This window comes from Tenrec ecaudatus, chromosome 16 (assembly GCF_050624435.1).
Source record: "Tenrec ecaudatus isolate mTenEca1 chromosome 16, mTenEca1.hap1, whole genome shotgun sequence".
Classification (NCBI taxonomy): Eukaryota; Metazoa; Chordata; class Mammalia; order Afrosoricida; family Tenrecidae; genus Tenrec; species Tenrec ecaudatus.
The window spans coordinates 74,553,247-74,625,335 of NC_134545.1; the positions used below are offsets into that span (position 1 = coordinate 74,553,247).

A 72,089-nucleotide genomic window follows, 5' to 3' on the forward strand; every position below is an offset into this window, starting at 1 on the left:
CTACCCCCACTATTATGATCCCAATTCTACCTTATACATCTGGCTAGACCAGAGGATGTATACTGGTACAGATAGGAACCAGAAACACAGGGAATCCAGGACAGATGATCCCTTCAGGACCAGTGGTGAGAGTGGCGATACCGGGAGGGTGGAGGAAGGTGGGGTATAAAGGGGGAACCAATTACAAGGATCTACACATAACCCCCTTGCTGTGGGGGTGGACAACAGAAAAGTGGTTGAAGGGAGATGTCAGACAGTATAACATGACAAAATAATAATTTATAAATTATCAAGGGTTCATGAGGGGGGAGGGGGAATGAGGGGGAAAATGAGGAGCTGATACCAAGGGCTCCAGTAGAAAGCAAATGTTTTGAGAATGATGGTAAACAGATGTACATATGTGCTTGACACAATGGATGGATGTATGGATTGTGATAAGAGTTGTCTGAGCCCCAATAAAATGATTTTTTTTAAATTCCCAATCTCGAATCCACCTTCTATACTTGCTGAAAGATTGAGGTATTACCCAAAGGATTTTTGTGCTCAAGAAAGAACCTTTTCTCAAATAGCTTCACCAACCCATGTTGGAAGACGATCAACGCAGGCGCAGAGACAAGGGTACAGGCCCCCAAATGGGGTAGCATCTTAGTTTTATAGGACTTCACAGTGGAGGCACTGGAGTGCAGTGTCTGAGTCACCAGCTATGGCGTGTGGCATCTCAGTTTCCATATCTACAAAATGGTTTGCTGTATAGATTTTGAGGATTTAATGAGACATAAAATACTTGGACACTGGAAGTTATAAATGGGCTTGATTTTTATAAATTGCTTGGTTACTTACCCTATTGAATAACTCTATCTTGGTATGATCTAGACAGATCCACACACCATCAAGTCCAAACCCATTGCCTTATAGTCTAGCAACATGATTATAAATTCTTTATTGTGCTTTTGAAATAAGAAAATATTAACATAAATATTTGATCTCTTAGTGAAATTACAATATGAAAAAAAGGTGGGAGGATACGGTGTATCTACACAGGTTAGTGTCTTCTGGCTGTCTAGTCAGTCAATTTCAAAGTCTAGCTTGTCGGGTAAATAAATATTTGAGATGTAGAAACCGCTCAACACACTTTTTTGATCCCACAAAATATACCATTCCCCTGAATCCTTCAATTTTTAAAAATGAGCAGTACAGGCACATGGAACCTTAACAGTAAAATTTTGTTAAGGTGACAAAATGGTATGACTCAAAGATCTGCATTTTTCTTACTGGTTTTCTAAACAGTTTGCTGCAAAGGGTTGTGAAAATAAACACTTACATTTGTATAAAATCAAATATTACAACGGTTTTTACACAAATCCTTGAACGCTCTTGTCTCTATGCATATTTTCATGAATGCTGGTAATACTTTAAAGAAATTATTATTACAGTGCCACATAAAAATTCTGTGATTACTGTTATGAAAAAGACAGGATAAGAACATCTATATATTTAAGAATATATTTCAAAAAGTCTTTAGACTTGAATACTCAAGAAAAGACATGTAGTACACAGCACTATTCCAGACAAATTAACCTTGACTTTTTAGAGATTATTTTCAAAATATTTGAAAACTATTCTTTTTAATCACAAACATTATAATATTTCAAAATTATTCTTTTTAACGACACAAGAAAAAGTCAATGGATTTAAAGGAAATTATCAGCCTAAGTAAAAAGGTAACACTGAAATTTTTCTTTGGAAAACAACTCAGAAAGAAATATTAGTTTCTCCCATCAAACAAAAGTAAATGCTCTGTTTTGAAGGTAATGGATTAACATGTTTTGTCGGTTTTATCAAACGTTAGCCTGCACAAGGCAGTTGTAGGGCAGGAGTCTTGCTGGGCGTCCCAGTCAGTGCAGGATCTTCCCCGTTGCTGCCTGCCCTGGACAGTGCCCTGGTGAGCACTGAAGAGTAAAACCTTCAGAGTAAACATATTTCCTCAAGCTCCAGATGTTATTTTTCCCACCTTTCTGCCTTTCTCTCTTTCCATGCCCTGCTCTTCAATCTGAAGGCTCCACAATGATCACATATCAGAAGGAACAGAGATACTTGGGAACGAGTAAACTTTCCTAATCCAGTGAGCTAAATATGTGGAAGGGTTCTTTAACCTCTTAAACACCACACATGTCGCCTTCTTTGATTCGCCCTCCCCCCCGCCCCCCACCTGACCTGGCAGAAGCTACGATAAATGTGGGGAGGGGGTGCTGACATTTCCCCCTGAAACTGTCTCATTGTGCTGAAAAGTTCCACCAAGTTTCCAATGGTTGTCTATAGGAGCGGCGAGCGTGGGTCTTGGAACAGGAATGAAGCGAGGCAGGGAAGCTCAGCTCTAGACTCTAGGAGAACATTCTTCACGTCAGAGTTCCAAGCCCTGTGTTGGGTAATGACCAACTTCACTGTCTGATCGGAACAGAACAACTTTAGGAGAGACCTACTGGTTCAAGAATTTCATTCCTGCCCAGTTGGAATATGGCGTTTCCTGTTCTTACTAAGAATGTGCCTGCTGTTTAAATAAGAACTTCCTTTTTCCCCGGAAGAAAAAAATATTGGGACATTTTAGGAGTGTTACCATTCCAGATAAGACGGAAAGTTTCCATGGACTTTTTGGGGTGTGCTACGCTAAATTGTCTGTGATCATGGTTGAGATGAGATCAGTCTTAGAAAAAGCATTAATATCCAGTGAAGAATTTCAAATAGAAAATCATACTAGCCACCCTTTAAGATTTATCCAATGTGGTAGCCAGTGAGTCTCAAAGTGATGAGCAGAGTAAGAAGAAAAAGGGAAAAGAAAAAAGTGTGTGTGTGTGTGTGTGTGTGTGTGTGTGTGTGTGTGTGGTGTCACTTTCATGGCATATCAAAAATATTCTTCAACAAACTTATTTAAGAGTCTAACGCGAAACTCCATCATGGAAATGTTTTATATCTTCAACCTCCATGACCACACCCAAGCTGACCCTCATCCTCCACAGAGCAAACCTGTCTGTCAATGTTGCCATTTACCTGCTCCCCGAGGAGGGAGACTTTAAGACACGGCTGCTGCCCAAAGCACACTTGATTTGGTCATGCATTGACATTATCCGTACTTAGAGCCAGACATATCAGCTCTGCCTTTGTATTCCCCATGGAGCTATGTGATGGGATTAATAAGGAGTCCATATCCCCAAATGAGGAACCTCGGGGCCAGTCCAGTTTTGTTTGTTATGTACTGTTCTCCCCTAAAAGCACGTTAATCCAAAATCAAAATGTTAATCCCCAAATACCAATCTCTTTGGAAGGCTGTGTTCCTGCCAAAAGAAAATGCTTCAGAAACACGTATAGTGCAATCCAGTGACGCCACCTCTCTCAGCTCTGAGGATTTCCCAGGCCAAGGGCCTGGTCATGTGGGGTTATAACCAGGCACGGCTGTGGCCGCAGATTCTCCATCCTTCTGATCTAGTTCTCTTGTTACAGAATAAGCCACGGATCCGTTGGTCCATAGCTGTACCTTGGGGTCTGATTCTTGGGCAAGGAACCGCAGCTCCGTTTTTTTCATCTTCTTTACAAGTCTTGCAAGCCCAAGCAACACAGAACTAAATATCATGGAGAATCCACAGACAAGGAACGCTGCAGTGTAGCTGCCAGTTGTATCCACCAGCCATCCTGGGAAAACCGAAAAATAACAAAATGATATTGTTGAGTTGACAATTCAACCATTTACCCCTTTCCAGATCTAGTCATTTCTAAGGATGGAAACAATTGATTGTTAACACCGCCATCATAATTTTGATCCCAAAAGCAGGTCACTAATATGTAATGGCAGGGAAAAGAAAACAACCAACCCAAACATTCTATTTTGTAGGGAATCATGTGAAGCAAATTGATTGTAAAGTGGATGGAAGTAGGTCACACGCTTGCTACTTGCACAGTAAATATTAGTTGTAATTATTTTCAATCACCTGAAATCCAGGAGAAAAGATAAAAATAACCTCATTCAAATGATTGAACATGGAATGGTTTATATTGTGTTAAAAGAAACTAATTTTTTAAATTACTGTAGTATTCCCAACACCCATACTCTGTCCCGTTGGAGTAACATGAAATGCTTCCAAGTCAAATCCAAATTTCTGATGGAAGCCAATCATTGTACACCAGGCAGGGTGAAAACCGGGACTTTCAAGACATCGTGGAAGCTCCGGTGCAAACTTTAGGAGGCATATCTCTAGAACCGTCGATTTCTTTTTCTTTATCTCTGCAACAATTTCATCTCAATAGCTACTCTAGCTCTCAGTGTTAAACAATCAGGTCATCCACTATACAAACTATGGGCCTTCGTCATTAGAAAACCCGTGGGATAAACGAAGACGTTGGTAGGTAATTATTTTGTGACTATCAAAATACTGTTTTAAAGTTCCTCCAAACTTTACTTCTGTGCCATGGATGTCCCACCCTCCCTTCTAACATCATGTAGCAATTGTTAGAAGCCCCCGGAAAGTTTCTTGCATTTCAAATGATTCTAGAATATTTTCGTTACCATCGGACTGACTTTGCCAAATGAAGGTCATAGATTGAAAGTACGAGCTGAGAAAGGCAAGGCCACTTCAGGCTTCTGACTTGTACACCGCTCATCAAGGCTACTGAACACTAAGCTTGGCCTCGGAAGGAGAAGAGAGTGCAGAGCATCTTGGGAGGAAGTTTTAATCCTAAATGCTAATCCTATCGTCCTAAATCGAGAGTTTAAACTGACCAGGAATTTCCAGCGGCATCAACGAAGCAGCCAGCTTCCTCCAGTCTGCTCCCTTAGCACCTGCTGAGGTTGAGAAATAGCCAGCAAGGAAGGCCTCTTCCTCTCTTCACTCCAGCAGATAGTACCAGAGACCCTGCCTTCTTAAACAAAGGCTCCCTCCTTCCTGGCAAACGTGTGATCCGCCCTCTCTACCCTCCACTCTATCTGTACCCATTTGGGGGTTTTGCTCTGTCATGGCAAAGCACAAATGAAATGTACCATTTTAACTATTTCCATATGTACATTTCAATGGCATTAATTACGTTCACAATGTTGTGTACCCATCACCACTATCTCCAAAGATTCTTCATCCTCTCGAACAAACGATATGCTCATGAAGCATACCTCCCAGCTCTCCCTTCCCTCCGGCAACTAGTAATCTCTCATCTGCGTTCTGTCTCTATTTGCTTACTCTAGATATTTCATATGAGTGAGATCATTAAATAGTTGTCCTTTTGTATTGAGTTTATTTCACCTAGCACCATGTTTTCAAGGTTCACCAATCTTACAGCATGGGTCAGAATTTCACGCTTTCTTATGGCCAGTAATCTTCTGTCATAAGTATATACCACATGTTGTTCATCCATTCTTCTATTGGTGGGCGTTGACCCATTCATCTCTTGGACTGTTTCCACCATTTGCCTGTTGTGACCAGTACTGCCATGAACAATGGTTTCATATCTGTTTGAATCCCTGTTTACAATTCTAGGGACTAATGCTCTTGAGAATCTTTATGTCTTTATTGGTCAGTTGTATATCTTCTTTGTAGACATACAATCTTACCCAAGTATTGTGCCCATTTAAAAATATTTCTCATTTTTTATTGTTAAATTGAGTTATTTATCTATTCTGTATGCCAAACACATACAATTTGCAAATATTTTCTCCCATAAATCCCTTCAGTCAGTTGTCTTTTACTTTCCTGAAATGTCTTTTAATGAAATAAGCTCTTAATTTTGATACCCGACTTCCTCTGGTTGCTCATGTTTTGTGTGGCTGTGGTAGGTACATAACCTGGTGTCAATTTGGGACTTGAGGAGATTACAAGTGAGGGGATGGAGTCTGACCTGACAATCAAGATATAACCAATGAGGCCTCTGTGTGGGCATGGCCTTTTCCTGAGAATTCTGGGAACTCCTGTATTTCTTCTTTGGAGGTGGGAGATACTTCTCCCTTTGAACAAGACATCCCTGAAGAGAAGCCACATGGAGACCCCTGATGCAGCCCTGAAAGCTGGAGAAGCCACATGGAGACCCCTGCCAGTGCTGAGATGCTTACAACGCCACTGGATCCAAAGATTTCCCACCCACTGGCCTGTGATCTTCCTGCATTCAGCATCATTGCCTGAGTCTGAAGAGGACTATATAGATTGATATCAGACATATAGGCTAATATCAGACTTATGGGCTTCGGCTGGACTGGGTTGGGATGTTTTTGCAATATTCAACAGCTCTTTCCTATACTTGATGAGAGTGTCCATGACTTTGTTTCTCTAATCTACCCAGACTAGCACAATGGCCCATTCCTTATCCCTATATTACACCCTATACTTACACCTATAACCTACTCTATATTATCTACATCCCTTTATTATAACCTATACTTATAACAATCACACACTGTTTTGATGTTGGTAGTTTTGAAATTAAGAAGTGTGACTCCTTCCTTCAACTTGGTTCTTCTTTTTCAAAACTGACTTGATTAGTCAGGGGCTCTTGAAATGCCATGTAAATTTGAGGATTGGATTTTCCACTTCTACAAAAAATAGCTGTTAGATATAAATAAGAATTGTACTACATCTGTAGATCGCTTTAGAAGTATTGGCAACTTAACGATGGTTAAGTCTTGCAATCCATAAACATGGGATGTCTGGCTCATGATTCGTTTGCCTGTGTTCTTTCACTTTTGTAGTTATGTTTTAGGCAGATAATTACCTGAACCCATTATCCTCAATCCTTAGTGTGCATGATAAGCCCTAGTGGTGCAGTGGTTAAGTGCTCAGCTGTTAACCCAAAGGTTCGAATCCACCAGCTGTTCCGCAGGAGAAAGCTCTGGCAGTCTTCTTCAGTTAGTCTTCTTCCATAAAGAAAAAGTCTTAAGGTACAGTTTTGCTTTGTTCTTCGGGGTTGATATGAATCAGAAGCAACTTGATGGCAATTGGTTTTGTGGACATGACCTTCCTAAGAAAGATGATTGAGAAGGTAGATTCCTGGGACTCGATTCCAAAGATTCAAGTCATACGTGGGAGGGTCAAGTAATCTGCATTTTCACAAGTGTTCCATAGGATTCTGAGGCTCTCCCGCTGATAGACAGTAATGTATAGACCACGTACACAAAGGAAGCAGGAATAGGTTCTGATATGTTACTGAATCCTACTGCCAAGCACAATGAATGGTCTATACTGACAATAAATATTTTTAATTACTTATTCTATGCATTCAATATTTACTAGATTAATATCTATTTCATGAAATATTATTTGTGTATTGCTTGTCTAATCAGGCCCTAACTTCTTATAGCATTTTACTCTTCATAAAGCACTCTTGGGGCTTTATTTGAGGCCTCCCACCCACATCTGTATCGCCAAGTCTGGCTTTCCTCTAAAGCTCAGATTCCACTTTGAAACTGCCCTGTGGAATATTGGCATATGTGTATTTCAGATACCTGAACAGAGTCTAGAACCTTCTTTTTCTTGTAAAGCCAACTCTCCAACTTGTAAAAATTCCTCTAACCATGCCATTCTTCTCTAGGACATCTCTGCCTCCATTTCCTTCCTCACCCCCTATGCTAAATCCAGCTGATTTTCCTTTCCTGAAACTTCCTCCTTGTCTCCAGAGCACATTTACAATTCTGTGGCCATAGCCGAAGTTCAAGCCTTTATCAGTCCCCTTCTGAGCCCCCTGAATGGAATCCTAACCAGCCCTCCCCTAAGTGGCAGCATTCCCTGCTAGACCACATTGTCTGAAATACACTCTACATCTGATCACCCCTTTGCACAAAAATGTTGACACTATCAGAGTCTCTTAAAAACAAAGAGCCCAGATGCTTTGCCTGGCATTGAAGGCACGCCAGCACATTCACATTCATCTTGTCAGCCTCACCAGTCACCATCTCCTGGTGGAATCCTGTACTCCTGCCAGACTTCCCTCTGAAGACGCCTTCCTTACTTTTAAGTCTGAACAGCTGTTCTTCATTGTCTCCATCATGTGCATGGAACAAAATCTGGACCCTCCTTTGGCACTTACTCTTTCTAGGTAGGCTGAAGTTGGAAGAAACTTTACTTATATGACTTATATTATGAAATGAGGGTGTAGGTGAAAACATGATGGTTTGGGGGTGGCTCTTGCACCCCATTTTGCTTTCACACTTTTCCTCAACTCCTTTCACTGTCCATGTGTAATTGCATGGGATTCGTTTTTTTTTTTTTTTTTCACATAAGAGGAGAAAGGGAAGACGTGGTGGGGCTTCTCTCTGGAAACTGACCTGCAATGGGTGGGCTCAGCAAATACGGCACAGCATGAAGGAAGTAAACCACGCCAAGTGCTGATGACAAAGAGGCGGTCCCCACTATTTCTGCAGTCACTACTGGGATCAAGGTCACGTAGGCACCGTCAAAGTAACCAAAGGTACAAGAGAAAGGGACAAGCAATGGGAGACTCTGGAGCATTGGGAGGCAGAGATAGCAGAACCCATCCATGCCCACGGCAAAGAGATAGCAGACACACTGGTAGCTCTTCAGACACCTGTAAACCAAGAAAACAAGCATGTTATGGCAAGCCCCGATTCTGTGCCATGGCCGAGCACAGTAAGCACCGTAGTTACACAGAGAGATAGCTGTTCCACTGTGTTATCTAAGTTGTCTTTCATCTTGCCATTGGCATATGTAAATGCAAGTTCATTTCCCCTTTCCCCCAAATGTATGGTACAGTAGAAAGAAAATCTGCTCTAAGATCAGAAAGGTGCAAGTTTGAATCCATGTCTAACACCTGACTGCCTAATGCTATCCTCAGTTTCAGTTGTACAACAGAAGATTATTCATCTAGGGTTCTCTAAGGATAATTGTGAGTGTTCGAAGACTAGTATTTCCTGGCATCTACACATTAGGTACTTTCAGGTACATGGCCCACTGATATGTGATACATCATAAAACAACAACAGAAAATCAAACACTGCCATCTCATTGATGCCGATGCGCAGTGCACAGCCCACCCTGTAACTGTCTATGGGAGTAGAAATTCCTATCTTTCTCCCAAGGAGCTGCTGCTGGTTTCGAATGGCTGACCATATGGATTGCAGCCCAACGCCTAACCATTATGCTCCCATGGCTCCTCAGTGATGTTCAATAAGCCAAATGGTTTTTAAACAATATGCTGGTCTGAAGACATTAAAGTAAGTCTCCAAATATAATTAAGATTTGTTCTGGGACTAAGTCTTACTTTGAAGATCTCCCCAATTGAGGTTCTACTTCCATTCCATCTTTCTGTAACTCCTAACTCAGCTGTGATACTAGTTTTCAATGACTAGATAATGTCACCACCAACAGTTTACTTTTGGAGAGCACTTTATGCCTGATGAATCTTTTTCACACAAACATTCATCTAAGCCTCCCAAAATGCTATGAGATCAACAGGCAAATAATGCATTCCCCGTTTCACATATGACACTCTTGAGGCTCAGAGGAAGTAGGATACTTTTTCTAGGCCATAAAGCCAACAGAGGGCAAAGCCAGCATAAGAATTAAGCCTTGAAAGTCTCCAACTTTCCTATTTTTGCCAGACTGCTTCCTACTAAGTTATTTGATTGTCAAATAGCTACTTATTGGGCTCCCCTTCCTTCCTTGTGCATGAAGAAGGTGGCACTAACCTTCCAGGTTCCGTTCCTAACCCTGGGGAATGGCAGGTGACTCCTGACTAGTCAGCGAAGACGTCAAATGGGAAAGGCCACATGAAGACAGCTTTCCAAGGTTATATAACTCAATGGTGAAGAGTCTGCCACTTGGGAAATGAGGAATAATTTGCCCTCTTTTCTCCAAATAGATGAACATCTGCTGAAGAAGCTAAGGAGATTTCTTACACCTTTGGCTTCCAAGCCAACATTTGTCATGAAAATATTTTCCATTTGCAGCGTCAAACATAAATAAGAAGGTACAGAGCGTGCGTATTTCCTGCACCTGCCTAAACAGATTCTGTTCCTCTCCCCATGACCAGCTGACAGGTCTGGTCACAAGAATCTCACGCACAATATCCATCCTGAATTTGTCTTATCTGGCATTGATTTGACTTGGGATGGAGTTAACCTGTCATTAGAATTTGTAGTTATCCTCAAGTCTCCATTTGAAAAACATACCTCCCCCCACCTTGTCTGATTTAGGCAAACCACAAGTTAAACCAGCTAGAATGGGGTCAGCAAACTCTAGCCCACCAGATTTTTTAAATGACATGTGAGATAAGAATAGTTCCTGTATTTTTAAGTGTTTGAAAAAAGTCAAAAGAGGACTATTTTGTGACACATGAAACTTAAATTGCACTGTTACAAAGTGAAGTCCTGGGACAAACACTCTTGTTTAAATATTACTTAAGGTCCCTGTTTTACTACAATGGCAGAACTGGAGAGTAATGGCAGGAAGCATATGGCTCACAAAGCCAAAAATATTTATTACCTGTCCCTTTACAGAAAAATAGAAAAATCAGCCCCTGATCTAGAAAAGCGAGCAAAGGAAATGCCTTTCTTTTTTTAATATTTAAGGCTCATAAACAGTCAGACCTTGGATTCTACTGGGTATAGTAATTAGGTATTCTAAAAATCCCCTCCAGGCTACTATCTCCTAGTAGAGAAACCAGTTGTAGATTCACGGGATTACCTTCTGTCCGTTAGCCATCCAAAGGTGATGTTGCCGATAATGTCAATCACCCCCAGGATGGACATCAGAAAAGCAGCTTGCTGGTGGCTGACTCCAACACTCAAAGCATAAGGCACCAAGTAGACAAACAGAGGGCTGCAGCCGTAAGCCATGAACAGCACAGAGACGGCCAACACGACAAAGTCTGACATCAGTAAAAAACTGTATTCCTGCTGCAGAGAGCAACAAAGGCAGGTGTGCAGCCAGTCTTTGGTCCAAGGGGGGCAGGGAGATGCACATTGGAAGCCTTGTTTCTGAGTTCTGCAGACATGGCCGGGCTCTGGAGTGGCAGGGTCCTCTTTCAGAGTAATGGGTCGCATCAAGGCGCCACAAACACAGAGATTCAAAACAAAGCCCCCCAGAATGAGCAATGCTCCCCGCCAGGAAAACTGTTCAATAAGAAGCTGCACCACCGGGGCCAGGATGAAGGTACCAATGCCGCTTCCTGACATGGCGATCCCGTAAGCAAGGGCTTTCCGTCTGCGGAAATATTTGCCAACCATGGCAATTGCTGGGGAGTAACAAAGCGCAAATCCAAGACCTGGAAATAAAGAGAACCCCGTAAGTACATCACGGACAACTAAGTACATCATGGACAACAACTTATGGACAACTAAGTCCATAAGTACATCATGGACTCCATAAGTACATCATGGACAACTATATACACACACATATATACATATATACACATATATACAATTTTATTGTATTGGATTAAAGGGAATCTGACCTTCTGTTAACCCTTTTCAAGCTGTTTTCTACATCAAGTGAACAGAAGTAACCCCTTACCTCTCATCCACATTTTGAAAAATACATCCTATGCGATTTTCTTCTTAAAAAGAAATACTTAGCTAGGAGGCAAAGAGAATTTATAGAGGTCTAAATAAAGGCATGCACATGTGTGAATATATATATATATATATATATATATAGATGGGGAAATAGATTTATGTGCATGTATTTACAGGTTTAGTATTAAGGTAGCAGATGGACATTGGGCCTCCACTCAAGTACTCCCTCAGTGCAAGGATACTTTGTTCTATTAAACTGGCATTCCACGATGCTCACCTTCCCGACATGATCGCTGAAGACAAAGCATGTGCATAAGCAAATGTGGTGAAGAAAGCTGATGGAACCTGGCTATCAAAAGATATAGCATTTGGGGTCTTAAAAGCTTGAAGGTAAACAAGTGGCCATCTAGCTCAGAAGGAACAAAGCCCACATGGAAGAAGCACACCAGCCTGTGTGACCATGAGGTGTTGAAGGGATCAGGTATCAGGCATCAAAGAATAAAAAATCATATCATTGTGAATGAGGAAGAGTGTGGAGTGGGGACCCGAAGCCCATCTGTAGGCAATTGGACATCCCTTGCCAGTCAGGGTGCAGTGTAGCAACGATGAAACATTCAACTTTCCTCTAGCTCCTAAATGCTTCCTCCCACCACCACACTCATGATCCCAATTCTACCTCACAAATCTGGCTGGACCAGAGGATGTACACTGGTACAGATAGGAACTGGAAACACAGGGAATCCAGGAAAGATGATCCCTTCAGGACCAGTGGTGACAGTGGTGATACCGGGAGGGTGGAGGAGGGTGAGATAGAAAGGCAGAACCGATTACAAGGATTTACATATAACCTCCCCCTGGGGGATGGACAACAGAAAAGTGGGTGAAGGGAGACGTCAGACAGTGTAAGACATGACAAAATAATAATTTATAAATTATCAAGGGGTGAGTGGAAAGGGAGGGGAGAAAAATGAGCTGATGCCAGGGGCTTACGTGGAGAGCAAATGTTTTGAGAATGATGAGGGTAACGAAGGTAAAACTGTGCTTTATACAAATGATATATCTATGGACTGTGATAAGAATTTTATGAGCCCCCAATAAAATGATTTTTAAAAATAGAATTGTACGAGCCCCCTATAAAATGATTTTAAAATACATGAATAAATAAATAGTTTTTTAAAGAGATACCCAAGGAACTATAAAGTCTTCAAAACGAAGTTGGAGGGGAAGGTTAATTATTATATAAACTAATTTTACATTAACTTGAAAATCTGGATAGTGCTAACTAAAGAAAATGTTCCTGATTGTTTTCCTTATCTTAAATTGATAAATTTCCTTATATTAGAAATTGTCTCTGGGTTTTACTGCCTGTGAAGACATATCCCTGTTCATCTAGAATATTCTGAAATCTCGTGGCAACAGCAACTATGATTCCATGGGGGTCCCAGAGTGATCTCACTTAATTGGGAAACATCATGCCCTTTTTATACATGGAAAAAGCCACCTGACTGTATCCCCCATTTTAGTTTTCATTTAGGGGTCCATTTAAGGAGCCCTGAGTGGCGGCCGTGGCTTTCACTGGGCTGGTAACCTAGTTTGAATCCACCAGCCACTCCTTGGAAGAAGGACAAGGCTGTTTACTCCTGTGAGAATCTACCACCTCACAAACCCTAGAGAATGGCTCTACTTGGTCCTATAGCATTACTATAGATTGGAATTGACTTGCTGGCAATGGGCTGTTCTTGAAGTCATGAAAGGCATGATTTTGATGTAATCCAGATGCTGGAAAACGAAAAAGAGACTTCAGCTTCTGTTCCCATCTGCAGGGTACCGTGGCCAACCATCCCACATGCATGGACTAAGAGCTTTCCTGGACACAGACTTACTGCTAAAAAGAGGTCAGTCCCAGGAAGATTAATTCACCTGGCAGCTGGGTCCTTTGGATTTCTAGGAGTAGATGGGTATATAAATAGTTTGCAGAACTAGAGTTTCAGATTCATTTGGAGACTCATTCTTCAGTAGCTGGATTCATGTAGCCCCTATGGTACAGGGCCTGGACAGGTGTTCACGTTACTCTCAACGTTCTGAGAGATGGGGCTATCCTCTACTCCAGGTCCAGCCACCAACTCCACCTTGAACTTATGCAGTCCCCTGACGTGTGGTTTATGAAATGCACATCTATTGCTTCTCTTTATGATTCACTAATGTGATACTTCCAGATCATCGAGAGAACATATAATATGAAAGTATTCGCGATAAGGGGCTCTCTTTTTTAAAGTTGAAAGGCTTCATTTATCAGACAATAGTAGTCACTATAAAACAGGCAACACAGACTGATTGCAGGTAGTATTTTAATGTCTTGGCAAAGATATTAGGAGAATGACCGTAGCTAAGAATCTGCCATCCTGGCTATCTTATGTTTTCTGAGTATAGAATCTCAGCCACACACTGCTGCCAAAGGGAGAGCCAACTATTCTTGGGATCATATAACTGGATGGAAGGAGGGGTGCATGGTCATTAGGTTGGTGCAATCAATATCATTTCTAGCTCTTTTGTTGCTGTGTTAAGTAGGTAAGCATAAGTTGGGTTAGCCAAACTACGCATCTAGCAAAGTGAATACTTCATGAATTAGTTCTGTTGATGTGCTTGGCAACCTCTGAATAAGATGGGGTGAGACAAGTGGCACAAGGGCCTCTTACCTGTAAGAACTCCCAGAGTGAGGTAGAGGTGCTGCAGGTTGGTGGCAAATGAGCCCAGGATGAGGCCAGTCGATGCAAGCAAGCCACCCAGCATGATTCCCACTTGACAGGATAAATGGTTACTGACAACACTCCCGAGTGGAGCTTCAAAAAACAATAAGAAAGCGGTTCAACAGAAAGGTCTTGCAGGCATTGGGAAAAGGCTGTGGTGTGGCACTGGCAGAGATGAGAACAAGCAGCCTTTGAAGGCCTGCGTTCACTCCATTCACTCCACAGGTTTGGAAACAGAGGCTCAGAGAATGAAGAGGAGGTGGCTTGTTCATGGTTACACAGAGAAGCAGCAGCTGAGCTGGAATTAGGACTCAAGTCCCCTGACTTGCATCCCAGTGCTTATTTCACTTTTCCTACTATAATCATAACTCTGAACTATGGGAAGTTTTCCACCAGTGGACCAATTCTTAATTTACATGTCACTTGCATAGGGATGTACCGTGTCTGCTTTGTCCAGTATTCCTTGTACACAATTAGCAATAATGGTGGCAATTCATTGGCAGAGAACGGAGATGGGCAGCACTGTGAGACCAGCGATGTCATGTAAGGAAATAATAGGAAAGAGATCATAGGTGAATTCCACAATCTAGCATTTCTTTCCGATTTCAGGGCACCCTGTGGGTGGGAAATCTAAGCCTAAAAAAATTCTAGGAAAATGCTTCCAATTTTGGTCAGTTTCACCCTCCTAGTAGTTTAGTAACACATCAGAATTGTGTTTCACAGCAAAGCTTATAAAATATCAATCAAATGCAAGGAGGACTTGAGACTCAGAGGATATGACATGCCCAAGGACATGAAGATATCCAACAGAGTGCATGCGCATTTCCCTCCTGACTCTTGCTCATTGAGTCCCCCAGGCTGATGACAGAGGTGATGGATGGGGAAGGCATACGAATTCCTTTCTGAGGAGTAACTCTGGCATAGTAGGAATTATTCCTCAGAAAGAAGTAAGGCAGATCTGTCCTTCATATATGTCCCAGTTGTGATTCTGTAGCCTCTAGTTTATACTGTGAACTCATCTAATATTATGAAGCAAGCTGGTGGGTATGTGATAATGGGGTACAGCAGGCTTCCAGTCCTTGCATTTGAATATGCTGCTTCTGATGGGATATCTTTCAATGGCCCTCACGGCCATTGTAACTATACTCCTCACTTCGGGTGTTTCTCCTCTTTGGGGAATTAGAAATATTCTCCGAAAGATAATGATGAGGGAAATGAGTCACTTGTGTCCTCTGAGAAAGATAAACATGCTCTTGCACTGTGCTGATATGAAGACTGTGACAAACAATGTGACACTGAAATCCAAGTGATGTTTTTCCTGGTTGACAAAACAGGACAAGAAATGCAAACATGTGATCTGTTGATCCCGTAAAACCTTAAACCATTGTCAGTTGAAAGTGTCAATCTAGTCTTCTCAGGGAACCTGTTTTGAGGTCCAGCATTTTTCAAATTCCTCCAAACAATGGAAAGGCATTTCAGTACAACTCAACTAATTGCAAAATACATGCATCTATTTCTAAAAGTAAATAGGAGTCAGGACACACAATGGAATCAGATACTGTTATTTCTGAGCTCTCCGTTAGTATAGGTATCCCCCTTTACCACCAAGACGTGGCCCTGGGAGCTCAGAGTTTCCTCAAATGCTTGGGATTCATTTCCGTGAGGAGGAAACGACGCATGCAGGCTAAAACGTAATCATTTAAATTAGATCCATTCTCAGAAACTCTAGAACTATTTTAATAACCTCGGTTTGAAATTGAAGGTCTATCGCCCTCCACTATGCACACGGAATGAAAGATGCCATGCATTTTGAGACTATCTCCTAAAATGTTGAACCCTCTAGAAAAGAAACAATGAAAACAAAATCTTGAGAAATGATTTACATGGTGGGGTAAAATAGAGGCCGGTGGGACCCTCAAGAGTATGGACCTTACCCTTCCGATCTGAAACTGAACTTACTCCTGTCACAGAAAAGACAATCATTGAAGAGAAAGGGCTCATGGTTGCATGTTTGGATACTGAAGCAGAACTTAAAACTGTTTGGTAAACCTAAAAAATCGGAACGAGTCCTATAATGCACAGCAAGTATTTCTCCAAATGGCAGCCCCAAGCACGATGTGTCCACGGCAGCATACTAACTACGCGGCCTTCCTGATATCAGCCAAGACTATGACATTCTTCCATGAGCCAGTCAGCTTGCGTGAGGCTGAAGGCAGGCTGGATCTTTACCTTTTACATAATCTTAGCCAATTGTCAACTGAGTTTTCTACTTAGAAAAACTGATAATCCAGGATAGAGGTAAGTCATTGTCATGTACAGTTCAAGGCTAGCCAGTAATTTGGAAAGTGATACTCACCACAGAGCATGGTCACACAGTCTATAATGGAATGAATCCATGCCGTTTGTGCATAATCCTGAGCAAAGTATGTCTGGAACTCAACGAAAAAAATGGAAATGCATCTGAAAAACACAATGCAAGCATTTTATACATAATGCAGATGGATGTGGATTTTAGCCAGAACTTAAAACTTTGGTTTAATCAGCTGTTCCAGTTTCCATGAGTTTTATCAGTTTCCAATAGCATGTGATTGGACCATCCACCAAACCCACTGCCATTTGAGCAAGGCTGTAAATATTTAGGTAGCAGATAGTCTATCTTTCTCCTGTGAAGTGGCTGGTGGGTTTGAACTGCTGGCCTTGAGGTTAGCAGTCCTCTGCTTAACCAACAGCTCCATAATAAGTGGGAGATCAGTTACTGAGTTATTCTAGAACAGTGTTTCTCAATCTTCCTAATGCTGAGACCCTTTCATACAGTGCCTCAAATTGTGGTAACCCCCAACCATAAAATCATTTTTGTTACTACTTCATAATTGTAATTTTGCTACTATTATCAATCGTAATGTAAATATCTGATATGCAAGATATATTTTCATTGTTATAAATTGAACATAATTAAAGCATAGTGATTAATCACAAAACAATATGTCATTATATATTGTGAAATATTTATTTCTAATTACAAATCAATGAAATTTTGTCTTGAAGCATGGTGTAGCATGGGTGACAGTCTTCACATCGGGTACTTGTATGTCGGTGTATCTGCATGTGGACGGACCTGCCTGGAGACGGATAGAGGAGGAGTGTCTTGGTTCCTAAGACCTTAGGAAATGTGTGTTTGCCGATGGTCTTAGGTAAGCCGTGTGAAAAGGTCGTTCGACCCCCAGAGGGGTCGTGACCCACAGGTTGAGAACCGCTGTTCTAGAGGCTAAGAGGAATAAGTGTTCCACCATCAGTGGGGCTGCTGAAGCCAAGTAGATGTGAAGATTATTGCTATAGGGGATGACTTAAGGAAAAGGTTAAAGGTCAAAAGCATGGAATCATGTTTACCAGTAACACCTGTAACTTCTCATAGATTGTTATAGAAGTTAAAATTGGTCCATGAACACTGGGTCTGTAGAACCAGGACGCTGGGTCTCAGGGAACAACTTCTGTTAGCATAATGTAGTTCACAAAGACAATGTTTTACATTCTTCTGCATTAACAGAAGGAGCCCTGGGGGCATGGTGGCTGAGTTGGGAGGCTAACCATGAGCCCAACAGTTTGAAACCACTAGCCAACTCCAAGGGAGAAAGACAAAGTTCTCTACTCCTTTAAGAAGTTACAACCTCATAAACTCACAGGGCCAGCTCTACCCTGTCCTAGGGGGTTGCGGTGGATCAGAATTGACTTGACGGCAGTGAGTTTCGAGTGAATAGTGACTGGGGTCTAAAAATAGTCTTGAGCAGTCATCTAAGGTGAACCATTGGTCTTTCTCTGTGCACAGGAAGAAGAGTGATGATTAGACCAAGTGGACTAATGGATCCTATAACCATCAACCCCATGACCCTTCACTGAAGACAAGGTAGTGCATTGCCACTAACAGCAACTGCTCGGAAAGGGATCACATAGAAGGTTCTCGATAGAGTGGGAGAAGAGGCCGAACTCAAAATCAGGAAAGAGATGAGGCTTTCAAGTAAAATGGAGACAGGTGGGACCCCCAAGACTATGGCCATTACCCTTCAGGCCTGGAACTAAACTCACCCCTGTAGCAGAAGAATAAACCCCATTAAGAAGCAAAAGGGCAGCATTTACCCCAGGACAACATTCAAGGGCTTAGGAAAGAAGGAAGGAAAGAAGGAAACAGGAAGCATAAGGAGGAAGTGAAAAAAGTGATGGCACAGAGGAGATTCCAATCAATGAGTTGGCATAAACTATGTATAAATTATTGAATGCAAACGGATGATCTACTCTGTAACCCTTTACCTAGTACACAATAGTTTTTTAACTTGACAATGAAGAGTTATCCATGAGCCACCCAACTCCGGGGTCTGTGCAGAGTGATAAATAGATGATGACATGGGCTTTACATACAAGAATAACGCCTAAACAACTGGGCTACTAACCACAAGGTCAAAAGTGTGAGCTTGCTGCCCCTGTGAAGTTTCACAGCTCTGGGAACCCACTAGGGAAGTTCTAGCTCATCCTATCCCATCACCATGAGTCAGAATTGACTTGATGGCAGTGAGTTTAGGATTTTGTGTTTGTTTGTTTGTTTGTTTGTTTAGGGACCATGGGTGGTCCATATGGAGTTTAGTGTGCAGCTAGATGATCAGGATTATCCCTTGTGGAAGGTTGAGAAACCAATCAGGATGGAGCAGAGGCCAAGGTCGAACAATGATGAAAACCCAACAAAACTGCAGTCAATCTGAAATGAAATGACTGGGGCTTTAGGCTTCTTGCTCAATCAGTCATTGACATGCCCCCAGCAAGGTAGTTCTCTTTGGAGAGGGAACCTTCTACCATTGAGCAGGAGCCTGAAGGACACAGATAGCAGCAGGCTCTCCTGGACCCTGCAGCTGAGCGCACACATCAGTGGCACGTCTCTGAGTTCCCTACAGTGCTTTTCTTCTCCACACTGAGCACTGTTGAGCAGGCCGAAGGAGATGAAACGCGATCCTTCTCCAATCACCAATTTAAGAAGTACGCACACTGCAGTAAATCTGATGCCGAGTCCATAACGATACCAGGATATAGTTGTTAGATAGTCATAGCTAACAACACAGAGAACAGTAACACAACGGCCTTACCACTGTACTAGATACTTGGATTCAATGTAAGACAAGACTTGATTGGGTAAATTAAAACGTAATTAATGTGTTGCAAAGCTTTCTGAAAGCATGATTTAACAGAGACAGCCTTAAACTAGCTTTGATTCAGTAAAAAAAAAAAAAGGATTTTTTTTTTTGGTGGCGGGGGGGAGGCATGGCTCCCTTATTAAAACAGTTAAAACTGCCCTTAGTTTTGAGACAGAAAAGTCTTTATTTTTAAGGGCTACCCTCTACATTAGCAGCATCTTTTCCCTGTAGCTAAAAGGTCTCCTAGAGATCAATATCAGCCAGATTAGGCATCACTAATCTGATCAATTGTGTGTTGTTAGATGGCATCGAGTTGCTTCCAACCCTTAGCAACTCGACGCAGAACAGAAGGAAGCGCCACACTGTCCTCACAGCTGCTCCTCTGCCTGGACCCATTGTTGTAGCCACTGCGTCCCTCCATCCCATTGGAGGCCCTCCTCTTTCTAACGGAAAGTCTGATGAGGCCTTCTCCAGGGACTGGTCTCTCCTGACAGTATCTCCAAAGTACGTGAGTCCAAGCATGCCATCCTTGCCTCTGAGAAACACTGGCCATACTTCTTCCAAGACAGACCAGTGTGTCCTTTTAGCAGTTTATGGTACTTTCAACATTCTTCTCCAGCACCACATTCAAATGCATCAATTGCCTAGTTCTACCTATTGTACAGCATGAAGTGTTCTGGAATTCCCATTTTTCTCAATGCCATCATCATTTTCTATGATCCCCACAACGATCATAGAAACACAAGGAAACATTTTTTGGGGGTATTCTCAGCTTTCAGGCAAGATCCATCTGACATCAGTAAGGATCTCCCATGTTCCACATCCTTTTCTTAACTGAGTTTGAAGTTCTTCCAGCTCCCATTTGAATAAGGAATAAAGAAGAACTTAAATAAGAATTCCTATTGTATAAGGAAAACAAGAAGAATCGATGCATTTGAATGACGGTGCTGGCGAAAGACACTGAGAGTACCACGGACTTCCAGAAGACCAAACACATCTGTCTTGGAAGGATTTTAAGCAGAATACAGCTCAGAAGTGGGGTGGCAATCGTCTCATGCGTGTTGAGCACGCTATCAGGAGAGCCAGTCAATGGGAAAGGGCGTCATGCTTGGTAAAGTAATTCCACCAGATGGATTGGCACAGTGGTTACAAAAATGGGTTCAAACATAACAATTGTGAGGATGGGCACAGGACCGGCAGTGCTCTGTGCTGGTGTACATGGTGTCACTATGAGCAACTTGCTAACACTTAACAACGGTCATCGACTACTCTACCATTTACGTAGTTCTCAAACTCTTCTGTTTACCACTACCCTAATTCGTACCATAGGCCAATCTCTTCTTTTTTCCTCACTAAATCTTTTTTTGGGGGAACTTAACATTCATTTGTGTGATTGTTTGTCTCTTGTTATTCCGTGACAAACCACCCTCCCTGAAATGTGCTTCATTGTTTTGTTTGTTAGCTTCAATCCGCATGGTCGGCAGTTCGAAACGACCAACTACTCTGAGGGAGAAAGACTGGGTTTTCTACTCCTGTACACAGTTATAGTCTCAGAAACCCACAAGGGGTTGCTATGAGTCAGCAGTGGACTCGATGGGAGTCAGTTTTTCTAAGGAAGACCAAAATGGTGCGCGATCCTGCAACATCTTCATGATCTTTGAGCCCATTGTAGTTATCTGAGTGCTACTTAATGTCGTTCATGAGTATCCGTCATCTCATTGAAGATTTATCTCATTTTTTCTGGCTCTCTACTTTAGATACGTGAAAATAAAATAAAATAGCTGATTCTGGGATGGAGCCCCCCCCCAAAAGAAAACATGAAAACCAAAAACAAACTACTGCTTTGAGATAATCCTTAAACCTTAAGACCAAACATATCCCCTTTATGTCTTCTTAAAACCTAACAATAGTTTAACGTAACTGGGGAAAAGTGTCTGCTTTGAGTACTGTGCTCTTTTAAGAACTATCTATATCGTGTCAATGTGACATCAGCAACTCAAAAGACAAGACAGCAACTTGGGCGGGACATGCGTTTCTGTGAATGAAGAAGAAGTCATTCACAAAAGGACGGTGAGAGCGGATGGATAACTTGTAAAATGCAGCCAATGTCACATCCGTGTACACACAGGCATGGTTGGATTGATACATGTTCTACTGTGTATATTCTACTCAACAAATAAGACAACTTTTAAAAACAACCATAATACCGGGGGTTCTTAGGTGACCAGACTTGATAGAGATAGAGGCCATATCTGTGTTTCTAAATGTTTGTGACTTTGATGGAATACACAAACTCCCAACATGCTGCCACAGAGTCGATTCCAGCCCAGAGCAACCGTCTGGGACAAAGTGGGACTGACTGTGGGTTCCCAAGACTGTAACTTCTCACAGGAGTAGGAAGCCTCCCCTTCCTCCGGCAAAGCGACCGGTGGAGTCCAACTGCCGATCTTGCAGTTAGCATCCATGTGTAACCCACTGCACCGCCACTGGAGTATGGGAACACTATCTTATCATTTCTTAGTTGTTGTCAACAGTAAAAGGTGTTACCAAATTTTCCAAACTTCAAAGGTTCATCACTTACATCTTTGAAATACAGGCACGGCCTAAAGGAAGGCAAACGTTATTACAAGGACAGGCGGTTCTCACTCTGGACATTACTTCGGTTGCTCATTGGAATAGTTGCATGATTACAAGCATCAGGAGAGTTGGGTTCTGCTCTCTGATTCTCACATTCAGTAAATGAGTGCCCTTGATAAAGCTTCTTAATCCCCCAGGGTTTGTTTACTCATCTATAAAATAAGCAATTTCATAAACATGACTGCATTAGTCAGAATAAATTAGATTGATACTGCCTTCGCAAATGACTCCTACAATCCTTTTATGGGTTTTCAGGCTCTGTTTATAAGAATGTGGAAACAAAATATCTCTCAAGTGTCACCTATTATGAGGTTGCATTCTCAAAGATATTTTCTCTCAAGGAGCCAGTGTGCTTGCTATCTCCACTCTGTTGTAATATGTTGCTTCTGGGTCCTGTAGAGGAAGATGCTCACAACATCCGACATTTGGTTCACACTTCTCTCTAGGCCATCAAATTACTCTACTAAATCAACACAGAAGGTGATTCACGAGGTGCTGCAACCCAGAAGGTAAAAGGACGGCCACTATTAACGGTAGGACCTTGCGGGCATTATTCAGCTTGTCTACACTGTTACATGTTACGTCATTTTATCAGTGGGCGTGCTTGGAATAACACCAATGAGTTCAGAATAAGTGCTCGGTGAAGACGGGGAATTATTTGTAGGAATCTGGCTGTTGTTTAATGAGGTCCACAGTCCCACAGAACTTTAGATAGCTATTGCTCTAAGCTAACTTGGACCCACAAGGTAAAGAGAAAAATAGATCTCACCCTTGAGGGTTTTCTTGGGACCCTGAAACCAAGTGTTTTCTTGGGACCCTAAGACCCTGAGATCAACCCAAGGAATAGAGTATCATGCAATGATACAATGAAATATGATTTTTAATGTAGATAATGTGTTTGGCAATAAGCTGCCTAGGAAAAAGTAACCAATGCACATTGAAGGACTGAGGGAGTACATAAATAATAAGTAAAACAAATAGTAATACATAAAATTTGAGGGTTACGAAGGAGTTTGCATAACTTTAAGCTTTATGTAACTTTTCCATGGGAGGCAGCAAAGCCAGGCCTTACAAGGTAAGAACATATGATTTTAAAGTAGTCTGGGTCATAGTGGATCATACTACCCAGTCTGGGCATTGTTTGTAATAGCAAAAATCCAAAAAATAGCACATATCAAAAAATGTGTTAAATAAAATATGACATGGCAGCATTCTAAGTAATAATTGTTTAACAAGGTTGATCCATATGTGATGTTATGTTATTTCATGGCGATAAAAAAGTCCAAAGCCGTGTGCATATAATGTGAATTCATGAGTGTAAAAAAAAAGAGAGAAATTCATTACTATGTGAATAAACATTGTAACAAAGATACAGGTTTATCATGATGCACAGTCTCCCTAACCTTATGGTAATAAAAAACAGCCCTGCTTCTTTCCTGCATCACAGCTTTATTATTGGGGAAATACCAGGCCTTGGACCGGGCTGCAGTCAGATAAAAGCCATTAGTGCAAAGTGCTGTTATGTTCTGCCGAGGGTGTATTGCCAGAGAAAAGCAACAAGGAGTTCTAGCTGAATGAACAAACCAGTAGAAAGAGAGCATGCCGATTTCAAAATTTTATTTGTCCCAAAGATATGAAGACTGGGTCCCATCGTATGCTTTTAAATAGATTCCATTCCATGTTCTTGGGGAAGCGAGGGGCGGGCGGGTAAGGGACAGAGAATCTTTCTATTTACGCTGCTATTGTTCAACAACTTCCCTGCAACCTGGAATCCAGCCTCTACCAAACAACACCCCAACCCCAACCTACTGTCCCGGAGTGAATTCCAACTCATAGTGTCCCACACTTGGACTCTCTAGGGGCGCAGACCGCTTCATCTTTCTCCCGAGGCGCAGTTGGCAGGTTTGAATGGCCAACCTTGGTGGCTAGTAGCTCATCACAGCCAAAAATGCAAAATGAAACAGAAGCATTTTAAACGCTAGATTGTTACGTTTACGTGGACTCTGTTCCTGATGACCCAAGAGGTTGTCAAGGATTCTTTGGATATTTCTTCTTTTCCCCTTCTGAGGTGATAAGGCCCTAATTCTGGGCAAGGTTACCTGCACGTGGTCGGATCACAACCCACTATGAACTTATGAGCACACTCGGTTAACCTCGCACTCTTCCTCGTCCCTAAACTCAGAGTTGCATGCTCTCCTGTCATCAGTGTGTCTCACGCACTCACCCATGTCCTGCTATCAAATTAATTCAGACCCATAGGGGCCTATGGGACAGGCTAGAACGCGGCTCCTGCGGGTCCCTGAGTCAAAAATCTTTATGCAAATAGCAAGCCTCATCTTTCTCTCCCGGAGCAGCAGGTGGTTTTGAACTGCTGACTTTTAAGGCTAGCATCGCACCAGGCAACCCAGCAGGTCACAAGCATTCCTTTGTAATTTACCCGTTATGAACTACGCATTCAATTAGCTCCTCTTTCCCACTGTAAATTCTCAGTGAGAAAACACTAGACAAGAAAATGCTAGGGAAATAATTTTACAGAAATTATCTTTACTATGCTTGGGGCCATGTCAACTTATGCTAATTTACTTTCTCAGGTGAGTGTCTGGGAATTCTCAAAAACTGGGGGAAGAAAATGGTTTCCTTATGCAAATTCCATGATACATTTCCTCCTTTCATGAGAACTTCAGAATACTTTCTAGAGAGAAGACCCACGACAGAGCGACATACCGCTACATCTGCTTCAGGAGCGGCTCGTGAAAGGCGACGGTTGGCGACTTATCCTGCTCATGTGGTCTCTGACACCTTTGTCTTAGTACTTTGTGCTAGGGACATTTTTATATTATTTTAAATTATATAAAACAAAACTTTCCCATTTTATACCCAAAGACTTATGAGGTAATTATATTCCAAGCAGTCAGAGAAAACACAAATACTCAAGCATGCGCACGCGCACATGCGCACACGCGCGCGCGCGCGCGCACACACACACACACACACACACATCACGCCCCATACATATGTACACTTAGGTTTTCACAGTCATGGGTCCAGAAATAAAACGCTGCAGACCTAGAAGAAAAAAACAAGTTAGACCATATCAATAACTGAAGAAACCCCCTACCTTGTGACCGCCCGGGTGCAGATGGTAACAAGGAAACAGCCAGCCACGATCATCCAGCCCCAGCCGCCATCGGGCGGGGAGGTATACTGGGCTCTCTGTACTTTCGCCATAGTTTCGAGCGATCTTTTATCTTCTTCTCCGGCCACGTTATGGTCTTGGAAGTGTGTGCTGCCCCGAGATGTCCTGTTGGCATTCAAGTTTGGCACAGAATGCTACCTGGCGCACAGGTTACTGGCCATCTACAACCAAACATCAGGACAGATTTATTGTTTATTGTCCTAGCTACAAAGTTACTTTTAACTTGGCACAAAAGATTATTACTTTCCAAAGCAATAAGCTTACCTGTCACTATCAATATCACACTGGAACACCAATTTTACTTGCCCTTGCTACCCAATCCTCTTTTTCTTTTTAATAATATAACCTCTCAAAGCCAAGTCAACCCCTCTGCTAGGCACTATATTCATAGTTTCCCTTCAAGATAGGTGTGGCGACAGCGTTTAGAACTAAGATGGGTGAGCAGCTGTCATGCACATATGCTGCTTCCGTTTCAGCAGCTTAAAGGATGGCGAGACTTCCTCTTACAAACATTGGACATGTTGTCGGGAGAGACCAGTAGCTGAAGAGGGACATCATGTTTGGTGGAGGGGCAGCAAAAAGGGGAAGAACCTCAAGGAGATGGACTGACACCGTGGCGGCCACAGGGGCTCAGAAAGCGGACACTTGTGCGGACACTGCAGGGCGGGGCAGGGTTTCGTTCTGTTGTGCCTAGGTCCCTAGGGGTCGGCACTAGCTGATGTAATGAAGCAAGTCTAGGATGGCAAATAAATGGAAGAGTTCAGGCTCCCTAGCGACCACCCACTGCCACTGAATGAATTCCAACTCATAGCAACCCTCTCTCAAGTTTCCAAGCCTGTAAATCTCTAGGGGAGCAGATAGGCCCATCTATCTCTCAAGGAGTGGCTGATAGATTTGTACCACACACCTTGCAGTTGGCGGTCCCACACTGAACCCCAGCACCAACACATACTAATTCAGTACAACCAAAGTAAGATAGCAGCAGCTCCTAGGACCCGAGAGCAGGCTCCGGCTGACAGCCAAACCCTGGTGTGCAAAGTCCCACACTTGCAAGAAAACAAATTCAGCCCACATTCCAAATGAGTTTGGGAGCAGAGGGCTCCTTGGCTGGGCCCACAGTTGAGACACAGGCTGACTGTGAAACCTGGATTCCAGCCTGTTCGCCCTTGAGGGGAGGGCCTAGCTGAGCCGTGCTTGTGTTCCCACTCCACAGGAGCTAGGAGATAAGGCATTTCTCAAGGCATTCCTCGGCACATCAAAAAGATGCCTGGGTGACCAGGGAGGAATTTTTCAGAAGGCAAATGAGAGTTTTCACAATTATTTTGGCATCGGGTGGAGCAGATCATCCAGCTGCTGATGTAAATCTATTACGATCACCAGAATAAATCCGAAGGAATGCCCATTGAATAAAACACTTCAAATATGACAGTGTCATTTACACTGTGCATAATCTGGTGAATATGGACAGCTTCCCACCTGACAAAGATGAGCAAACTGAAATGTCCGACCAGAACCACCAGCAAAAATCATAATTTAAAACATCAGCTTTGGGGCTTTTTTGCCTTAGGGTGTGAGCAAACTGGTCACAAAGGAAGAGTTAAAATAAATCCACGAGCAGGAGAGTTCAAAAGATAACCTGACTACTCACGTGCCTAAAGAAATACAAACCAGTGACCAGTGAGTCAATCTGGACTCCGTGATTGCATATGATTTTCATGGCTGTCATCTTTTGGAAACAAGATCGTCAGGGCTTGCTCCCCAAGAACCTCTGGATGAGCTCAAGAGCACCTAATCACTTTGATGCTACCCAAGCTCAAATCCAATGCCACATCTTCCCGGGAGTAGGAAGCCTCATCTTCCCCCTGAGAGGTGGCTGCTGGTTTCAAACTGCTGACCCGGCGATTAGCAGCCCAATGGATAACCAACCACTACACCACCGGGACTTTCAGGGACTCCTTACCTTGCCAAGGGACTGAGTACCAATCACAATGCTTGTGATGAGGCTAAGTGGAAACGATATGGAACATAGGCTCCCAAACTTATTTGGCCTACCACCTCCTTCAGAAAACAAATTCCTCAGCATCCCCCTGGCAGCTAAAACCTTTTGTACTACAGCCCATAATCCAGGATTAAGTGTAGAGATATCTGCTTTCGCAGCACCCCCACCCCCACCCACTGGATCATTCCAGCACCCCAAAGGGGGCAATATTGCCGACTTTGAGAAAGACTCGTATAGACATAATACTTTAAGAGTGCTCACTATAGGTTTGAGTTATGGATTGATACATTCGAACTATCATTTGAATTATGGTGCCAGCGAAGAAGATTGCAAATATCATAGACTGCCAAGTGAGCCAACAACTCCGTCTTGGAAGAAGTACAGCCAGCATGCTCCCTAGAAGCAAGGATAATAAGACTTGTCTCAAGTACTTGGGGCACGTGACCAGGAGAAAGGTAGAGTAGAGGGGCGGTGATAAAGTAGACGACTTCGGACAAGATGGACGGACTCAGTGTCTGCAATGGTGGGCTCCAACGCAGCAACGCTGAGTAAGGTCGGCACAGGGCTGGGCGGTGTTCCGTGCTGTCGTACACAGTCGCTGTGAGTCAGAACCGACTCGACAGCACCTAATAACAGGCTACAGGTGTGGATGCCCACTGAAAGGTTGATATTGCAAACCCACTAGCTGATCCCTAGAGTTTCTGAGACGGTACAGCTTTATGGAAGCAAGCTGCCTCCCTGTCTCCCGTGGAGAGCTGGAAGGACGTGGTAGGGGTGTGCCCCAGGCCAAATTGCTAAGAAGCATCTTTACAGACAGTGCAGTCCAATCACTGAGAGTAAGTATTGTCCCTCTTAAAGAGTGTTATTTTTGTGTTCGCACACATCGCACTATAAAAGACTGGGTTAACTACCCACCGCAAATCCATAGTTGCCTACTCCCACTGTTCCATCGCCTTCTGCCTGAAGCATAGGCCCCGTATCATGTCGCAGGCAATGCAAAGCTTCTTGTGAATCACAGGTAGGGTGACTCATTTTAACTAACCTCGAGATCGGCAGTTCAGAAACATCAGCCACTCCGCAGGACAAGAGGTTTTCTGCTCTTTTAAAGGGTTACAGACTCAAAGCCCGCAGGGTCAGTTCTACCCTGTCCCACAGTGTTGGCATTGACTCGATGGCGGTGAATTGAGGTTTTGTGATAGCCTGGTGTGTTTTTTTTAAGTGATAAAATAAGATAGCTCAAGAATTAGAAAGTTATTCATATTCATTTCGGAGAAGTTATCTCGAGAAAACAATTTAAGGAACACCAAAGAATATGGGTAGAAAACAATAGCTGCCTTAGGAAAAATATCTAAACCATCAACAACCAAAATGCTTAACAACCGGAGAATCTTTAGAGAATTGTGGGAGATTACAGAAATAGAAGAATATGACACATGTGAACATAATATATAATATGGAAAGCCATTTATGATGCAACATTAAAGCAAAAATTAGACTCTAAAATAATAAGTGAATTTTGAGGATAGCTATGTAAACATCATGTAAACAATGTACACTTGAACTGCACCCTTGAAAAACTGGAAAGAATGTGTAAAAAGGAATGTATTTGGCCAATATTACTGGATTATGGTTCTTTTGAAAATTATATCCAGCATTATTATTGTTGATCCACAAATTAAAAAAAACGATTACCACATCATTCTTTGGTGGATAAGTATAAAACATTTGGGTCAAGGGGCCTTATCAAGCTTCTGTGTATAGAATTAAAATTCTAATGAAGGTTTATTGAATCTGGCTTCAGCTATATGTCTTAGCCAAGGCAGAATTAAAGAATCCATGGATTACACTTTTCTTTTTACTCACGGTTTAAGTATTATTATTTAGCTCTTTGCAGTTGGACAACTTTTGTCAATCCCTAGTGTTTTGGGTCCTCCTTACTTTGGATTGTGGGTGAGTAATGTTCCCTCGACCTAAACTTTTCAAGGATTCCAAGAGTTTGAGATTGGGCAAAAGAATCTCTTTCTATTAAAGCCTATGGCTCATCCCCTCCTTATCAGCCCTTCCATTGCCAGGTAAATTTATTCAATGATCTTATCTTGTGAAAATGTGAGCATATATGTCAGGATAAGAATAAACAGTTCACATTTTAATTTAATTTGTTCATTTACCCACTCTACTTAGGCTGTCCAGTATAGTAAGCCTGGCTGTGACATTCAAGGATGGTTCAATAAAGCGATGGTGACACTTGGAATAGTTTGTCTTATGTAATAGTTACATATGTGAGTATATTAGTATCTCTGCTTGTGAATACTTTTCCATATAGGGAGTCTTTAGTTTTTGTCAAGAAATGGTCTCAAAAACCACCTGAAGTGTTTTGGGGGGAAGTACATATGTCCAGGCACCCTCTCTGACATGGTGCCTCACATGTATTGTGGCAGGTCCCCCTATTCACTAACATTGAGAAGCTGCTGCTGTGACTGTTCATACAACTGGCAAGGAAAAAAAGAAAGAAGGAAAACGTTTTTGTTTTCATAGCATTTGCTCTAGGCAGGGCTTATCTGATCGATTAGACAGATGCTATTGCTGTTAGGGGCCTTTCAGTTAGCCAGGACTCCAAACAACGCCAGGTACAAGAGAACAAAGCACTGCAGGTGCAGCACCATTCTCTCCTCTGTGACAGTGGGGCCCAGCGTCGCAGCCACTGCGTCAGTCCATCTCCTTAAGGGTCCTCCTCTGTTTTGCTGACTCTACTTGGCCTGTTAATTTCCGGGAATTGATCTCTTGGTAGTATGCTCAAAATACGTGATTCCAAAATATGGAACATCTCTAAGGGGCATTCTAGCTGTACTTCTTACAAGACAAATTTGCTTGTTCTTCTGGCAGCTCTTGGTACTTTCAATATTCTTCCCCAGAACCTTAATTCAAATGCAGAGATTCTTCTTCAGTCTCCCTTATTCACTAATTTTCACATGCAGAAGAGGAGACTTTTAGGGATATGGATCCATTAATTTGAAGTTTTGGAGGCTACTGAATTTTTTTCAGTTCTTAAATTCTCTGAATATTCAACAAAATGAGTTCTGTTGATGTGAGTAGTCCCTAGCAGTTGTTGGTGCTGATCAGCATCATTTTAGGTGATTTTTTCAAAGAGGATGGGAGGCAGGCAATAGGCTCCTAGCAAAATAAAACAATCTATTTCTTTAAAAATTAATACATTAAAGCATCATTTATTTTTACTTTGTCTCAGCTATATTCAAACATCTCTCCCTTTTCAGTTGGCTTAGTTGAGTATCCTCTCTTTGGTCTTTGTACATATTTAAAATTAAGAATTGATTTGTGCATATTTCTCAAAAATTACAGGTGCATAAATCCGGGGGGGATTATGTAAATAAAAATCCCAGTATTGCCGTGTTGATCGCATGATGAACAAGGCCTGTTATAGTCAGAGTCAACCTGGGTGAGTGCCAGAAATAAGGCCTATCCTCAAAGGATCCCAGTGTGTCAAGAAACAACTTCTCTGCCCGTATTTGTATTCAATACTACAGTTAATAATTCACACATTCACAAATAGGGAGGGGGAAGGCTTCAGAAATTTAGAAGTTTCCATTTTTTTTTCATTCGTTTTTCCATGAACTTTTTGAATCCTCATAATTTCATTTGATCCTCGACCCCACTCCCACACAGACAGACACACACACACACACACACACACACACACACACACACAGGACTTTTTTTTCCAGCAATAATGAAAAGGAAGTTCCGAGAAGTGAAGGGCTTCCCTACGAGACTGCATTGAATGCAAAATGAGGCCAATACCTTTGGCAGATTTGGGACAGTCCACTTGTCCATCTGCCCTCTAGATTTCACAACTGTGCTTGGGCGTTTCTGCCTAGCAGATGTCCAAACAATGTGAAAGTTTACGTACCCACTCAAGTGATAGACCACACAAAAATGCAGTGGGGAGAGTCCCCAAGGTTAACCCGGGGTATATTGTTGCTCACAAAACAACGCATGGGTTTTAAAACAAAACAAAACAAAAAACAGGCTGTTCAATCCATTTCTAGGTAGTCACAGAAAAAGCACAGGTTATATAAGGCCAATCTAGTTTCCTAGAGACTTTGAAGCAGCTTGTAGTTCCCATGCAATATTAGTCTGAGCATTGTTGTAAATAATTAACCTGCCTGGTATTAGACAAATCATGGAAAATAACTCTTCCATTGAATTAAAGTCTTCTAAGATAGTAAGCGGAAAGATTATTTACTGTCACGAAATCCTTCATTTTAATCAGCCTCCACTTTGTTTTATGTTGGCATCAATGAATAAAATATCATTGTATTCTGCACCTCACCTTGGCTTCAGAAAACATTTTTGAAACAAAGGAGACGCTATTTTAGGATGCTCTTCTAAGAACACTCACTACTCCTGACAGTATAAAGAGAAATACGCTCAATTTCACCTTACCTTCCTTTCTTTCAGAATTCCCACCGTACTTCCAAAGAACTCTCCCTGAGTTCACTGGTCTTCTAGTAAAGCACTTTGATGTGTGCATGCTGATTTAAGGGGTTTTCTGAAGCGATCTCTCCCGTCCGCAGAAGATCAACCCGGTTCTCACAGCCAGTAGCACGTAGAAGAAAGGAGCGTGGTTCTGAAACGACGTGTCCTGGTAGGTGTCCACTAATGCCTGCCCGCTTTCTTTCTCTCCTGGCTCCCTTTTTTCCCCTCAGTGTCTTAGCCTTCCTTCATCTTGAAGCAGCCCTGATGGTGCAGTGGACTAAGCTCTGGACTGTTTACTAAAGATTTGGGAGCCCAAAGACACCAGCCTTCACTGGGAAAAGATGAGACAACCTGCTGCCATTCAGACCGGCGGTCTTTAAATTTGTTGATTTAAGCCCTCTGAGGCGTTCGACTCTGTCACACAGGGTCACCCTGTGCTGGGATTGACTAGATGGCCGTGGGTTCGGAGCCTCTCGCGTACCGCGCGCTGCCAGAATGAATGTGGATAGCCGGAATGCTTCTTAGAAGGTGGGGTGTAGACATTTCTTCTTGTTTCCTTTGGATGCGGTACCAGGAGGAGTCAGTCCCTGGAAAAGGACATCCTGTTTGGTAAAGTAGAGGGGCAGTGACAATGAGGAAGAACCTCACCGAGCTGGATTAATGCAGCAGCTGCAGCAGGAGACGTAGCAAGGAGCCGGAGGCTGGTACAGGACCAGACAGTATTTTATTCTGCCGTACATAGGATTGCAATGAGTTAAACTCAACTTGACAGCACTTAACAAGAACAACAACCCATCTTTAGCAAAGGAGCACTGGGGGTGGAGTGGGGAAGCGCTGGGCTACTCACCCAAAGGTTGATGGATCAAACCCACCAGCTTCTGTCGGAGAGAGATGTGGCAATATGCTTCCATAACGATGACAGCTTTGGCCAAGAGCTTTGGAGATATCAGTTTGAACCACCCAGCAGCTCCAGGGAAGAGAGATCTGATGCTCTGCTCCCAAGAAATCACAGCCTAGAAAACCACACGGCATACTTCTACTCTGTCACATGGGGCTACTGTGAGTTGAAATCATTTTGACAACTAAGAGCAACACCCTTTCAGAGAGTCACGGGTGGTGCACCTGGCCAACATGCTCAGCTGACCGTGGAAACGCCAAAGTTTCAATCCCAGAGGTGCTTCTGAAGAAATGCCTGATTATCTACTGCTGAAAACCCAGCCCTGGAACCCGGAAAAACACAGCCCTACTCTCACGGGCATGGGGTTACGATTAATCGGGGTGGCTTGATGGCAGATCATTTTATCTAGTAGAAGCGCCCTCAGTGAAGCAAAGGCGTGTGTGAGATGATGCGCTGAGCTGGAACCCGGACCACGGGGTCAAGGGAATTTTGTTGGTAGGCCAGTTTCTTTTAACAACCCCCCTCTGTCATTTAGGCTAAGACAAGATATGTTTTCAAAAAAAGAAATGCATTACTGTAAGAGGTGGAAAATGGGTCCCGTCCAGAATAAACACACCCAGAGTGGTAAAGCCAGGGGGCTGTCTTGCAGAAAAGGTTTCCACCATTGAGGAAGGAAAACTAAAAACTTATTTAGTCAGGAAAGGGATTTTGTTTTTTACTCTTTTAAGACAAGGGTGATGCCTTGGCTGGGTTTCTCGGTGACCCCTGTCATGACCAGGGCAGGTGTGTTATCCAGCAGAGTCAGAGGCCTGGCTAGTGAGAGGGCAGAGCTAAAGGAGGAAGCCGGTGCTCATGTCTCCCGCGGAACGAAGGGGAAGACATGGCTTCCCGGGGTACCGTGACATGCCATGTCTTCAGACAGATGAAAGGACAAAGGTGATGCCACTGACTGTCCCTCACTTCCCCTGTGGCCTTAAGACACCCAAATATTCTCCCACACTCTCAATGGCAACATGAACTATAGCTAAGAGGGGAGAGCAAGGCAACGGCCAAGGGTAAAGCGATTCGGGGTGAATATCCTGAGCCGAATGAAAGTCATGGCTGCCCTCAAGGACAACAGGCAGAATACCGCCGCAGTGGTACGTGCTAGATCTCGTACAACAGTGGAGACGCTGTCGTTCTTTTTCACATCTGAGATGCTATATGTAAACTGAGACCCTTTTATAGCTCAGTGGAGCCCTGCTGGCATGGTGGTTATGAGTTGGGCTGTTAACCCCAGAGTCAGCAGTTCAAAACCACCAGCCACTCCATGGGAGAGAGATGAGACTGTCTAATCCCGCAAACAGTTACAGTCTTAGGAACTCACAGGGCCAATTGTGCCCTGTACCACAGGGTCACTGTGAGTCAGAAATGGCTTGATGGCGGTGAGTTTGGTTTTTTGACATACACTCTACTCTGCCTTGCAGGCACGTCATGTGGCGCTCTCAGGGTGTTCCATGGGAACTTTTTATTAAAAAGTCAATTTTATTGGGGGTTCTTATAGATATTATAACAATCCATAAATCAATTTATATCAAGCAAACTTGTACAGATGCTGCCATCATCATTTTCAAAACAGTATCTTTCTTCTTGAGCCCTTTGATATCAGCTCCTCTTTATTTCCTCCCTCCTCCACTCTACCACCCTCATGAACCACATATATACATACATACATACATATACATATATATTCTCATCTTACACCATCCAATGTATCCCTTCACCTACAATTCTGTTATTCATCCCCCTTGAGGCGGGTTATACAGCCATCATGACTGTCAGTTCCCCTTCTCCTCCCTTAGCCGCCCTCCCTTCCTGTCCTTCCTGTGCCCTCATAGAATCATTACTCCCATTTGGGACTTCCTTTGTCTACATACTAAAGCCTGTCTCCTTAGGGGTTGGGTGGGGGAGGGAGAGGAAACAAAAGAGATGTTATTTCCGATCATAGAAAATCAGGATCCTCCGCTTTGGGGGCAGAAACTCTTTGCCATGGAGTCAATTCTGATTCAGAAGAACCTCATAGGAGAGTGTAGAACTGACTGTCCCTGAGGACTGGGTTCTGCCATCTGACCTGCGGCCATAATTAAATGTATATTTTACTGTGGGCCAGGTAAAAGTTTACATAGCACACTCGTCTCCCATTCAGCACATTATACAGCTCATTCCCTGACATCAGTTGCAGTCCCACAAAGTGTCAGTACCCTCCACGCTTCCACTTCGAATTTCCTTTGTTTGTTCACAGTCTCCCTGCCCCCTCCTGCCTTCTTCACTTTGTCTTTGAGCAAACGCTGTTCTTTGGATCTGCTCTAGGTGCTTGTTCTCAGAAGCATTTCCTTCCGGGGTGCCACTGTTCATTTTATAGGCCTGTCTTCGTATGTTAAAGGGTGAATCGCTTCACTTTTATGTTGGAAGTGTGTCTAAGATTCAGAGTTTCTGGGATCCCACCGGTCTCTACCAGACCAATACGCTTGCCGTCATTTTTCAATTTGAAGTTTGTCCTACCTTTGCCCTCATTCTTTATGGTTCCTCCGAAAGGACTCTGGAAGGAGCCCTGGAAGGTAGTGGCAATTGACCGGATGGCAGTGAATTTATTTTTAAGGAACACTGGGCGGTTCAGTCAGTTAAGCTTTGAGCTGTTGATCAAATGGTCAGCAGTTCAAAACCACCAGCCACTCTGTGTGAGAGAGATGAGGCTGTCCACTCCCATAAAAGTTTAGTGTCAGGGACTCTTAGCAGTCGCTCTACCTTCTCTGTCCCACAGGGGCACTGTGAGTTGGAATCACCTTGACAACAGTGAGTGTTTGGATTCCAGACAGCATCGGTGCCGCTTGTAATCACCGAGCACCACCCAGTTCTTCTGGTCTCAGTTTAGCGAAGGCTGGGGTTCCCTTCGAAATAATGGTTTCCTTGAGTCTGTGGTTTTCTGTATTCTTCTCTGATCCAGATGGAAAGAGAACAATTTGTAATTTAGATGGCTGCTCACAGGCTTTAAGGACCCAGTTACTATTCACTGAAGTCGGACGTGGAATGTTGTCTTTATGGACTGTGCTATGCCTCCACACACACCCCCGGCAAGAATGCGCTCTCCAGGACTCACGCCCAGTAGCTCATTTAACCCCTGTGTTCCCCAAGACTGTGCTATCTAGTACTCACACCCGGTAGCTCAGCCCTGGGTGGTGCTTTGCTGTGACTAAGATGTTTTCAGGCTGTGAAAAATGTTTCAGTGCAAGCCACAGAGTGACGTAAAAATGAAAGCCATTATGAAACTGTTTGCTCCTTGAATTTATTATAGTAGGCTTTACAGGTTTGGTTGTTAACTGCAGGGTGTGAGTCGGACATCTATAACCCAGAAACTGCCTGTTATCTCCCTTGCCCAGAGTCTTGGCATATTTTTGTACAGCCCTCTCCTGACAGATAGCACCATGCATTGTTATGTGCTTGCTGGCCTCTACATACTACTAGGGTGTCTAGCTCCACAGAACAGAAACTATGTTAGGCATCTTTATATCTTCTCTCAACTTCCTCCACCCTCTCCAAACCCCAACACACGCACACACACAAAATACCTGGTACAGAGTATAAGAATGTCATGAAATAATTTATCAAACTAGCTCTGTAGTTATTCATTAGAGCAACAAAATAAATTTTGAAAGCCCAGTTTACATGTACCAATATGCCTACAAGACTAAATCTCTTCGGCGATTTACTTTTGAGCCTTCTAATGCCATCCTCTCAGAGTTGTTATTATCACCAAATGATAATAACGCTTCAAATCCATGGATTCGCCAGAGCCTGGAACAGCACATGCCAGGATCTTCATTGCTGCTGGCATTTCTATAGTTGCAAATTTTGTCAGATTTTCTGTTTTTTTAACTCCAATGGCACAGTAAATTTACCATAGTACATTCAAACTTGTGAACTTGTATCAACAACTTTTGGGAATGAAGTAGCATTGCAAGGAAAATAAGGAGAAAAAAAATTAAGGGCGTCCACTTAGTTACTAGTAATATTATAACTAATTATGCTTGTGGTTAAATGTAGAAAGAGTTTAACAAAATAATGCTGTTATATATATAATTAATATATATATACACTATATATATACTGCCTTCCAATCAATACTGACTCATAGCAACCTCCTGTGGGTTTCTGAGACTGTAACTATTCTTTGTTGTTGCTGTTGTTGTTGTTAGTTCATGTCCTTTATTGACCAGTACACAGTTGCATATCTTCTGCTGTGTGGAAGTAGTGGGTTAGACAGCACTTGTCACAATCATGTCTGCCAAAATGGTTGGCCATGAAAACCCCAGCACCACACTCGTCTGAAAGGCACTCATGCCAAAGGCAGCTGATTTTGCCGTTTTCATTCACCTTACAGTATTTTGAGGTGGCCAGCTTAACCTTCTTTCTCTTGCGCTTGTGCTTCTTGGGAGCAGTGTAAGTCTTGGCGCCACCATGAAGTCTCCGCACAAGATGAAGAGTGGACTCCTCCTGAATGCTGTAGTCAGACATGGTACGTCCGCCTTCCAGCTGCTTGCCAGCAACGATCAGCCGCTGCCAATCAGGAGGAATGCCCCCCTTGTCCTGGATCTTGGACTTCACACTCTCTAGCACACGTGAGGGTTTGCCCTCGAGAGGGACGGCCTTCCCCGGGGGTCTTCATGAAGATCTGCATCCTGGTGGCAGCTCCACCGCAGATGGCGGAAGAAAAGCGAGACTGTAACACTTTATGCGAGTAGAAAGCCCAGTCTTTCTCCTGTGTTGTTGCTGGTGGCTTTACTATGAACTATTTTTCCCCCATAGGAACTAATTCCAGTTTGTTGTTAATATATGCCTGTAAGCTACAAATATTATATTTAAGTAATTTTAAACTATATCACACATTTCTCTGCTAATTAAAATAGATAATAAATATCCCTAAGGATTCTGTATAGTTTGGTACAGGGGGAGACCCAGGGGAGTGGTGGGGACACCACTGGGCAAGGAAAGCAAACATGACGACTAGAAAAAGAAAACTAGGTAACACCAGTTTGTCCCTATGTGGTGCACACAGGCGTATAAATTGTCCTCAGGCTTTGCTCAATTGATGTATGTATGGATTGTATGAGCCCCAATAAAAAGATTAATTAATTTTAAAAAATTGTCCTCAAAGTGGTGCCAACCTGGACTTAAAGTTCAATTCTCTAACTCTTTGGCCAGAGAGTATGTCACAGAATGGTAATAGTTCTTATTTGGGAGCTGCCTCTACTGCATATAGATTTATTTATTTTTCTTGCTCAATGACATTACACGTGTGCTATGATAAAAATATTATTCTTAAGTGAAGAGAGATTAGTGACTAGTTCTTTTCTCTCTCTCTCTCTCTCTCTCTCTCTCTCTCTCTCTCTCTCTCTCTCTCCTCGTTCTCTCCACTTATTCCTCAAACAGAAACTGGTAACAGAGGAATAAATAATAACTAACTCCAACCAAGAAAATTTGGGGTGCCTTTAAGGGATCATTGAGTACAAAAGTAAACACTGACCTTTACTGAAAAAGCTTCTACCATTTTAGAAAGTCTGTGTGATCCTATTTAGGGCATTGATATAACTTTACCTAAGACCTAAAATAAACAGCAAAGTGATTTATATGGTATCTGGGCTCCCAAACAGAAAAAAAAGATATGACTTTGAATCTCATCAGAGGCAGAGAAGAGAAAGCAAAAATTTTCCCACCCCCTTAGCCTGTAATCCACTAGGCCACCCATTCCAAGCAACATCACAGAAATGCTTACTTCTGAGTCTAATAATCTGTTGGCGATGCAATTTATAACCAGGAGCTTGCCCCCAATTAACATTTTCTGCATGAATAGAGATCTATTCCCTCCCACTTGGAAGGCCGTGTTAAATAAACAAGTGATAGGCCCAACCTGAAATCTTCTTCGATGAAAATTTAGCACACAGACAAGTATGTCAGTGCCTCACACACAGTCTGGGACCAACGTGCTGCTCGCTCTCTGTGTGGTGAAGGAATACATTTTTGCGTGTCAAACTCAAGGGTCTTGCAGAACTTTTAGATTCTAATTGTATCCTCGAACAGCAGATGAGATTATTCACTCCAACTGCATCATATCAGACATCTTTTGGCTGCGGAGGAGACTCTTGGGTTTGGTGCAAGAATAGAGTGACCCTTCCTTTTCCACAGGGATTGCTCCCTCTGAGACCACTGTGCTGCCCGCCATGTTGGTGAAATGGGAGGACCCACAAGTCAAATATTCCAATTGGTTCGGAGTTAACGTCACATGGCAAAGTGTTATGCAGAACTGGTGGTTGGAGTGAGTGTGTAAGCAGAAGAATGCAGGTGAGCAGTCCAAGTGTGGGACTTTGGAGAGCAGGGAGTCTGCTCTCTCCTGCTCTCCCTTCCACCTTCAGTGCTTGGCGCTTCATGCCAGGAAGAGTTGGCACGCAAGAACTAGTTGGTAAAGATTTGTTTTTGTCATTATTAGGTGCCATGAGCCCACGTTTGCCTCCTAGTGAGCCCATGTGATAGTAGTCCTACTCCGGCACAGGGTTTCAAGGGCCTGGACTCTCTCTGTCTCGCTTTTTGAATCATTTTATTGGGGCTCTTTACATCTCTTATCCATCCATCCATCCGCTGTGCCCAGCAGACCTGTGCTCTTCACAGATGTAGACCATCACGTCCTTCTCTTCCAGACACAGTGGGGGGATTCGAACCACCAATCCTTTGTGAGCAAGGGAGCTGAGCAACCTCTGTCCTCAAACTGGGACCTTTCCTCAAAATCACTTGGGAACGAGAGAGGGGACGCGTTGAGAAATGGAGCAGGACACGTGTCCCATCTTTCTGTCCTTTTTTTTATCAGCTATCAAACCCAAGGAGCAGGCCTTCCTAGCCATGAAGAGCTTGCATCGCACACCAGGGGAATGTACAGGCGCTGGCCCTAGACAGGCCAAGCCAGGAAGCAGAACTTTTCCAAATGGTTTGCTCCCTTGGGCAGGGTGGCTACCAACAGGGTGGCTGGGAACGGGTTCACCTACTGAGCTTGGCACCGGGCGGCACTCTGCCCGGCACTTCACAGGCTGTCGCATTCCACAAGCCCTTAGAGATGTTTGCTTTTGCTGCTCTGTGGGCTCTGCCTGCTGCTTGAGTCACAGCAGGGCACCCCAAGGATAAGGATTGCCAGGGCTGAGGATATGGTGTGCTGTTTATTGCGAGTCCCAGGACTCGAATGGCTCCCTTGGATGAAGAGAATATGAATGACTCTACAAAAGTGGGTTCAAGTTACAGGGGGGTCATCTGTGCTTCTGCCCTGATCGAAATAGCTGTGACTGAAGGACCTGGATCATGCCACTTCCTTCTAAGGAAAAAATTAGTCACTTTTTTTAGCCACAACAGGGCTTAGAGGTAATGCCTAACTTTCCCGAAGGTGAGGACTTAGATCGACTTTAAAATAGTCCTTTCACCCATCATGACAATAGTTTTATTTTTAAAGTACCTTTGCGTAAAAAAAAAATACATAAAGAAAAGAGTTGAAATAAACTCTATTTTAATTTTCCAATCAAACGTTCTATTTTATGAATCATGACATTGACAAAATACTGCCTGTACTGGTTGGGTGCCATCCAGCTGGGTCTGATTCACAGCAGAACTAGCACGTGTGTTCTGGTGCCATCTTGACTGTTTGATTCCATGGTTACACCCACCGTATCACTCCAGCTCATTGAAGGGCTCCCTTCTCTTTTTTTTGCCGACCCTCTACTTTATCAAGCATGATGTCTTACTCCAGCAACTGGTCCTTCCTGATAACAGGTCCAAAGCACATGAAGGCTCTCCCCTCCCTTCTAAGGAGCATCTGGCAGCATATCTTCCGGGATCGGTGTGTCCATGCTTCAGGCAGTCCATATTTTCAACATTCATTGAGTCTTCCCTACTCAGTGTTCGGCTTTCACACGCATTTGAGGCAATTAAAGATATGACCTGGGTAAGGCACCCGGGAATCCTAGAGCAACATGAGGTCTTTTGCAACCGATTTGACCAATGCAATCCATGATTTGATTTCTTGACTACTGCTTCCATGGACATTATCCGTGGATAATGGAATGAGGTATTGACACTTCAGTACTGTTTCCTCCGTGTGATCACGGTGTTGCTTACAGGGTCAGTTGTAAGGATCCTGGTTTCCTTCGTGTTCAGCTGTCAGCCAAAGGGCAGGCTGTCATCTCTTGTCTCCATCAGTCAGTGCTTCAAGTTCTCTCACTCTCAGCAAGTAAGGCTGTGTCTTCTGCACATGGTCAATGTTCATGATCCTTCTTCCAATCCTGATGCCTGGTTCTGCTTCCTATAGGCCAGCTTCACAGATGATTTGTTCAGCATACAGATTGAAAAAACATTTTGGAAGGACAAGCCCGACACACACCTCTCCTGATTTTAACCATACAGTATCCTCTTGCCTCTTTGGAATTCCCTTTCTTCACAGTGTTTCCATGATTGATTATGATCCACATAGTTGGATGCATTTGCATAGTCAATAAAACACAGGGAAATCCTTTCCTGGCATTCTCTGCTTGCAGTCAAGATCCATCTGGTGCCGGCAACGCTACCCCTTGTCCAGAGCTTCTTCTAGGCTGGTGTGTTTCTGGCAGGGTCCTGCTGGGGTACTTCTACACCTTCATAACATTATCTTCAACAAAAGTTTACTTATGTGTAATATTAACGATATTGCTTGAGAATATCCTCATTCGATCGAGTAATCTTACAACTATAAATCTCTTCCAGTCGATAGGGGAAGTAGCTGTCTGTTAAATTTCCTGGCATATCCATGTGAACACTTCCAGTGGCTTGATGGGTAGTCTGTCCATTCCTGGGTCTTGTTTTCTGACAAGGCTTCATTCCCGCTGGGACCTCTTCCTTTCACGCCATCATAGGCTACCTACTGAAACGGATGAACATCAACCAGAGCTTTTGGTTCCAGTACTCTGTGTCCCTTACATCTGCTTTGGGGCTTCATGTGTCACTCTGTACTTTGCCCATAGAGTCCTTCAATGTCTCAAAGCAAGCCTTCAGTTTTGTTCTTCAGGGTTTTCAGCTTGAGAAATGGCAAGCATAGCCTTCCCCTGTAGTCTGCTAACCCCAGGTCTTTTCATACTTCATTATATTGCTTTACTTTATTTTCCAGGGCCATTTTTTTCAAGAAGAAAACAGCCAAGGATGTAGCTCGTGCGCATATGTCTAAGAAAGCATTTATCATTCACGCGTGTGTGTGATTAATGCTGTTACTAGTCTTCCAATTGTGCATACAAGAAAACTTTGAGTCATTTCACTCTTCCCAAGCTTTCACAGTGACTTTTCACCTCAATCGCTTCTTGTTTAACCCCTCTTATATGCCCTCCCGATGGTCTTTCCCGTTGCCTTGCGCCTGCACTAAGCTGTCCCAATCTGCCCCACTTATTCTCCACCACTATCTACGTCTGGAAGGACCTGAGCAGCCTGCTTTGCCATGAACTTGCTTGGTGTCTGCATGTGTGCTGCTCCTGTGCACATTCAAGTGGATTCCCGCTCCTAGCAGGACCTAAAGGACAGAGTAGACCTGCCTCTTGGGGTTTCCAAGGCTGAAATCTTCACAAGAGCAGATCACCAGCCCTGTTCTCCAACAGAGGGCCTGGTGGATTTGAACCACTGACCTTGCACTTCTTTGCAATACTTAATTGATTCTGTCTTTTGGATTGTACACAAGATATTTAGGGACAAGAAGAACTGTCTATATGACAAGTATCTTTGTCTATGTTCTTCTCTTTCTGTCTTAATGACTTTTCCTAAGGGGGGGGGGCATTAATGGCATGTCTAGCTAAGAGACATGGGTCATGTGCCGAGAGACACAACAGAAAGCAAATGCACAACGTAGAAAATAACTGTGCAAGGAGAGTGAGACTCTGAACGGTCTTTCCCTGCGTTTTCTCACGATTGGTAAAGGGCAGCGAAAAAGAGGAAGGCCCTCGACACGACGGATTGACACAAAGGCTCAAACGTAAGAATACGTGGGATAACGCGGGGCCAGGCGGTGTTGCTTTCTCTTGTACTTGTGCTCCCTGGCCTCTGGCAACAGCAGCAATATTGTTATGGTTTGTTATCTAATACACGGAAACCACTTAGTGGACATACAGTTTCTTTTTTCCCATCTAACATCAGTTCATATAGTTTAGAGAGCTGACATTATGTTGCATATTTATCACATTTATATTTAGCTCTTCATTCAAACTCGCCAGCCTTTATCTTCCGACTAATTCACACATGGCAGTGCCTCCCCCTGCTCCCTTTTTTCTTCCCAAGAGGCAGACCAGAAGAGATGCATTTCCAAAAAGAAAGCTTTACAATCATATTTCAAAACTGATGAAGCAAACAATATAATTAGCGGACTAAACTTTTTCTGCTTCTTTACCCATGCATGTGTGTGTGTATAAAATGAAACATATGTATATTCCAGCATGATCTTATAATATACTTTTAAAACACTGTGCCCTCTTATAAAGTGATGCAATAGTTGATGAGAAAACAACACAAGACGAGCAAGTCCATGTAGGGACAACTGTCCTAGACACAACAAGAATGCAATGTTTTCAGTCCTGGCATCTCAGGGTTCACAGGAGGGAATCATTCTCTTCAACAAAGTTCATGAAAGAATGCTGACAACAAGAAAACTGTCTTTGCTGGAGGCTGGGAGGACAGAGGGTGGATTTCAGAGTGAAAATAAAGGCTTGCTTTCGGCTGAGGAGGCTTACGGCCTCAGAAACCCCCAAGGACAGTCCTGTCCTGTCCTACGGCGTCTCCCCGAGTCGGAACTGCTCGAGAGCAGTGAGTTTGGTTTGGGTTTTAAGATTGAAAAAAAGTAAAGCTTATAAATCTGGTGTTTCAAAATCAAATACCACAGCTAAGACAGGATGGTAAATAATACAAGTCCGGCTTATTTAATTTATGATTTCTCAAGAACGTAGCTGAGAAGTTAGTACATATTATTCTAAGTAGAAGTCTAAAGGCGTGGGCATTCAATGTATTTTAATGTGTACTCCCGTGGTGCTGCTTTGCTCTAGGATCAACAAGCCTACTGATTATAGTGTCTGGGAGAACAAGGTACCACAGAGAGATTCGTTTGTTATCAATTGTGGGAGTACACTGGTCAGTAGTCTCACAATAGTAAAATAAACCCCAAAAAGGGGGGAAAGAAGAAAAGGAAAAAGGGAGGAAGGTTGGAGAAAAGGAGGCAAACACGGAGGAGAGAAAAGGACAGGTGGAGTAAAGACCCAAGACACTCAGCCGGTGGTGTCATTTGACACAGAGGAAAAGCTGTCAGCTACCATTGTCCGGAGTACTGGGGCAGGGCCTCGTGTGGCCAGGGCAGAATCCCTGGTAACTTAATGGCTACCTGTTGTCTGCAACTGCAAGGTCAGCAATTCTGAACCAGCACCCAAGACACAGGAGAGAGATGAGGTTTTCTATTCCTACAAAGAGGGTACAGTATAGCACTGTTGTAACGCATAACTTCCTCTAGTTCTTTAATATTTCCTCCCCCTATGATGAGGGTCTTAGTTTTACCTCATTAATCCTGTTAGACCTGCTTATGTTCATGCGTATAATTAAGATCATTTGATGTGTGCAATCCAAGATAAACCCTTCAGGAATTGTAACGGGAGTAATGATTCTCTGAGGGTACAGAAAGAGAAGGGGGAGGGGGGCTGATAGCAATGATGACAATATAACCCCACTCGAGGGGAATGAAAACAGAATGGCAGGTGAACAGATACATTGGGTGGCATAAGATTATGGGGGAAAATAACAATAATATTTCATATAACAAGGGTTCTTGGGGGGTAGGGTGGGAGGGCATGGATAAAGGGAAACTGATACCAGAGTGCAGGAAGAAAGAAAATGTTTTTAAATGATGGCCACAGTCATACAATCACACTTGATCTAATTGAACTAGGGATTGGTATAATATCTATAGGGCTCCCAATAAAATGGAAAAATTCATTTGAAAATCTTTTAAAGAGTAGTAGTCTCAGAAGCCAAAGTTATCAGGATTATCAATGAGCATATTGGGGCAAATCTAAGGCCCTAGTGCAGGGCATACACAGGCTACCAGGTCCACCGAAAGAAGCACACTCAGTGGAAGCCAGAGTAGATGAATGGGACCTTTCAAAAATAAAGCACCTGTTACTTCAAAAGATTTCATAAGGAGAGTAAAACACAGACTGGGAAAAGACATTTCGCCATGCCATCATGGACAGAGGACGAATTACAAAATTCTACAGACGACAAGCCTACGAACAAGCCCGCAATAAGAAAAACACTAACAATCCTCTTAAAAGATGGGCAAAGGACATAAAGAGACCATTTACAGAGGATGACGCCTGAATGGCTAACACGCCCATAAGGAAGTGCTCTCATTCACTAGCTATCTGGGAAATGCAACTCAAAAAACCATGAGATACCATCGAACACCCATAACTGTAGCCCAGTTAAAAAACAGAGAACAACAAATGCTGGAGAGGGTGTGGTGAGATTGGAACTCCTATTCTCTGCTGGTGGGCTTGCAAATACATACAACCGCTGTGGAATGTGAACATGTGATTCCTGAACTAGATGGCAATAGAAAGGCCGCCTAACCCTGCAATACCATTACTGGGAATATACCCCCCAAAAATGAGACAGATCACAAGCAGATGTAAACTCCCCCATGTTCATGGCAGCACAGTTCACAATAGCAAGAAGTTAGAAACAGCCTCAATCTCCATCTGTAGAAGGAAGGCTCAAGATACTTTGGTATGTACCCACAATGGAGTACTACGCATCCCTCAAAAACAGCGATAAAGTCATGAAACACCTCATGACATGGAGGGATCTGGAAAATATTATATTGAGTGAAGTTACTCAAGCACAAAAGGGCAAATATTGTATGAGTCCACTGCTGTAGGGACACGCACCAGAGACAAGCACGGGCTCAGGCTTGTAGGACATCCAGTCTGCTGGCCAGGTCACTTTAGTAGAGGGGTCCTCACAGCAGCTTGGGTCAGATTGTCAAGGGAGGGGGAGGCAAGGATGGCCACTTAGTGGCTGCCATGCAAAGATATGATGATGTTCACCTGGGCTGGCAGACATTCCTATCAGAGGGATGAGGAATATAGATGGGAAAGTCAAGTCAGGAGAGGAGAAAGGGAGCAGACAAGTGTGTGCCTGTTGGTTGAAAAAGAGGGTAGGACCAACTTCCAAGTGGGCATAAAAGACTAGGAATCCTAAGGTGAGCGTATACCAGGTAATATGCACCTAATATGTCACATTGGCCGAAACTTCTGTACACCCCCTGGGGACCCAGGCCAAGTGTCATACAACACTGGAGCATTGACTTCTGGATTTCCAAGGCACATAACACTCTTCCAAAGGCCATGTCAGAGGGATCCAATGTGGAAATGTCATTAGGTGAACTAGACTCAACCTCAAACAAATCTGTAACCCGCGGTGTGTGAAGAAGCGGAAGACAACTATACCAATAGTACTGAATTGTTGGTAGGTGGACCAACATTGACTTTTACATCAGTGCCCTACTTGTTGTACTAAGGTATGTATTATTCTAGCGGACCTGTGATTGACATTGTCAATTAATATTATTTAAAGTTTTCCTGACAACCAACTCCCATTGTTTGTGCAAATAGCGTCAAGCCACACAAATGTTTTTTCTGTACAAGTGAACAATTCAGGAATTGTGATATGTGGTTAGCCTAACATGGCTCAATCTCTTTCTCAAGTGTTTTAAAAATGAGTACCGTGGACTAATCGATGACACTATTAACAGAAGATCCTTAGGTGCCAGATCAATAAGATTCTCTACCATAAATTAACAAGGAGGTCTCTGAGGGGAGCCAGAGGCAGATAAAAAACATAGATCCAGGAATGGATTTGGGCCTTGCATATAATTCTAGCTCCACTCCAAGAACAATTAGTTCTTACATCATGACCCTGCTCCATCCTCGCCCTCAGGAAGGGAACACAGAAGATGTGGGTGCTATAGCAAAGTGTGGTGAAGAAAGTAGATGGTGCCTGGCTATCAGATATAGTGTCTGGGGTCTTAAAAAAAAAAAGACTAAGCACACTTTTAAGGACCCTAAGGGTGGATTGTACATGGTAATATGCACGTATTATTTCACATTGGCCTAAGCTTAAAGGCTTGTTTCCAAACAAGCAGCCATCTAAGTGAGATGTCAACTAAGTCCCTATGGAAGGGCACACCACATCCATGACCCAAGGACTGTAAATTGTTTAATCCAAAATCGAAGAAGGGAATAGTATCACAATAGTAAACTGTGAGAGTCTGGTTTGCAAAAGGCTATGGATGACAGTGGAAGCCCAAAATGCATTTGAGAGATCTACACAGGGAATACGCCTCTGGTGATTCCCTCCTGTCATAATGGAGGGATGGGAATAAACTGGTTACCAGACAGAGTGTATTGGAGAGATAACTCTTATAGATTAAAATGATAAACCTGGATTAAATGGTTCAAGCCTTCTCATGTCACTTGTTCTCTTTGATACACTTTGGGCCCTATCTGGTTTTCCATATTTTCTGGGTTTTGTTTTTCATATTGGGATTTATCTCTGATGTAGTTTATCATCATGGGTACCCTTCTTGAATCGTTGTCCTGTGTTTTTCTGTTTCTTTGGTATATGGAACCCAAGACTGATGAAGCTACAGAGACAATCATTACAATAGGAGTTCCTGGAGGGTACAGTGGGGGTCGGTAGAAGGATAACGGGAGCTGATATCGAGGCGTTCAAAAAGGAAGAACATGTTTTGAAACTGAAGGTGGTAGCCATTGAACAATACTGCTTGATGTGATTGAACTATGAAATGGTATGGTATCTGGATTGGCTCCTAGCAAAATGGTTTGGATACAAAAAGAGTCATAGTCTCGGAAGGCCTGCCGAGTTGCTGTGAGTCCACATTGCTTGGGTAGCAGTGAGTGGGTTGTGTCTAGAACCACACCAGTCTTCAGGACCAGAAGCTGCCACATAGCTTACTCCAATGGGCTGCAGAAGGAAAGGGGTGGGAAAGCCTTGCCTGAATCACAACATCCCTGCAAAGTTGATCATTTTGACATCAAATCTCAATGACCTTTAGAATTAAAAAAAAAATCAGGATGATAAATTAACTCCGAAATACCATTTGCTCCAATGGAACATCAAAAAGTTGGTAGATGCCCGAAAGTAAACATGGGTGCATAAGCAAATGTGGTAAAGAAAACTGATGGTGCCTGGCTCTTTAAAAATATAGCATCTGGGGTATTAAAGGCTTGAAGTTAAATAAGCGGCCATCTAGCAGAGAAGCAACAAGCCCAGGTGGAAGAAACAGACCAGCCTGTGTGGTCATGAGGTGTCAGCAGGATCAGCTATCAGGCATCAGAAGACCCAAAACAAACAAATATATTGATGTAAACAAGGACGGTTGGAGAGGAGACCAAACGCCCATCTGTCAACAATTGGACATTTCCTCACAAAAGGGTCACAAGGAAGGGATGAGTCAGCCAGGGTGCGGCATAGCACTGATGGAACACACAACATTCCTCTAGTTCTTTAGTGCCTCCTCCACGCCCCCCTCCACCCTCCCAACTATCATGACCCCAGTTCTACCTTACAAATCTGGCTAGACCAGAGCATGTGCACTGGTGCAGATAAGAGCGCTCGACACACAGAATCCAGGACAGAGAATCCCCTCAGGAACAGTAATGGGAGTAGTGATACCATGGGGTAAAGGGAAAGTGGGGATAGAAGTGGGAGAAAGAAGGAACTGATGACAAGGATCAACATTTAAGCATTCCCTCCCAGGAAGGACAGACGACAGACACAGGGGGGAAGGGAGACAGTGGACAGTGTAAGATATGAAAATAATACTAATATATAATCTATAGGGGTCTATGAGGATAAGGGGTGGGAGGGGAGGGGAAAAAGAGAATCTGATACCAAGAACTCAGGCAGAAAGAAAATGATGATGGCAAACAGATGTGCAAATGTGTTTGATTCAACTGATGTATGTATTGTTATAAGAGCTGTAAGAGCCCTCAATAAAATGATTTATTAATCAAATGTTTTTATTGTATTTTTTCATTAATTTTTTGAAGTCTTCCTCATAAGTGCACCCTCTGCTCTTCGTGTTTTTCCCAGGTGTTAACTCACCTCACCCTTTCAGCATCACTCTGATGGCTGTCTAAAGCATGGTGTATCGTGTGTGTGTGTGTGTGTGTGTGTGTTTACATCAAACTGCTTGAGTTCCAATCTGTTTCTGCACTTCTAGCTGTGTCATCTTCAGTTAATTTCCTCATCTATAAAATGGGAATAAAAAGTCTACCATCTCAAAAGCTCTAAAGTTATTATTATAATTTGTTGTATACTGGTGGTGAAGTTATTTGGTAACAAGACCAAAATTACTTAAAGTCTTTCTCTCTCAGTGGATAGACCAGTTTTCTTGCAGAACCATGTCTTTGATTACTGTATGCTCTCTCGACCTTGCTGAATGCTTAAAAACATATACTCTCTGCACCACACCAAAAGCATCCAGTCCTAAGGATTTCTGAAAAAAAATTTCAACTCACACAATGATTGTGAGAGTTAAGTTAATTTGACAAACTTAGGACAGTGTGATTCACAACTGCTAGCTGTAATTAATGTTATTATTGTCATTTTATTGTGCTTGTTGCTCTTGATAGGTGCTATCAAGTTGACCCTACACAAACCACAGTGACCCTACACAAAACAGAACGAAACACTGCCCGGTTCTCTGCCATCCTCACAGCTGTTCCTCTGCCTGAGCCCATTGATACAGCCACTGTGTCGATCCATCTTGTTAAGGGCCTTCCTCTTTTCCGCAGTCCCTCCACTTTACCAAACATGATGTCCTTCTCCAGGAACTGGTCTCTCCTGACAATATGCGCAACGCATGGAAGATGAAGTCTTGCCATCCTTGCCTCGAAGGAGCGCTCTGGCCGTACTTTTTCTAAGACAGATGGCTTGTCCTTTTATCAGTACAGGACACTTTCAGTATTCTCCAGCACCCCAACTCAAATGCATCTATTCTTCTTCGGTCTTCCTTATTCAATGTCTAACTTTCACATCCATTTGAGGCGATGGAGAATATCATGGCTTGGGTCAGGTACACCTTTTCCTCAAAGTAACATCCTTGTTGTTCAATACTCTAAAGAGGTCTTGTGAAGCAGATGCATTTAATGCAGTATGTCTTTTGATCTTTTGACTTCTGCTTCCATGAACATTAAATTGTGGACCCAAGTAAAACAAAACCCTTGACAACTTCAACCTTTTCTCCATTTATCATTATGTTACCTGTTGACTCAGGTGTGAGAACGTCGGTCTCCCTTACATAGAGTTGTAATCAATAGTGAAGGCTACAATCTTTGATTTTCATCAGCAAGGCCTTCAATTTCTCCTCATTTTCAGCAAGCAAGTTTGTGTTATCTGCATACCACATGTTGTTAATAAACAATTAATGATCCAAATGTCACACTCTTCATATAATCCAGCTTCTCTAGAAAAAAATTCTAGCTTCTCTGAACACCTGATGCACAGCTTTGAAGCATTTTTGAATAGAGAAAGCCGGCATTCTATAGATGAGGAAACTGAAGGAAAGAGAAAAGACACTGAGTAGTTTTCCCGAACCACAGCTACTCAATCCACAGCTGGGAAATGACTCCCGGCAGTCTGGTTTCCAGGCTGTGTGTTCTTACCCACTGCACTGTCCAGCCACCGCAAACCATGTACATGTTCTCGTGTTCAGAATAATCTATTTAACAAGATGATGCTTTCCTAAAATCATTTAATAATGTTTTCCATTTAAAATTAGAAATAATAAGCGCAGGCTGAAACAAAAACTCAGCTACAAGGTTAATTCAGCCAGAAAATAACGATAGAATATCCTTTGGGGGTGACACACTGATACATCGCTGGCTATTAAATGAAAGATTAGCTACTTGAAGTCACTCAGAGGTGCCTCAAAAGAAAGGCCTGGTGATATACTTCTGAAAAGTCAGGTGCACCTGACCCAAGTCATGGTATTCTCCCTTACATCAAATGGATGTGAAAGTTGGACATTGAATAAGGAAGACTGAAGAAGAACGGATGCTTTTCAGTCGTGGTGCTGGAGAAGAACACAAATCTGCTCTGACGTACATGAGGTAGACATTAGTTGGAATTGACTTGTTGACAAGTTATTTTATTCTCCCTGTCTCTGTAACCTGCCATTCCTGTTCAGCCAATCTTAACTCAGGAGTCATCACGTGTGTAAGAGTAGAACTCTGCTTCATAGAGTTCTCAAATGCTCCCCCCCCCCCCGCCACACTATCATGATCCCAATTCTACCTTACATATCTGGCTGGACTGGAGGATGTACACTGGTACAGATAGCAACTGGAAGTACAGGGAATCCAAGACAGATGAACCCTCAGGACCAGTGGTGAGAGTGGTGATATAGGGAGAGTGGAGGGAAGGTGAGGGAAAAAGGGGAAACAGATTACAAGGTCTACATATAACCTCCTCCCTGGGGGACAGACAGCGGAGAAGTAGGTGAGGGAGACAACGGATAGTGTAAGATATGACAAAATAATAATAATTTATACATTATCAAGCGTTCAGTGGGGGAGGGGGGAGCAGGGAGAGGGGAAAAATGAGGAGCTGATACCAAGGGATCAAGTAGAAAGCAGGTGTTTTAAGAATGATGATGGCAACATGTGTACAAATGTGCTTGACACAATGGATGTATGTACTGATTGTGATAAGAGTTGTATGAACCCCTAATAAAATGATTTAAAAAAGAAAATTTAAAAAAATAGATGTCCTGCAGGAGGCATTCGCTCATTTATGCAAAGAAATATGGAAGTCAACCCCTTGACAGTCAGCTGGAAGAGATCCATATTCATCTCCATTCCAAAGAAAGGTAATCCAACATCATGAATATCAAGCACAAGTAAGATTTTGCTGAAGATAGTTCAAAGTAGGTTGCAACAGCACATCAACAGGAAGCTGTCAGATAGTCAAGCCAATTCAATAGAAGGTGTAGCATTTCGTAAGTCATTGCCGATGTCTAGTAGATCTTGGCTGAAAGTAGAAAATAGCAGAAAATATTCCATGGATGACAATGACGGACAGCATTGAGAAGAAAGGGCATTCCAAAACATTGATGATTTTTGCTCCAGCGGCACCTGTGTGTAGCTAAAGAACAAGTAACCAAGAAGCTGAACTACATGAAGGCAATCATGGCATGAGGCTTGGCAGAAAAGCATTCTAACCTGTGAAATGTTGATAGCACAACCTCGCAGAAAGTGAGGGGGCCTTCGAACACTTACTGACGAAGGTAAAAGATTACAGCCTTCACTATGGATGGTGCCTCAACATAAATAAAACCAAAATCCCCACAAAGGGCCCAGGAAGCAACACCGTGATAAACGGAGACGATGCTGTCCTCAAGTTGTGGAGACTTTGACCTCACTTGGACCCACTATCACCACCCATAGGAGCAGCAGTCACGAAGCCAGAGGATGAGTTGCAATGGGCAGATCTGCTGCGGTGAGTGTGCCATAGACTGCCAGAAATGGAAGAAATCTTTCTTGGAAGAAGTACAGCCAGCATCCTCTATCTGGGCGTGGACGGCAAGACTTTGAATCCCATACTGTGGTGATCAGACCCTGGACCTCTCAGCCTCTAGTAACTGTCGAATTAAGTGCTTTTATTTTCCTGGTAGTATAGTTTTCACTGTTTAATGTTGTCTTATGTATTCATTTGTTTAAATATTGGTCTTGATTATGAAGTGTAAGCTCCATCAGGACAGGAATCTTGCCTGTTTTTCCCTTTGCTGGATCCCCAGCCACTAGAACAGTGCCTAACACATATTAAAAATGGAAAATGAGTGACCTCATGAATGGAAGATCATTAAAACCACTTTAACTGCTTAAAATGCCTGCCACGATGAGAAGGATATATGCTAGGAAAGAGCCTGTACAATGCAATTTGATGCTGGAATTCAGAGTAGTACCAGGCAAAAACACTTCTGGGGCAAATGCTTTGAAAATGATGAGGGCAAAGAATGTACAGATGTGCTTTACACAATTGATGTATGTATGGATTGTGATAAGAGTTGTATGAGTCCCTAATAAAATATTTTTAAAAGATAATAAAAATAAAGGAAAGGGCCAGATCCCACACACATTCACCAGCCAGTGGACAATACACCTAAGCAGAACTCAGCAGCCTGCCCAGGAGTTTGCAGAATTTCAGTCGCTCACTAGAGGGCTACCAAAAGCCTCTCTAGTACCTTAAGTCCATAGGAGTATAAAAGCAAATAAACATCAGTCAGAGAGGATGCACCTGTTCCAAGCATGGTAACGCCATAAACCTTTCCAGGAGGAGTGTGCATTTAAGTTTTCAGCTGGCAAATTAAATTGGTTGCCACAGACTGCGGCCAATGATTCTGATAAATACTCCTTTGGCAGAGAACCATGAACACCCTAACTTCCCATCAGCCAGGCCTCCCTGCACCCAAAGACACCAATTGCCTGGTCTCTCTTGATCAAAGACCCAAAAGATGAGGAAGAACAACAACCAGCAATGCTTGTGGGAAAAATGTGCTCTCTTTGAAATCGAAATGATAAACTAAGATCAGGTTCAGGGAGTTCCTATTTGCTAACAAGCACCTTGTCAAAATAGACAAAGCACTTTGTTCATGTCTTTTAAAAAAATGTTTATTATTACTCGGGAGTTAATATGTATCATATCATTCATAGTTCAATCACATCAAGTAGCATTGTACAATTGCTACCACAATCGGTTTCTAATTTCTTTCCTTCCTGGACTCCTTGACACGACCTCCCTTGTACTCCCACCGCTCCACCACCACCACCCCTACACACACACACACACACACCCCTGCAACCCTTATTCTACTGCTGTCCTTATGGGCGCATCCATCCTGGGTGTCATAGACTGACACACAAAAAAACATATAACACAACTTCAAGTGGGTGAGCTCCAGTGACATAACACCTCTGAGACAAATCCTAATATGAACAAGCAAAACACAAAACAAAAATACAGACTACAGTCCAGCAGGCATCAGAGGGGGCATCATTTGATGAGAGTTTTAACTCTTCAAGTCAGGTTTATCCCTTTGATCTTCTGCGCGCATCTCTCCAGCGTACCCTTTTAGCAAGCACTTCCCTCCCATCCCTCCATGATGGTCATGTCTTTTGAGTGAATGCTATCAGAACAGGCCCGGGTCATTAAAACAGGGTTAAGGAGAATAGTGAGGCGCTCTCTTTACCTAACGAATCACATTAACTTACAAATCTATCAACATGAATTATTTCTCATATGGTTAGCTCCGACTCTTTAAAAATTTTTTAAACATGTCTCTCCTTTTATGTTAGACATGCCTTATTTAGGAGCCCACGATTAGTCTCATTATGTAATGTTAGCCTTGTTACATTGGGAAAAGAGTAAAATATAAGGTGGTGACTGAATTTGGCAAACGAGAAAACGTAAAAAGAAATTAATGTGCAGTGGTGTCATTTAATTTAGAGTTGCTATTCCGGGCCCACTTAGAATGATAACAGGTCCCTGCAAAATCTCATTAACCTGCACAGGACCTCTCTCTTACTGCCTCTTACTACTCGCCTACGTGCGGCTGCACAGCGCACTGAAGCCGACGAAACGTGAAGTGACATTGTGGGGCGGAGCGGAAAGAGAAACCCCAGTCAGTGCACGGAGCAGGCAGACTCCGACATGTGCCTAAAGCAAAGAACTGAAATGAAGAGGTGAGCCCCAGGCAGCGATGTGAAAGGGCCCACGGGGTCAGACAGGTCAGGTGTGCTCTGGGCAAACAAGTCCACAATGAAGCCGAGAAGAAACTAGGGGGAAAGCTGCTGGCAGTGGAGTTTGCTCTTGCTCCCACATGGTGTGGGTTCTGGTGGCACAGTGGATCCGCACAAGGCCGCTAATCCAAAGGTGGGTAGTTCAAACTCACCCAGTGGCTCTGTGGGAGAAAGCTGTGGTGATCGGCTCCCGTAAAGATTCCAGCTTAGAAAACTCTGTGGGGCAGGGATCCCGTGTCACATGAGCAGCATATGAGTCGAAATCAACTGGAAGCCACCTAGCTGGCGTTAGATTGGGGCTACTCTAGTGTGCTGTGCCCGGGGCGCTAACTACCAGGTCAGCGGTGCAAAGATGAAGTTCTCTGCCACTGAAACTATTCACACTCTCCGAAAGCCGAGGGCGGAGTTCTGCTCTGTCCTAAAGGGTCACGGTGAGTCCGAATTGGTAGCCATCAACTTGCTATTGACCCGGGCGGAAATGAACAGAAAGCTTCAGGAAAGGCTGTGGAGAAGGACAGGAGGACGTTGACGGAAAGCTCGGTGATGTCCTTTTCCTCGTTTGAGGAGTTTGTGAGAAAGGTGAGCACAGGAAGAGACGTTTTTTAAAAAAAGAAATAGCCATGTCTGATGCAGGTACAACTGGAACGACTGTTGGACCTCTCCAATACACAATGTGGCCTCGCTTCAAGTCCCTTCACCTCTTCATCATCCCCCGATTAGTCACCAGATCTCAACGCTCTTCCTCAGAATGACCCATGGCACCAAAGCCAGCATCAATCAGGCCTCACAAGGAACTCAAACACAAGTATCCCACCCCCAACCGTTTCTTGTTTAGCTGCAAGCTCTCGGCAGCTTAAAAAACAAAAAAGGAAGAAAGCAAACCAAGAACCCCCAACAAAATGACCTTAAAAAGAAAACAAAGATTAAAACAAAATGTCACTGATCATTGATTATGCCAGTCAATCACATGTAAAAAACTTTTAAAAGGCCTTAACTAGCTGTGCCTTTCTGAATCTCTTATCCCCTGTTTTAGTTTCTTAGTGTTGCTGTTCCTGAAATATCAAAGCGGGTAGCTTTAACAAACCGAAATTTATTTTCTCAGAGTTTAGAAGGATAAAAGTTCAAATTCAGGGCACTGGCACTAGGGGAAGCTTTCTGTCTGCCAATTCTGGGGCAAAGTCCTTGTGTCTTCAGGTTCGGCTCCATCTTCTTCCCCCATCTGTGTTCACTGTCTTCTTTGCCTGATGGGCTCAATTACAAATAAGAGCCTGCAACACAGGGAATCCAGGATAGATAACCCCGCCCCCCGCCCCCAGGGCCAACAGACATACCAGGAGGATTAGGGAAAGGTGGGGGGAGGAAGGGGGAATCTATCACAAAAATCAACTAGAACCCCCTCCCAGGGAGACGAATAACAGAAAAGTGAGTGAGGGGTGACGGAGGATGATGTAAGATATGGAAAAAATAATCTATGACTTATCAAGGGTTCGTGAGGGAGAGTGGGGAGGGGAGGGAGGGGAAGAAATGGGGAGCTGATATCAGGGGCTCAAGTGAGAAGAGAATGCCTTGAAAATATGATGGCGGCAGATGTGCAAATGTGCTTGACACATTGGAGGAATGTATGGATTGTGATAAGAGATGTAAGAGCCCCTAATAAAAGTATTATTTTTTAAAAAAGCGATTGGTCTATGCCTCACTCTACACTGATTGGTCCTCTTTAAGGTAACAGGAAAATCCTCATTCCCAAATGAGATTACATCCACGAGAATAAAGAATGGAGATTTACAATGCAATTTGGGGGAGGCGCAATTCTATCTCTAACACCTATCAATGTCGGTGCCCTAGTTCATCCCTTAAGAACCACCCCATTTCAGTCGGCTCTGCCTGCACATGATCAAGTATAATTGAAAAAGGAAAGAATAAATCACATTATTGTAAACTGGATGGCTGTTGTTTTTCAGAAAATAGTCGTTCATTCCATAAAAGGAGATCTTCGAACTTTTTCCAAATTGGTGCATATAGGACCTTTATTGCTTTTTAAACTGACACGAACACTTACTGTGAGTCTAAAAATCCCTTTGGAAAATTACAGTATCGACAGTTTCACAAGATAAGAATAAAGTTGTGTTTTCTGCCATGTGTTATCAACTGAGATGACCAACGAGGATGAACAATGGGCTCAAACATAAGAACAATTATGAGGATGGCACAGGACCAGCTCGTGTTTCCCTGTGTTGCACATCGGGTCGCTGTAAGTCAGAACGGACTTGACAGCACCTAACAACAACAAGATGACCAGCCAAACCCTTGGTGAGTGAACAAATGCAACACAGAGATTTCTTTGTGCCAAAAGTTGAGCCGGGTTCCCTCTAATGCACTACAGGTGGGGGGGGGGGGTGTCCAAGCGCAGGCATAGCATATGCAAGTAAAAATGTCAGAAGCTCAGAATCCAGCGAGAGCCATTCTGAAGTTGACTCCCAAAACACATGGAGTCGATTCCAACTCATCGCGACCCTTTGGAAGAACTGCCCTGGTGGGTAGACTGTAACCCTTTACAGGGGTCGAAAGCCTGGTCTTCCTCTTAGAGGTTGACAGGAACTTCTCATTCCTCTGATTCTGCAGCCTCCCCGGTGCTGCACTGAGTCTTCCTCCCAATTGAAATATCTTCAGAAGTGGTTCTCTGCTTGGCAAGGCGGGGCTTTGCCAGGCTCAGCAGCAAACCAAAACCAGACTCCCTGCCATCGAACCGACTCACTCAGTATGAGCGCAAAATAACCTTTTTGTCAAAAAGGCTGGGCTGCCAGAGCACTCTGGCTTTTCTCTGGCAGGGCTAACTGGGCAGTGCCCTGGTCCCCAGGCCTCAGCATGCCCCAAACCTCACCCAGGTGGATCTGGGAGGGGACAAGGCACTTCTGACCCAGGCCTGTACTCCAGCAGCTGTTCTTTCGGGCTGGAACCTGGCATACTTGGTTTCCTCAGGAGATTTGAATATGCAAAGAAGGAGGCCAGGGTGCAAACCACTCAACAATTCACAGTGAAAGCTTGGGGGGGGGGGGGCACGGCAGTGGGTTACTGGGGAGTGCGGGGAACACTTTATTCCCTTGGGCCAAGTCAGAACTGTTTCAGGGGTAACTCTTAAAATGCAAGTCTGCAACAAACAACTAAGAACAACAAAGGAAGGGTGTGTACCCTACAGATTTGCAAAGATTTGGGTTTAAATGCAGGCTCCTTTGCCCCTTGACCAACTGTGTGACCTGGTACAAGTGACCGTCACAGGGCAGTGTAGTTGGTGCCATAGCTCCCCTTAGCTCAGGTCATCAAATCCATCCTGACTCACGGCGATACACAGTGCCGCTGCATCCTGCAGGTACCGCTACTTTTTTATGAGAGCAGAATGCCTCATCTCTCTACGAAGGAGAAGCTGGTGTGTTTGAACCACAGACCTTGTGGTTAGCAGCCCCACGCGGAACCCAGTATGCCACCAGAGCTCCTGAGGAAGAGTGCAACAAGAGAACCAACTATTAACACAGTTTATATTATATACACTATGATCGCAACCATGATTTGCTTTTAAATCTGTCTCAAGAATACCAGCGATTTCCCCCTCTGATTATTTTCTTGATAGAAAGCAATATTCATAAATATACCTTGTGCAGGGCTAGGCAGAGCAGAAGTATTTCAGGAATTGTTGAGTCTTGAGAATTATATGGGCAGTCGACTCATATGAAGAAAATCTTTCTATCTGGCTCACCACGTCAGAAGAAATCTGTGCTGGGTCAACAGAGCACAGGTTTCTCCAAGCCCGTGTTTGCTGTCACTTTACTCACGCATGGTTCAAGTGTCTACAGGGCCCCAGCTGAGAAAGCAGAGCTATGAATAAACACAGATGTGGCCCCATATAACGAAGGATGGGCCTCCGGGGAGTGTGTTTGTATAGAGGATCCAGAGGCCTCTCGGCCAGGAACCAGCAGGAAAAGGATGAACCAAGATTCACCAGCTTTTCCATCTAGGACTTTAGGAACTAATGGGGAGAATGGACCGTCGGTTGCTTTTCCTTCAATATCTAGGACAAGCTGAGTCACAGAAACTCCATTTTTGATATTATTATTATGGGAGCCAGGTAAAACAGATTACATGATACCAGAACAATTTAAAATTTCCTGGAAATATTTTATGATGACAGGTCATGCTAGATCCCACACAGGAAACAGGGGTTTGCTGATGCATTCTTACTAATCTGTAGTGAACAAGTTCTGTTTTTCACTACATGAAAGATTCTGATTCTAAATATCTCTATGACTATAGTGGAGCATACAGTGGGCATGGGTATGGAAACTTCTTAGATATTATCAAATAGCTTGAGGCAATAAGTTACTGGGCCAAGGGGCTCTGGACTATGGTCTCAGGGGCCAACAAGGTCAATTGCCATAACGCAGTACACAAGGACAATATTTTACATCCAACTTTGATGAGAAGAGGCCTTCGAGACGAAGTCTTCAACCAATGAACCACATGAACATCAATCTCCACAATATGTATAAAATCTGTCCTACCGCCAACACAAGGAGTTCTAGTGGCACTGTTGGATAAGCACTGGGCAGCTGACCCAAAGGTCGGTGGTTCAAACCCACCAGCCTCTCCGTGTGAAATATATGACTATCATTTCCCACAGAGATTTATAGCCACAGAAATCCACAAAGGGTTGATATAAGTCAGAATCAGCTTTACCACCAATACAAAGAGGGATCTGTAGCTATTATAGCCATTTAGCACCTAGATGTTTTGGTTCAGGATTCCTGTAATTTATGAAACCAGCATTCTGATCCAAACTAATTGAGGTGTGCAGTTATCAACTTGGCAAAGGTTAAATATACAATCACAAGTAAGTAGTACCTTTTACTCCTTTCCTTTAAAAAAAAGTCTATAAATATGGTTCACAATTGTCTCTCTCCAAACTCCATGCATAGCTCCCTCCTGCAGAATCAAAGGCTCTTTGCCACTTTACAGACCCTGGCGTCTGGAAATACCCCGTAAGCAAGGCACGCAGAGGCTTACATGTGCTTACTTAATCTGTAGATGAGGCAGTTCAGGCCTGGAATACTAGGACGTATGCAAGGATTTAATAGCTTCCCGTACATCCCTTTACATTCAGAAGGCATAACTACACATGTGGAAAAGGGCAAGGAAGATGATACTCAGATTCCAGTTTGGGAAGATAAAGGAACGATGGGGGGGAAGCGGTAAGTATCTTAAGAGTACATATACACCTGTGTTTTGCACAGCCTCTAGTCGATGCAGTAAGGCCTGCGCCAGGGACCTGCCAAAGATCATCAGTGGTCAATAGCGGAGCAACTGTTGGAGTCCCTGCAGCCAAGGACCGCTACTCTCGCCTCCCTCCCTTGCCCCCCCTCCTTCCCCCTCCCCCAGGAATGCTTGCACCTGCTCGCTGTCCCTACTCTCCACCCTTATGTTCCAGACCTTAGCTTAAATGAGAACGTAAATTACGCAATTTGGAAGATGCCTTCGGTATGATTGTGACCCCTCAGTGTTTGTTCCTTAATACGACATGCCGTTGCTGTAAAGGGCCCGAGAATCCGTTCCCACTCTTAGGGGCCCATGCACAACGTGCCGCTACGGCTAAGTGCTTGGAAATTGGAAGTGATTGTGGTTGTTGTCGTCATCTCTACTCTCATTATAGTTAAATAATTAGCATTTTTATACTTCCTAGACTTTATAGGAAGTGCTTTCATATAAATACAGTGACCAAGGAAATTGAGGCTCACAGAAGTTTGTGATGAATCTAAGTTCATAGTACTCGCAAATGCTGGAATTGGGGACTTCAACTCCACACAAGGCTCTTTCACCTTGACAACACTCTTTGACTCTCATTACCTCTAGCCTCTTTTCTGTCATGACTATTACAGCTATCCATTTCAACCAATGGTTGATCAAGAATGACGGTAGCTCTGTGCTCCCTGGTTTCTTTATAAACTCCTCCATGAGAGCAGTCATGCCTAATTGGCTGCAGATACAGATGGTGATTTGATTCCATTTTTAACAGTTTTAAGCAGGAGCTGAGGAAGGAACATTTGAATTAGATGAAGCAGAACTATTTTTCAACCCCTTCCCTATGGGAAAAATGGAGATTAAATAATGCTAAAATAACTCACTGGGTTTACTCTCATTAGGCATATGTGTAAGAAACGCACTAACTTTTTAAAAAAGGGAATGACCCAATCGTTGGCAATGATTTCAGGCAAAGTCTTTGGGGACCTTCTGGGAAAGGATTCCTCGCCGATGAGAAGATCATACACAGTGTGATCACACACAGGGTGTTTCCTGTGCCGAACAGACTCCTCAAACTGTGGTCACTATGCTGGGACCCAGACGGGAGCCGTGCTGAACAGGAAGCCAGCATCTTGTGTGGACAGAACCCAGAGACTACCAGAGAAGCAAAGCCGGAGCCCAGACACAGCTTCCGGACTTCCTCCAGAATGAAGACACAGTCTGACTATAGGGGCCGCTCCCAGGACAGGTTTCTGTTGCTTGTACCATAAAGCAGGCTCCCCTTTCCGTAACTTACATGTGCTGCTTTTGAATCGGGCCGGGTTCACATAGTCTATCTCTAGGCAGTAGCTCACTCTCTTATACACATGTAGGCCTTCCTCAGCTTACACCAGATCAACGTTTGCGTTTCTAAGACCCTAAATGGGCAAAGAAGACAATAGTATGTACAGCTGCGAAGAGAGAACCCATGCAGCTGCTTTCCCATCACATGGCTAACTTTAGAGGCTCAGGACGCCTCACTGAGTCCCAGCCTCTCTCCCATGACCTCCATCCCCACAAGTCACCACAACGTTCCACATCTGGAAGCCTGATGACATTCGCTTCCTCTCGTTGCCTAGAGGGTGGTACTGCACCCCACTGGGGACGGGGTGAGGAGATCATGTCATCAAAGCACGTCGTCTTTTCTTCGCAGAATACTCAAGGCAAGCAGCCGAAGGATCCCAAGTTACTTGAGAAATGGGTTATTTTGCCAACTCACAGTTTTTCAAAGACTACATGCAGGAAGTGAACTATTTAACTCTTCTTTAACAATGTTCTATTGAGAGCATCAAGTGATTTTATTTTAAGCCAGATACCAACTTTTCTATCACTCTCGGGAACCATAAGGAGCCCGGGTGACATAGTGCGTTATGCTGCTAACTTCAGACTCTGCAGGGGGGAAGCACAAGCTGCTCCTTGGGAGAAAGACGAGGCTTTCTGCTCCTTCAAAGATTTACAGTCTCGGAAACACCCAGGGACAGTTCGGCTTTGTCCTATAGGGTCACTGTGTGTCACAATCAACTAAATGGCCGAGAATTTTCTATACCCATTATGCCCTTGAGCTGCTGCTTTCTAAGGTCCAGATCTGTCCTTGGGGATGCAGGACACCATTTTCCAATGAGCAGCAGGGCTGAGTCAACATCCGTCTGCCCAACATCTCTGTCGATCTCAGCTTCGACCGTTATCATATTCCATTTGCTTCACTTCCTACTCATTGCTGCCCCGGATTCCCAACACACACCAACTATGCTCAGCACCCGCTCCGAAATCGAGGGTGTTATAAGGATTAAGTAGCCCACTCCACTCCTAACTTTCCATCCTTCACGAGTCTCTTACTGCTACAGCATCTGGTTTTAACCTCTTTAAGCCCTTCCAAACCAAACGCACTGCCATGGCGTCCATGCTGACTCACAGCGACGCCCCTGTGGGTGTCTGAGACTCACTGTTTACAGGAGTAGAAAGCCCAGTCTTTCTCCCTCAGAGCCGCTGTTAGTTTTGAACTGCTGACCTTTCGGATTGCATCCCAACTCATAACCCCTACACCACTCGGGCTCCCCATGGAAATATGTAAGTCCTTTGCTTCTCCATTTTCTCCCATCCAATTAGCATGTCCTATTCTCATTTCCTTCACCGTAGAGTACAGTCTCTTGCTAGTAATTTACTCTTTGCAAACCATCAACCCCAATTCTTCCTTAACCCAAATATCTCCTTTTTCCACTCCTCCAACTGGTAAAGCAAGTTTTACTGGAATTAATCCCTCAATCTTGCAGACTAATAACACAGCACAATTAGGATTTTCTGCAGAAGCTACGCCTTCAATGTGACACAACAATAATATGCTCTACCTGTTGAGTGGATAGCAAGTTGATAAACATCTGTGGACAAGCTTCTTAATCTCTCTATGCCACTATTGCCCAGTTGTATTATTATTAAGGTAATAATAATCCTGTTCTCATGATTGTTATGAGGTTTAACCGAATTCACATATATAAAGTATTTTAACGATGCTTTGGAAAGTGTCCAAAACTCATTGGTTATTATGTTATAGAGAGAATTGCAGCCTTTGGGTGGAAATGTCCTTAATTTCTTTCCTATAGTTTACCTTCCAGGACCCATAGTAGCACAGTGGTTACAATTTGAGCTGCTAACCATAAGGTCAGTAGATCAAACCCACCAGCTGTACCTTGGAAGAATGTTGAGGTTCTCTACTCCCTTAAGGATCACAGCCTTGAAAACCCACAGGGGCAGTTCTGTTCTGGCCTATAGAGTTGCTATGAGTCAGAACTGATTCCCCTGTATTTTAAAGCTAGACCTCACCGCATTTCACTGCGTCCTACTTAGACTGTACGTTTACACAAGGGTACCCTTTCTTCCAAGCAGGAAGGAAGAACATGAGTGCAAAGAAAGAGAGAGAAGAAAACCCCTCTTTAGTCCATCCCTCTTGCTGGCAAGTTTCCATTATTTCCTTCCCTACAATCCTCGCCTCTTAAAGAAATGTCTTTGTCTGATTATCTCTTCACGCTTATTATCTCCTCAGCCCTCCTCTCATTCCCATCCCAGTGGCGAGGGCATTGGCTCCTTACTAGTGGTGTAGTGATTGGGCAAGATCAGCCGTTCAAGACCATCAGCCACTCTGCAGGAGAAAGACGAGGTTTTCTGTTCCCGTAAACAGTGAACCTTGTGACTGAATTTACCAAGCAGCAGGTAAGCACTAAGGTTGGAGTCTGTATCAGACACAAAGCAGCCACAGACACACGTGGCATGGGGACCCACTGAAGGCCGGTCACATCCAGAACCTAGCAGTCACCGTCCTAACACTAAATATATATATGGGAAGCATCGGGATTTTAAAACCTAAGAAACCACAATGCTTCTCAGCAAATCACTTAGACCCCAGAATGCCACGGTGCCTGTCAGCACTGCTATATCCACTCAAGTCTGCCCCCTGATTCGGCACCTCAACAGGTGTATAGAAGCAGTCCTGAAGTTCTGTGGAGGAACCACCTTCCTGGATTGCTTTCCGTGCCCTGAGACCTGAGCCTCCCCGGCCCACCACACACACATTACACTTTGTGAGAGTGAGACAGACACCTTCATATGCATCCAAAGCTATAAGGAGAAAACTGCGCTGACTAAAACACACGTTGGGATAATGAGATCACAGAGGGGAGGCCTCACGCTGGCTGCTCTTCCTCAAAAGTTTATCTTTAATCCAGTTCATCTCTCCCTTCTCTCTATCAACACACATGACTTAAACCGAGTCTCTATGCTGAAAACTCTCAATCTGTATTTCTTGCCCAGAATATCTGACAGTCCACTTGAATATCTCTCCCCACAGGCACCAAGGGGTCTAAAGTTAATAAGACCAGAATCTTCCCACGCTTTTTGAAACCAATGCACAGAAATAGCTACAATCAATTAGGAGCCACCAAAAAGGTCCATAAACCCAATTGAGCCAAGAGGGGGAAATAAGAAATTAGAAATGTCTGGTCCAGCCCTCAGAAAACTTGGTTTAGCAAGAGTTCCTTTGTTCGAATAAGATTTTTTTTTTTCTTGGAAACCCAGCCTGTGAAATCAGGGAAACTGCACCTAATCAGGTTGTGACAGGGGCAGCCAAAAAGTAAGTACCAAGATGGCAATTACCCCCATGCCACGTGACAGGCCTCCAGAAGCCCCTTGAAAGCTTCCACATCCGCAAGTCCCAGGAAAAACAACCCACGGTCAAGACCCAGGAAGATGCTATTTTTTATATATACAAAAGTCAACAGTCAGAGCACAATTAGTGAAAACTAACTGAGGCTTAGCTTCGGAACACTGGGTGACAGTGTCCATAAGTTTTAAGCATAAACTGAGAATAAATGTCATTAAGAAGAAGTTGGTTCCGGGTACTCCAGTAGATCGTTCTATATCAGATTCTCCATGAAACATTCACTGCACTTTGTCAAAAGAGTGAATCCTAATGGCAAGGGAAAGGATTAAAATTAATCACTGGACTTAAGTCACAAAGGGTTTCAATATGTGATAGTCCGCTATTTTGAAAATATATGTGTATGCAATTAAATAAAAGCGAGAAAAATCCAGAGAGGAGTTTAAGCATTAAAGTTGACACCACAGTGAACTTGAAGATGCTCCATATACTGTTGATGGGACTGTGAAGCGGTGCGACCGCCATGGGAAGCTGACCTAGTTAGTGTTAAGCTAGGAACTTGGCTAAAGGGGTGAAGGCAATATTCAGTAAGAGCAAGGTTCGCTTGGAGAGATTGCGATCCATGGCGTAAAATAAAATATGTATGAATTGGTCAATAGAAAAGTAATTTGCTCTGAAAACCTTCACTCAATTCACAATAAAAAAGTTATTTTAAAAAGAAGACAAGAGAGAGCGAAAATGAAAGAAAAAAGATAAAAGACAGTCCTCTAATTCTCCCTTAAAGTAGACCTAACTTTGCTTCTGTGTGGGTTGTTTTGCTATTGTTGTTGTTGTCCTTTTGTTTTTGTCATTTCTTCGTAGGGTGTAAGGACCCCTGCTGGCACAAGGGGTTAAACACCGGGCTATCATTGTAAGAGAAATGAGGAGAGGGTCTGCTTCATTAAAATGTACAGCCGTGGAAACTCCAGGAAGCTGTCTGCTCTACTCTGTCCAGTTTGATGGCTGTGAATAGGAATTGGCTAAATGGAAGTAAGTTGTGATGGCTCTTTTGAAATCACAGGTCCAGGGAACTGAAGAGGCTACTGCAGGAAATGCACCTGGTTCCAGTGAATAAATATGAGGTCACTCTTATAGGAAGTATTTCATCATGCATAGTGCATTGACAAAAACAATACTGGTTAGCCTCTGAAATAAGTCATTACAACCTCAATTTCATTATGACAGGGATGATGAATGGTCAAAGACTACAGGAGTAGTCTTACATCATTCGAAAATAAGGGTCTTTTAGAGAATAAGTTTTAAATAGTGTAGTTCACAGTTTATATTACTTAGTTCCTTTATTACGAACCAGGGAGTCTATAAGCTAAGTCGGGATAAAACAAATTACTGGGGTTTTCGGGTAATTTGAAAGGCAGGAAACTGTGTTTAGCTCTCCTCTATAATATTAAGTGACTGATATTACATCCACCAGAGAGGTTCATAAACATGGAATTCCATTTTCTCCCTGGATGCAGAAAATGAGCTATTTTCAAGATTTACTAGATAATCCTCAGAATCTAAAACATCACCAGTTCGCTTAGCTGAAGCAATAAGAAGTCAGTAAAAGCAGGAAATAAGAAACTGATGCAGCACATTTTAAACACTGTGCTTTACCTTCAGTCACATAAGTAAATAAAAATTTGCTCATGAATCTTTGGATATGAGGTCATGTTTAGAGGACCACATTGTCTTTCCTATTTAAGCCATGCCTAGAATCTCTCATACACAAATTCTTACTTCCATTGCTTAAAAGTAGAACAGGTTCTTAAAGAGCCTTGTAAAAAAATCTGAGTGTAGAAACTTTCTAAATTTTCTTTGCTATCGCTTTCCAGTCTTTTATAGTTGTTTTATTCACACCTATGTACTAACAATTGCTCGTTAATGTTGCTTTGGTTTTTGTTTGTTTGTTTGTTTTCAGTCTTAAAAGACTTCCCTTTTCCTCAAAACATAAAACAAAACATAAAATTGGGCCTTTAAACTATGCTCAAGCTAAAATTCAGTGGTATTTGTGTTTGTTTCTGTGTTTTAGAATATTCACAAATGTTTGTAACCATTGACACAATCTAATTCCAGAATATGGCCATCCCTCCAACATGAAACCCTACCATTAGCAGTCACTCACATCTCCCCCTTTCTCCATCCACCCCCACCCCAGCCCGTGGCTTTGTTCCTAAGTTACTACAGAAATACCATAGGGGGTGGTGGCTTTAGCAAACAGAAATTTATTCTCTCACAGTTTAGGAGACTAGAAGTCTGAATTCAAGCTGTGGGTAAAGACTTTCTCAGTCTGTCAGCTCTGAAAGAAGGTCCTGTCTCCCTTCACAACATAGGGGTTTCTCAGCACAGAGACCCTGAGGTCAAATGAAGGACTCCACTCCTAGCTCTTCTTTCTTGGTGGTAGGCAGGTCCTGCTCTCTGCTCATTTCCCTTTCCTTTGATCTGTAGTAGGATTAAAAAAATTACATAGGCCACACCCCCAGGAAAATTCCTTACTCGGGCTAGGGCTATGATCTAAGTCAGGGCGTTGCATCTCATCCGAACTTCCAAAATATACCATTACATAAATGCCAGACCACTAAAAAAGCATGGCCTAGTCAAGTTAACACATATTTGGGGCATGGGCGGCAGGGAAGGATACAATTCATCCCATGACACCTGGCAATCACCAATCCACCTTGTTGTCTCTATGGGGTCCCTGATTCTTGAGTCCCATGTGAAAGAAATCATATGAAACACGGCCGTTTGTATTGGCTTCTCTCAACTGGGCATAACGCTTTCAAGCTTATCCACATTGCGGCGTGTGCTCGGGACGTTTTACAATGTTGGCTGACTTTTGGCTTTTACAAGCACATATGGTGAGCAACTTAATGGTGATTGAAATCATCTTCATTGCCTGGCACTCACATCCTATCAGTTTATATAATACTTAAGTTGCAGGATTACAACAGCAAATTCAGCTGGCATAAACAGGACTAAGGCCAGTCATGACTCTAGCTTGTGCTGGAGCTAGCAAGAGCAAAGGACATTAGCTTAGTGAGGAAGAAAGCTGTTGGCTCCAGTGGCCTCTGTGCTGTGACCAACTCCGTTTCAGTGGCAAAGGGGTGTACTGGCTAGCCCAGAGAGCTGAGAGTTGGTCAGTAGTCCTTTACCCAGAACAGAGGACAGAGGCATACGGAGAGAGGCAGAGGTGACAAATGTCTTATGCAGCCTAACACTGCATCAGCTGGTACCCAAAAGGAAGTCTACTGTTTTCTCATCAAAAGGAAGCAAAGATGCGCACCTGTAGAGAGAGGTCCATCTTTCTGCATCTACAACAGCACTGAAAGACACTGTCCTATCTGTTTTTCAAGGAACAGAAAATCTACATCTCTTTCCCCACAGTCTCTCCTCCCTCTTAAGCCCCAACGCAGTCACCTCTCTCTGAGAGCAGTTCTAACTGGTAGGCAGCCACTCCTCCACCATCTTTTCTTCTTTGCTAGTCTGTCAGATGGCTACCGGCACAGGTTCGGGGCTTTCTGTCAACTGCTGCCCCTAACACAGAGCTTGTATGAAAGAAGCCCTGCAAACAGGACCATAATAAAGAGGAAAATTCCAAGAACTATTAAATCAATCAATACATGAACCAGTTAATTAAATAATAGCCTGCAGGAGCCTGCCTGGTTACAGTCACTCACCCCACTTGTGACTGCAATTCTAGAAGGAGGGGGCCAAGAGGTGGGCAACGGAGGGAAGAAATCAACTACTCTGGGTACCTGACAGGCCTCAGACACCGTGGTTCTCCTCCAGCATTCAATAGAGACCGTCTGCAACCCAGACACCAAACCAGACACGCTGCCATCGAGTGGATGTCGGCTCATAGGCTCACTACGGGACAGGGAAGAACCAACCGTCCCTGTGTGTTTCTGACACTACAATTGCTTATAGAAGTAGACAGTCCAGCTTTCTCCCACAAATCAGACACGGTCACGTTGTAAGGCTTTCTGTTGGCCTTTGATGTTGAGCAAATTACAACCAGACAGGCAGAAGAAAACCTGTGCACTCCCCATCACCCGCTGTCTTCAAGTGCGGATTCGGGTTGCCTCTCTTGGTTTATTGGACCACTTGACTAAGGGAGCTTTCAGATGTGCTAGAAAGATGCTTCTAAGAAAACAGCTTTCAAATCGGTCATTATGGAAAAGTAAAGCGAGTGGCTAGGCAAGGAATGTACAAACAACCCCCAAACCAGCAACGAATACTTTTTTTGGGGCTGTAACGACTGAACAACTGCCAAGTTCATTTTGATAAGCCCTTGTTAAAAACAATAAACAAGCCTGAGCTTGCAAACCTTGCCGTTTTGAATAAAAAGCAATGGGTAGAATTAGAAAGGACTTAAAACTGGACCGTTTAATTAAAAAAAAAAAACCTTGGTGGTACCAGATTCGCCAATCAGGCAAAACACCGTGCAGCCTGTGCCTGTTGGGCAGCGGGACAAATGTAAAGCAAAATGACGTAAAAATGACATTGTTTTCATAAACAAAATTTAAAAGCTACGTCTTACAGAGGTCTGCACTGCAAACCAGCTGCGACAGTGACACGGTAGTGCCAGCACCATGGAGCAACCTCATCCTCCCACGGCTCGCTCACGTCAAAGTCCCCGAAATAATGTCCCCCGAACCAGAGGAAATGTCCATTCACCAGCCCCATATGCACACACAGAAGCGCCAAGCGGAGCACTGTGACTCACGTACCGTACAACATCAGTTCCCGAGAGTCAAAATAGCTCCATCTAATGTTGTGTCTGTTTTGCTGGCTTCTAATAAAACCAGCAGGATCACATAAAACAAAGAAGCCAGGTCACCAGGAAGGAGCCACGGTGGTGCTGTGGGTTAAGCACTTGGCTGCTAACTTCAAGGTTAGCTGTTCAAGCCCACCAGTTATTCCTGCTTCCCTCCACCTGCTTCCCCAAAGTCTCAGAAATCCTATTCTGTCATTCTACTCAGTCCTGTGGGGTCACTCCGAATCAGAAGGCAATGGGTATGAGTGGTTTCTTTTTTAATAAAATCAGCACACTGACAGGCTTGGAAAGTAGTTTGACATGTTTATGGTCACATCCCTGCTTTAAGCTAAACTCAAATTCTCTTCTGTCTAACAATGCCTATAAAAATTCTAATGAGTGAATTGTACCTTGAGCTCCATCAGGTAAAAGTCTTCAATGCCCAGGAGCGTACAGACCACAGAGCAGACAACAGACAGCTGGTAAACTTAAAACAAAGGACCAAACACTAAAATGTACACTGCTACAGAAGTGAGTTTAAAGTGGCTTTTGGAGCCCGCTAGCTCTCTTGCAGGTCAAGGTATTAAGCACAACAAACAAATGTGCCTAAGTTTGATCTAAGGCTGTCATCAGTCACACCTTTAGTTCTAAGTAATCGTCACCATACTCTCACTGTCATGGAGCCAATGCTGACTCATAGTGACCCCTGTGGGTTTCTAAAACTGTAGCTGTTTGTGGAGTAAAACGCCCAGTGTTTCTCTAATCACCACCATAGGTAGCAGAGAATCTAGAAAAGAGTCCCAGAAAGGAGGGACACAAATCTGATACCAGTGATAGACTTACTCCCATCCATTTTGAAGAACTTTCTTCTGAGGATCCACCTGGAATACCCGTATGTGGGCATATGAATCATCACAGGATAGTAATTTAGAACATGGCTTTGGAATTAAAAGTTTGGATTTTTAAATAATTATACTTCAAAGACGTATGACTTCATCAGTCTCGCTCATCTATTTCAGAATCCCACTAGGTGTTTTCTTTTTTTTAAGTAGCTATTTTTACTTTTTTCAAATAGTAATAAATATGTTAAGAACAGGAAAGGTATGTTTTGTTGATTCTAATTATATCATTTTTGTTCAATACGCTTGGAAGTAATGTGCTTTGAAGACTACAGGAGGTGAGAATGAGAAAGCTTGGATCTAAGGATTGGCTGCATCGCCAACTAGAGTTTAGTCAGTGCTGGCCCACTTGGGTCTAAGCTTCGTGGCTGTAAAGTGAGGGGGTTGAATTTAGCAGCTTAGCTCCAAATCCCTTTCCAATGTCTGAGATCATGTGATTTGAAGAACTACATCTATCGTTTGGATTCCGTCCAGTGAATTCCAACTCAGAGTGATCCCAGTAAGGAGAGTAGAACTGTCCTGTAGAGTTTTGGTTATTGTCCTTTGGCTTTGGGTTCTTGGCTGTCATTTTGACGGGAGATGCCTGGGTCCTTGTGGAGTCCGACAGCCAAGCTTCGCTTAGCAGCTGGGCTCTGGATCTTTCCGCCTTTCCAGAGTTCCAGGACCCATCTAGTCAACATGAATTATTATTCAGTCTTTCTATACGCTGGACACTTTAAGACGGCCAAACACCGTTAGTCTGACATGCTTGCTGTTTCTTTTCACAGGACAAAGAAAGCAAACCAGGCAAAAGGCAATTGATTTTAAAAGCTGTTGAGTGCAGGTATCTATTGAGATAGTGTGTTTCCGCATTGGGCGGACCTGAAGACTTTCCTCCTGGTAAAACTAGCGCACTGCTGGAGTCCCCAAATACGGAGTTGTTGTGGTGGTGCCACGTGCTAAACGTTAGGCTTCTAACCTCCAAACCTGCGGATCAAACCGACCAGCCCCGCTCCATGAGAAAGGGAGGCTGCCTGCTGACATAAAGGTTTTGTCTTGGAAACCCTATGAAATGTTTTGGGATCAACTCTAAGTAGTGAGTCCGGTTAGGTTTTTTTGGAAATGGAAGAGTTAATCAGTGTCTTGGTAGGTCCCCTGTGACTCTATAAGAAGATAAACCACATAAGAAGGTTAGTTGCCATGCGGACTCTTAAAGCTAACCTGGTAGCACAACAACTTACTGGACCAATGGAACCAAACCCACTGCCACTGGAGCCAGGCTGCGATGGTTCCGACCCACAGGTATCTCTGCTGGACTAGAAGCAGTTTGGAGAAATTCAGTCCAATCAACAGAAGTGTTAGATAGCTGAAGCACTTTTTTTTATTTTTAGTTTTTTATTGGGGGCTCTTACACCTCTTATCCCAATCCACACATATATCCATTGTGTCAAACACATCTGTACATATGTTGTCATCTTTTTCCAAAACATTTTCTTTCTACTTGAGCCCTTGGTATCAGCTCCTCGTTGTTTTCCTCACTCCTCTCCCCTCTCTCCTCCATGTTTCCTTGATACATAATTTACAAATTATTCTCTTTTTTTTTCATGTCCTACACTGACTGCTGCCTCCTTTCACCCACTTTTCTGCTGTCCGTCCGTTCCCCATATAAAATATATGCGAAACAAATATTACCATCTGAGGGGCAGAGAGAACCGGGAGAAAGAGGAAAAAATGAGAAGGAAAAACGGAAGAAAGTAAAGCGAAGGAGGGTAGGATGAATGGAGGGAGGGAGAGGAGGAAAGAAGGAAGGGAAAAAGGAAGGCAAGGGGACGCTGAAAGCAGGGAATCCAGAAATGT

At 43.3% G+C, this 72,089-nt stretch overlaps 1 protein-coding gene and 1 pseudogene across 1 annotated transcript; both read right to left on the reverse strand.

Annotated features, from left to right (window-relative positions):
• Positions 1-1,745: 1,745 nt before the first annotated feature.
• SLC16A12 (solute carrier family 16 member 12) lies at positions 1,746-25,369 on the reverse strand. Its single transcript, XM_075534176.1, is given in 7 exon segments — positions 1,746-3,684; positions 8,291-8,550; positions 10,668-11,247; positions 14,197-14,340; positions 16,604-16,707; positions 25,177-25,318; positions 25,321-25,369. Coding segments are annotated over 7 exon segments (1,542 nt in total). The 3' UTR covers positions 1,746-3,421.
• An 11,518-nt stretch (positions 25,370-36,887) lies between these two features.
• Positions 36,888-37,359, reverse strand: LOC142428632 (ubiquitin-ribosomal protein eS31 fusion protein-like; annotated as a pseudogene).
• Positions 37,360-72,089: the final 34,730 nt, after the last annotated feature.